Source organism: Chamaea fasciata, unplaced genomic scaffold, assembly GCF_029207755.1.
Source record: "Chamaea fasciata isolate MVZ Bird 193981 ecotype frontalis unplaced genomic scaffold, bChaFas1.0.hap1 SCAF_8, whole genome shotgun sequence".
Classification (NCBI taxonomy): domain Eukaryota; kingdom Metazoa; phylum Chordata; class Aves; order Passeriformes; family Sylviidae; genus Chamaea; species Chamaea fasciata.
The window spans coordinates 27905676-27976945 of NW_027094093.1; the positions used below are offsets into that span (position 1 = coordinate 27905676).

General features: G+C 42.5%; 2 protein-coding genes across 3 annotated transcripts; one reads left to right on the forward strand and one right to left on the reverse strand.

Annotated features, from left to right (window-relative positions):
- Positions 1–287: 287 nt before the first annotated feature.
- On the reverse strand, positions 288–19814 carry IQCB1 (IQ motif containing B1). 2 transcript variants are annotated; one of them, XM_066190256.1, is made up of 14 exons: positions 19692–19814; positions 19172–19400; positions 18213–18375; positions 16431–16560; positions 13652–13745; positions 12490–12589; positions 11935–12107; positions 9267–9379; positions 8013–8122; positions 3732–3874; positions 3155–3303; positions 2568–2696; positions 2033–2189; positions 288–944 (listed from the first exon to the last, which is right to left on the reverse strand). In XM_066190256.1, the coding sequence occupies exons 2-14, from the start codon at positions 19263–19265 to the stop codon at positions 715–717; spliced, it is 1785 nt and encodes a 594-aa protein (XP_066046353.1). In that variant the 5' UTR covers positions 19266–19400; positions 19692–19814; the 3' UTR covers positions 288–714. The 2 variants fall into 2 exon arrangements, with proteins under 2 accessions (XP_066046353.1, XP_066046352.1); XM_066190255.1 differs by having other exon boundaries at positions 19522–19814.
- Positions 19815–20006: 192 nt separating this feature from the next.
- Positions 20007–33156, forward strand: EAF2 (ELL associated factor 2). The gene is made up of 6 exons (XM_066190257.1): positions 20007–20179; positions 22508–22602; positions 23279–23415; positions 24211–24356; positions 27547–27813; positions 32311–33156. Exons 1-6 carry the CDS (start codon positions 20077–20079, stop codon positions 32355–32357), a joined length of 795 nt encoding a protein of 264 aa, XP_066046354.1. The 5' UTR covers positions 20007–20076; the 3' UTR covers positions 32358–33156.
- Positions 33157–71270: the final 38114 nt, after the last annotated feature.

The following is a 71270-nucleotide window of genomic DNA, read 5'->3' on the forward strand; positions in this document are numbered from 1 at the left end:
CAAGCTCATTGCCCTGGACTTCAGGAGAGAAGACTGGCTTCTTCAGGAACCTGCTTGGTGGAGCACACTGGCATAAAGCCCTGGAGGGCCCAAGAAAGCTGATTCATATTCAAGAATCATCTTCTCCAAGATCAGGAGCAATGCTTCCTAACAAAAAGGATGTCAGGCAAAAACACCAGTAAGTCTTCATGGATGAAAAAAGAGCTCCTGGACAAACTCAAACAAAAGGAAACCTACAGAGGGTGGAAGCAAGGACAGGTAGTCTGGGAGGAATACAGAGAAAGCACCTGACCTTCCTTATGTTTGCATGTTTTTCTATTGGTTTCTTGGTTTGTTCTGGACACATCTGTATTTCAAAGCACATCACCTGATAAAATGTTCTGCTATAAAATCTCAGGCTTTTACAATGGCCAGATTCTTTATGCATATCAGCGTGAGTAAGAACTGAAAAGCCAAAGGTTATGAACTTACTTTTAAAGTTATACATATTACAAAATACCTTAATTTACAATTACAGCATTTACATCCTATTTGCAACAGCACAATCAATAGGATCCCACTGCTGATGTACAGAAAGGGATTCTTACTAAGTAAAATGCACTAAAATTAGGCCTTGGTCTTTTTCAAATGCTTTCCTTCCTTAAAAACATACACAAGTGAGTGCATAGTGCTAGACATGAGTCTGGTTGAATATGAAATTCTTCCGCTTGTTACCTAAAAGGATTTCCTTCCTCCAATAAAGAGAGTTTCCAGTTCTGTGTTTATGGAATCATCAGGAATTACATCATCCTCCATAAACTGATCTCCAAGCTTCTTCCACCATGGCCAACGAGTGTATTTTAGCATAGTATTGTGGGTTTGTCTTGCCTTGGTAGCTACAGGGATTGATCGACTCATAAAGGCACCAAGATCTTTTTCTGTGGTCTCTGCTAAACCTGGAGCATCTGCAAGAATAAGGAGAAGAATTTTTTGTATTTTGTTTGTGGTTTTATGAGTATTTAAAAAAAAAAATAAAAGGAACACTACCCTCCCACTTCCCACTGTCCTAGGTCACTCTGTTCCCTGTGCTGGCATTGCAATTTTATGACTACATGATAAATCATAAATCTGATTGGAGAGGCAATCCAAATAAAGGCTACTCTGAAAAAATAAATACATAATGGGATAGAAAGAAGAGAGGGGAAAGATGGACTACTTCTTTCAGGTGCAGTGACGGCATCCACCAAAATGACTTCTTGTGGCAGTATAACCTCAGAGGATCTCCTGGTCACTAGTGTAGATCAGTGCTCCTGGTGCAGGTGACATCAGCACGGTGTTACCACTGCTCTGGTGCAGCAGCACTGTGGTTTCCCTGCTTGGGGGACCCACACAGTGTAAGAATGTGTTGCTGATTTGCCTGCTCAGGAAGTCATGAGCTGCAGTGACACAGCACACGACAGACTAAATAATGGCATTCAGTAACTTGCTGAATTCTGCCCGGTTTGGGTGCTCTCTGGTGGCTGCAGTTTGCTACTCTTGCTCTTTCATGCAGCCACTTGTCTGGAGTTAAGAGAGCACAGTAGTGAATTCTGTTTTACTTAAACCCAGGCCAGAGAAAATGAAAACATGGAATTTGCAGCTCAAAGATTTCCCTCTTTATCTGGAAGGGGTGAGAGTGTTTTAACCATCGGGTTACTTACAACACAAGAAAACAAACCAAAGCAAAACACATGTGAGTGAATAGGTTGTGTGAGGCCCCTTTTTAAGAAATTCTAATGCCTATTACAGGGCCATTGCTTTTCTTGTGAACATATCAGAGAGAGGCTTTCAGCAGAAGAATAACATGCTCCTTGAAAAACAGGTGTTTATCCTTAACCTACAGCAGCACTTGGATAATCTCTAACAAAGCCTGGATCTCAAGATAAGGCATATGGCAAAGGAAGAAAGATACTTCAGTTTTGAAATCAGGCTTTACCACTGTTCACTCTAATTTTCCCTCTAAATTGCCTAAATCCAAATGGTAATCAAAGCCATGAGCAGAGCAGTCACATACTCATTAGCAGCTCCACATCGGTGTTGACCTGAGCCAGTAAAGCCTCTCTCCGCTGCGCTGCTCTCTGATCCAGCCTGCTCCGCAACAGGAACTGTGCCAGCTTTGCCTGAGCCTGCATATGCAATTCTTTACTCATTTCTTCTGACATTTGGGAAGCCTGGAGGAAAATAAGTTTGTTACCATTAGGAGCTGGTTATTTTAAAACTTCTGGGGGCAGAATAATGCCTAAACAAGGAATGCAAATGCTGTTTGTAATTGTTAACTTCATAATTTTGCTTCCTTTGCAACTCTCTTCATAATTATCCATCATCATGTATATAAATTTTCCAATTACAGTTTGCTTTGACACTTCTTATTAGATTAATGGTTAAAATCCCCAATATCCTAGTGCCTTGCTGTCAGACAAGCAGCATTAATACATACATACCTCAAATGGCTTATCTTGATCATAATTTATGAAGCTGAATATATTTCATCCCTACAGTATTTTATGTTGCATCATTAATGCAAATTATGAAATGACTAAGAAACAGACCGGATGCAATTTGATGTAGTCATCCACCTTCTGCTGCAAAGCTAGTCTCTGCTCATCAGTCAGTCCCTTGGGTTCTTTCCAAGGAGAGAGAGGTCTCCTCCTTCTTCGTTTCTCCAAGAATTTACAAGCCTTTGTAAGGAACATATGAGAATACGACAATCACCGAGAGGAAGTTTGTCTCCCCACTTTGTTTGTAAACAATCAGTGAAAGTGTTTCCGTACTGCATCTGTTAATGCCTAAATGCAGCCATGTTGTTGAAAAGACAACATACAAGGTCAGCATGAACACTAAATAGTAAGTAACAACACTCATAATAAGTTACTGAGTCATCTGTACTATGGTGACATTCCAATCCTGGGTTTCAAAGAAGCAGCTTTTATATTTTAGTTACAGGACTGTATTAGGCTTTGTAGCCTATACTAGGTTTAATCCTTTAAAGTAACTTGTAGCTCTAGACTATCACTCCTGAGTAATTTTTTAATAAATTATGGCTACATTAACAGTAAAAGAATAAACAGAGTTTTATGAGGCTTCAGAGTAATCCACTCAGTCCTATCTACTGTTAGAACAAAGTATAAATACTTACTGCTCTCTGAATGATGATAGCTGCCTTATACTCCTTCAGAGATTGTTTCTGCTGATGAAAAATTCTTCTCGCTCTATACCCTCGCCAGAATCTCTGGATAGTTAATGCTGATTTCTCCTCCATTTCCTGCATGTATTTATTCACCTGACCTACAAAGGTAACAAAAATCCACAGTTACGAGACTGTGGGTTAGGTTCTCTTAACAATTTACATTGTTAATCCTCAAATTAGATAGTACCAAAAAACCTTGGGTACTCTCCGTTAAAAGCCCCTCTTCCCCCAAGGTCTCCTAGCTGTGGGTCAGGTCTTGCGTATCATAGCTGCAATGGAGCTTTGTAACACAAGAAAACCGTCTCTCCCTTTCTCCTGCACCATTTTGAAGGCAGCAGATCTTGATCAGTTGTTACTGAGCCCTGGGGGAATTAGCACATTCCCTTTCAGATAATTGGGTCAGGAGAAGAGACAGTAAGGCTACCTTGCATAAAGACATGCAAGATTGGAAAACAGATTTGGGGAAATTGTTCTTAAGGACACCCAGACACTTTAACCTTCTGCTATTGTTTAATATAAATCATACTGGCATGAACAACTTCCAGTAAGGCCAGCTGTCGTTGATGGAAGAGTCTCATGGCCCTCTGTCTCTGAAGTTGCATTTGCAGTTTTAGAGCTTCATCTTCCTTCTGTTTTGTTAAATGCTGCAGCTCCTGTTCCCGTTTAGCTCTGCAATACACAAGTACATTAACCATTACCTTAAGTTGTATATTTCTTTAAAGTGTCTCTCTTTTTCTTTGTGTTAAGTGGTCCAGCATCGAGAAAGAAAATCCACAAACCGATCTGCTATGCCAGCTGTTGGTTGCAGAATGACACCAAGCAATGAGAAGTCTCCTGTAAACTATCAAATTACCACACTATCTATAGCCACAAAAGACTCTGAACCACTCTATGAAATCAAAGTTTAAATCTTTGCTTAAGATAAAGTTCTAAGGACTCTGAAGGGAATGATGCTGCATGTGGGACATTCACAGCCAGAATGAACTGGAACAACAATTCTGATTCCATCATCTGCTGAAGAGGTAAAGCAACATTAGCCACCTGCTCCAGTATGCACCTTTTCCAGTCCATCCATCAGCATGCATGGCACCTGTTTCCCACAATACATATAATTATTTTTGTACTGACTTCAAGAGCTGTTCAGAACATTGGCTGTCAAACCTCACTTCTTAATTTTGGAAGGATTTTTTTTTTTTTGTCCACAGACTAGAACTGATGTCCAGCAATTCTGCTATTGCTGCATGGCACATACCTTAAGACTCACAGTACTAATGAGCTATTTGTGTTTCCCATCACTAGTATAAATTGACCTATAATTTTTCCACCAACCATACTTTCCCTTTAGTCTCTAAAACTGGTTTGTGAGAGATTGGGTTGGAAACTGTTGTGTAAAAGAGAGGCTCTGGATTTAAAGATCTGACCTTAACAGAGAAAAAAGCCTCCACCACGATCTGACAGACCATAATCCTTTTACAACTGTAATGTAGACTTGAGGTGTGCCCACACACCTACCTACAGAGACAGCTCATGATACATATGATTATATTGAATGGTTTCAAGGAAACGAAAAGTTTTCAGCCCACACATTTGTGCAAATTAGTGCTGTATTTTTTACAATTTTAATTCAGGCAATTAATATTGAAATCCAAATACTATGTTTCTAAGGCATATGCAATCACATTTGCCTTAGAAACAAAAGGATCAAACAAGACTTTTGATCACATTTTATTGATAAAACTATTAATATTTTGCCCATCAATTTTTATCAGCTTCTCTAAGTTGAAAACAACAGAAATGTTTCGTTAACTTCTCAGACACACATCTGTGAAACCAAGAGTTTCTGTCAGATATTTAAATGACTCTTTAGTACTAATTATTTCCTATGTAGTCTGCAAAACACATTCGTCTTCTGTTTCTCCTAATGATAAGATATATTTGCTTGCACAAGACCACACTGTGACAGGGAACTGCCTCTGAACTAAAGTAAAACATGCACAGAGTAAGATCCAAGCTTCCTTCTGCAGTTCATGGCACAGAGCAGCCTGCCTCTGGTCATCCCTTTAGAAATGTAAAAATGGTTTCATTTTTGATGCATTATTAATAAAAATTATTGCCATTTTAAATGTCCTACAATTAGCTATGTAATAGTGAACTAGCTTCGAGGAGAGACTACAGGCTATAACATTCACTGAGGAGACACTTCTGAAACCACAGCTTCAAAAGTTTATAACTTGCAGTTACATCTTCCTCTGCAGCTGCAGGTGAGCAAAGTTTGGAGTTTCAATCTTGGCAGTATTTAACCACACTTGTTCTAAAATAAATCTGTGAACATAACCAGAACCTGACTGCAAAAAATTAAGAAGTCCCCTTAAAAGCTCTTTTAAAGTCATGTTTACAGTATTCCAAACACTATTTTTCAGAGTAATGTTTTGACATAGACAGAAGAAAACCAACACTGGCACTGTACAGTTACTGTATTTGCTCAGTACACTGGGACTGAGTGAGCCATGAACACACACAACTGTAAGGATATTAATAAGTTTCCATTCCTCTCAATATTAAACAAACACTTTCAAAAGTCCATTTGAATGACTTGAGAACTACTTAAAAGGCACACACTTATGCTTACAATATTGAAAATATGACAAAAGGGAGTCAAGCAGCTTGGTGATTGCTGATAGTCTCACCATCCTTTCCCTGCTGTTTTTCCATGTTACATCTTAGCCCATCTTCCAAATTTTCTGGGCTATAAGTTTGGCTTGCAGGCTTGCAAGGTGCCTTGTGAGGGAAGGAATATTGGCTTCAAGTGTATGGTGGAGTAAAAAGGAGTGACAAGAATGTCTGACTGCAACACAAAAGTCCAGTGACCAGTGGCCCTCAACAGACACACTGCTTGCACCTGCAAATATTTCAGAATTTAAAGATTACACCTTAGAAAATCCAACAGCCTCTTAAGGCCAGCCTAGACAATAAAGCATAGTTGTTTGCTTTGTATTACTTTGGTCACAATGCAATATGATTTGACAGTGATTTATAAGATCTACTTTTGACACAGTAATGATCAATGTGCAAACAAAGTTTGAAAAAACTTGCTGTGGAGTCTGTACTTGATTTAGATCCCTCAACCTAAGTTAAATTCAAACTAAATTTCTCAAAACAGTTAGCCTAACATGTGCTAACATTACTGCAGCAATCTAATTCAAGTGAGACAAGCATTATTTACATAGCTTCCTTCTTCTCTGCTGCTCAAGGCAGTGGATACTATTTCTAGGTCGCTGAAGTAACTCTACTTCTGAGAGCCAAAAATTTAAAAATTAATGAAGAACAAGGTCTTGCAAGTACTAAACTGAGCAAGCACTATGGGCCTTGGTTTCTGCAGCACTCTGGCACGTGGAAGCTCCACAATAGCTCCAACGTAATTTACAAAGCAATTCTGTGAACCAGCTAACTATCCTACCACCACTACATCATCTTCTAGTGCTATTGAATACAATCCCATGCCACACTTTCAGTTTTCCATATGCCACAAATTTTTACAGAAAACATAAAAGCACCACAAAAGTAAGTTTTTTCATGGAGAAGTCTGGCAGCTGGGAAAGGGACAGTTGGAGCTTTTGGCACCAGAAGTGGCAGTTTGGCATTGCTGAAAAAACACACTGTTTGGATGTTTTTGCTAAAAAATCTGTAGTGAAAAGGCTCACCTTGGCATTATATTACCTTTGTATTTGAGAAGTAACAGCTGACTGGAAAAAGGCACCTTTGAGATGAAAGGACACTTGGTCAGCCCAAACTTAGGGCCTGGGACATGAGAATAAATTCTCAGGGAAGCTACACCCAGGAAAGACAGGAAGGTGAATGGGAATAGCCAGCATAGATTTATCACAGGCAAATCGTATTTGACCAGCCTGAATGCATTCTGTGATGACTGCCTCTGTGGCTGAGGGGAAAGCAGTGCATGTCATTTTCATTGACTTTACCAAGGCTGTCATCACAGTCTCCTGTGCCAGGTGGGGCTGACACTCACACAAACCTCCATAAACACAGTAAATGGTTCAGTAAAAACCACATGAAGTTCAAATGGGAAATTCTACAGCTGGTACTAAGTAACCTCATGAACCAGCACAGGCTGGGCACCAATTACTCAGACAGCAACTCCAATGAAAAGAGAGGACAGGCTGGACACGAGGCTGGACAGGCCAGTGAGAGCCCCTGGAGGAACACAGGCTACAGCTTAGTGGGGAGATTATTTGGCTTTACTTGGCATACCTGGAGCACTGGTCACACTCTGCTGGGACCCCCAATGGAAGAGCAGTGCTGACAAACAGGAGCGATAGAGACTGTCCAAACAGAGACAATTAGGGCCATGGAATGTAGGATATATAGGGACAGGTAAGGTGTGTTTAGCCTAAAGGAAGGCAGATCTATCTCTCAGTACCTAAAGAACTGCTACAGAGCAGACACAGCCAGACTCATGGGGGTGCTGAGAAAAAGGACAAGAGGCAGTGATAGAGTGCAACAAGGAAATTCCCACTGCTTGTAATGGAAGAATTCTTCACAAGGCAAATCATCCAGCTCAAGGAAAGGGATCAAGTGAGATGGCAGGATCTCCATCCTTAGAGATCTCTAAAACTGGATGTGGCTCTCAGCATCCAGATCCCATTCTGAGGCAGGGCCTACTTCAAACAGGACATTGAATTAGATGGCCTGAATTTTTCTCTTCCTTTGTGACTTGAGAAAAACCAGCCCAACCCAAACCTCCATACTAGATCCTATTCTTTACTGTTCTTCACAAAGTCATACTGTTTACCTGAAGCTTCTCTGTAAAGCGATCACTGCTTGGGGTAGCTTTTTCAGCCTCTTCCTTGTCTGAAATCCCCGCCATGCTGCCTGGATTACACAAGCTGCTTGATGCTGCTTCTGAAATTAACAAAACAGTTGGTAGAATATTTTCTATGCATATAAAACCACTTTATTACTGCTTGCATAATTGGTAAATCTCAACATTTGGCCAAACCCCATCAGTTTTCAAATGCATCAAATTGTGTAATTTAAGGTCTTACAAGACAGTCATTATCATGAACTCCATACTTGTCCCAAAAGCAGCTATTCTGATCACCTGTATTGATGCTCTCTGTGCTAAACAAATGAATCTACAGCATAAATATATATATATATATATATATATATATATATATATATATATATATATATATATATATATATATATATATATATATATATCAGTATTAGAAATTTGTATTTAAAACACCTGAAGCACTTGATATTTCAAATGGTGATTCAATCAAAATATCTACACTAGAGAGGACAGCAAGACAAGTTTGGAGAAAGAGCAACAGGAAAAATGTGACATTTTCAGTATGATCAGAAGTCATTGAAATGCAAACATGAAAAAAATCAATTCTGTTCTTAAATGGATTTAAAAAAAAACCCCCACAAACAAACAGAATCACAAAACACCCTGCTTTGTTGAAGATGAAAGCAGGTCTCTGCAAACATAACTGATTTTCATTGAAGTATTGTCTCTGAGAAACCTGCATGTAAATTTTTTTTAAGGTGCTCATGAAACACACATTGTCTCTTTTATTGGGAACACAGTCCAGGTGGTGTTCTTACTGCACATTTTCTGTATATGACTGAGTTTTATGTAAATGCTGCCTAGAATTCAGAGATCTAAATTTGTAACACTGATGTGAGAAAAGCAGATGCAGTTATTTAAATTTTATAGTTAACAAAAAATTTAATTATTTCCCCCCATGGTTATATTGAAATCTATGATGAATCTGCACAGAAAGTCAATCTCTTGAGTCACAGTCCTATGTCTTAATGACTGAGCAATTTCTTGATGTTTAAAAAAAACCAATAAAATAAATTCAAAAAGACAATTAAAAATTAATTAACATCATGAAATAATAACACAGGTTTGAAAAGTGTCTAGAAAGTGATAAAATAAATCCAATCTAAACATACACAAATCACATGTAAACAGGATTTCACATCTAAGTAGGATTTCACATCTGAAAGTCACATTAAACTTCATCACCTGCATTTCTCCTTTTCCACCAGATTGTTCCAAACACAGCAGATCCAAGAGTTGATTGACCTCCCTGTCAAATCCTTTGCCAGTCCACTGTTTACTTAAAAGCCCTTTTAATCCTAAGACAAAGAGAAGAAACTAATTCAATAACGTGAATTTTTCTTTTCAAACTTTCAAAGAAACAAGCTGCAAATCAACAAATCAAATCTGATTCTATGTGTAAAGGAGTGTGAGAGCTGAAGACCATCAGCCATCTTTGAGTGTCATGCATAATCTTATCAAATAATATCTGGTGCTTCAACCATGACAGAGAAGTATTACCCAGTGATTTTGTATGTCCTAGTCCGTGTTTATATCACTGACAGTCAAATTACCAATGTACTTTCAGTGTCTTATCAGTAAGTCATTGTAAGGTGCTAAGAAGAATTCAAAGCACCACACAAGTGCTGAGTGTTGTTAACACTCTTTTCATATTTGTCATAATAAAATTTATTTATTTATAACTGGAATTGTTTGATGTCTTATCTGCACAACACAGTTTAGCTGTGAGTGCATGTGCATCCAATCCATAAGACAAAAGAGCTTTTTAGGTTTGCAGTAACTAAAAAGCACCCTTGTGTTCCCCCCACAACACACACAGACTCTCCCTATGCAAGAAGACAGTAACATGTGCTAAAATGTTTGTATCAGACAAATCCCAGAGCCTAAGGGCTCTGCAGGGAGTTGGAGGGAAGAGGAAGGCAGGCAGGCAGGATGTGTTTGCCTCCTGAAGAACTGCAGATTCAAGTAACTTTTCCATCTTCAAATCATTGTCCATAAGCATATTCATACACTGGGCAACTCAGCACTCACATGTACTTACAGGATCTGGACTACACAGAAATGACACCTCTGTGGCACCATGTGCACCACTTTAGAAAAACAATGACAGTTAAACACTTCAGGAAAGAGACAGGAAGGACTCCAAATGGAGCCAGTGGGTGCCCCAAGGCTGCATGAGCCCTGCAAAAGCAGGGAGCCAGGCTACACAAGAGAGCTCCCTCATAGAAGTGCTGTGGGTCTGACACAACCACTTGCCAGTCTCTGTGCAGACTACACAGCCATATGCACCTTTTGTCTACTGACAGGGAGTACCTTCAGTGTGCCTCACAGATGTGTCAACCCATGCAGGACAAAAGGCCAGGGCCTCTTCTGGGAAACCTGTTATAAGGACTGTGCTGGTCCTGGAGATCCCCCACCTCCAGCAGGCTGCCTTCACTGACAAAGCTCACACCAATGCACCTCACACTGCCAACAGCTCTGAGCCACTGTGAAGCCAAGGGACTTCAGTGAGATGGCCAGATGTGGAAATGCTGTAATGCTTTCTTTGATGCTTTTATTCCTCAAAGTCTCTAAACGATTCCAAAGCCTGAGTTAAAACTAACAGTGGGATTCTAACTTTAAAAAAAAAAAAAAAAAAAAGTAGAGAAAAAAAGCAATTTTGTTTTTTCTTTGTGGAAAGAGAAAACATGTACAGGAGAGAGAAGAAAAGTTTCTAAATGACTGTGGCATACTGTGATTCTAGAGCAAAATAAAGCATCCTTTGATGGAGATCTGTGCCTCTTCAGACGAGCCAGCATTCTACAGCTGCTATGATCAGACCACCATGGCAGCTTCCCAGGAATCCACAATGTGATACCAGCATTAGGCACATTATACTTAATTCCATACTACAAGGAATCCCTCCTCTCAATTCTGTAGGCAAAAGGGTGGCAAAGCTGTTCATCTGGTCCAGAAATTTATCTGACTGGTACTGTATAATAAGTAGTCAGCACAAGTGCAAAAAATGGGAATTGGACATTTTTGCCTTGCATTCCCTCTTTTAACTGTCCTTGTCCTCAAAGGACTGAGGCTGCTCACAAGCAGTTTTGACCAACAATAACATCCAGAACATAAAAGACATGGCAAGCATCATCCCAGGCATGATAGAGTACAAAGGGGTTTCCTGGAGCTCCCTGCTAGGCTAGAGACAGAAACATTAATTGTGACACCTCATTAAAGAATGAATAACACAGAACAAATTATACACATACTCAGCCTCATCATCTGAAGGCATCAAGACAAAATGACAAACTAATTTCATGAATTCTTGGAAAGAGTTCATTCCAATTACTTGGATATCAAAATAGAGTCAGCTCCTGGATAACTAAACAGCTCTCTATCAGATGAGCAGACCTGCAACAGCCAGGGTCAGCAGGTCACTCTAAGTAAAACTTTCGTGCTCTGGATTAGTGAGCCTTAGCACTGTGGCAGATGTGACACAGGACTCTCTGACTGTGGCAGCAAAGGCACCCTGCCAGTGGATCCCTCAATAACCAACCTGCACAGGGAAACAGAAAGAAGTAAAAGCCCATCAGGCTGGAAGTGACAAACAACAGCTTTAAAAGACAAGTTGCCACATGCAGAGTCCTCACTACACAGAAGAAAATAAATCTAGGAAACAGAAAGACGTATTAATACCTTAACCTGCAATGAAAATGAATAGAAGGAAAAAAAAACCCCACAAAGCAACATGGCACTGCCATCTCCACATAACTGGAGAGTTATTCAACCACAATGGGAAACTTCTGTCTTTTTATTTTCACAGGGAGTGTAAAAGGAGGCTCAGTGATCAGTCCCATACGTGTTTACAAACCTTTGTAGCGAGCTGTGAATAATTGCACAAGCTGTTTGCAAAATTTTGCGACTAACAGCAGCAGCTTTGTGGCAGCACTTCCTACAGCAGGATTGGTGGTAGAGGAAAGCTTATAAACAAGTTCATCCAAAACAGAGTGAAGAGTCTCTTCTTCAACTTGAAGCAAGACAGAACTTTTAAAAGAATAAAGAAAAAAAAAAGAGGGGTGGGACAGAACAGAAGTGTTAATTGAAAAACATGAGCTTTTTAACAGTGACTTATTTTTAGCTATGTCAGGCTATATACAGCAAACCAAGATGCCCAGCTAGCTGGACCAGGAATCTGATCCAGGCAGTATTACTGTTTCAATCAACCATTACCACTCCCTCAATTTAAGAAGATTAAAACCCCAGCTTTTTAATGTTTTCAATTTCTACAACAAAGACTAGGGGGAAAAAACCCCAAGCAATAAAACACAACAATGCTTGTGTAAGAAAAGATTTTATTTTACCAAGCAGTAACGAACTACCATTCATATTGATTATTAAGAAAAATAATAATATGAAAACAACTAACCTATTGATCCTCAGAATATTGTGTAACACAGACATCATTGTAATTGCTGTTTCAACATCATCTGTTATTAACAACTGCAGGAAGCGATCATTTTGTAGTACTGCAAAGAAAACCAAAAACAAGCAAACAAGAAATCATGCAATCAGAACCAGACTTGGAAATACCATAAACCAAATAAACTTCATCATAAGCCATAGCAAGTAAAAGCAGACACTGTTTCTGGAACAAAGTCCTTAATTTATAATTTTTACACTGAAACTTACTGAGATAACTAAACTACTTTAACCTCCAAAAAACATGCTGAATCCTGTTTTTCCTGCCTTTGGACATCCCTCAGGCACTGATATTGCAAGGGAACGAAAGCTTTAAGCCCCTTTATGTTACAATAGTACCTTTTCCTTACAACAACAGTGGAAATAACACTGGAGCAACAATATCCAAAAAAGTTAAGGACCTCAACCTTGACAATTTGTTACCCCAGGTTATTTAATGCAAGTCCACTGATCTCATTAAAGCAGAATCTTTTCTATCCCAGTGTACCACTGGCTACGTATTCAGTCATTTTTCTGACCATCTATGGTTTTAGTGACACATCTTATGATCCTTAGGTTTTTGTCCAATACTAGAAACAAAACCAATTCTGCTTTTCAGAATCAGCGTGAGTAACATCACTTAAATGATGTTTAAATGAAAGCTTATTTTGGTCAGAAATATATAGTGAAATTTGTTAGATATTTGTAAAATTTCCTGTCATGGAAGAAACTTTATAAATCTGACTCCATTTCTATCTATTCATCAGGGCTAGCAAGGTACTCTGGTCAAATTTCTGTGTATTTTAATCACACAGAGGAAAAGATCAATTGTCTCTTATTGGAAAAAAAAACCCTGATTTTTAAAAGGTATAGACTAGTAAAGAGAAATTACAGGATGACACTTCAAATATTTATCTCTGAATGTCTAGAAGGGGGAACACTTGGATATTCCCCTTTAGTGGATGTTTACCATTTTAGATATTGCAGTTGAGCCGGCTACTTAAAGAGACTGATTTAGCACATACTCCTGTTTAGAAGACTAGGTGCAGATTAGCTGAAGAGTGAATTTTGATACTTGTAGTTGCCATAAATAAATGTTCAGGTGCTCTGTGGGTTGACATTTCCCTTACCACAGGCTGCTAGTTGAATATGCCCACCGAACAGCCAGCAGATGGCATCAGTTACTATTCGGAACCAGTGTAAAAAGTCTTGTTTTTCTTTATCCTAAACGAAAGAGAAGTAGGTAAAAATATGTGTATGGTCTTCACTAAGGACTTCATCTCGATGTCATGGGAAGGTTTGTATGCCTCAGGAATTTGGAGAACAAATCCCACCAAATTTCTAAATGAGGTTTGTGAAACTGTAGGAACTTGTAAAAAAAAACCAAAAACAAAACCAAAAAACCCTAGCTTGTGAAACCTTTGAGGTCAGAGATCAATCAAGAAGATCAGAACATACTAAAAAAATTAAAACTTCCAACTGGGAAAAAAAAATCACAACAAGGAGAGAGCAGTTTGTTTACTCCTTAAAAATATTTGATAGCAGAAAAGGGATAAGACATACAATAGCTCAGCAAATATGCATCACAGATTTAATGCACTAAATGGCAAATATATTACTTTAAGTAAGAGGGGGAAAATAAAAAAGGTACAAAGTGGCCAAGGACACAGTCAAAATGAAAAAGGTTCCTGATAACTGGTATGGTGAAGCTTCAGAAGCACCTCCTAGTTGGAGGTCTGGGAACAAACACCAAACCAGTATAAAGCTGAAATTTGATCTGTTTGCCAAACAGACTACATCATGTGCTTGCCTGTGATAGCACTGGACTGGAAAAAAACATAGAATCAATCATAGAATGGTAGGGTTGGAAAGGACCTAAAGTCCATCTTGTTCCAGCCCCACTGCCATGGGCTGGGACACCTTCCAGAAAACCACATTTCTCAGAGCTTCATGGAGCCTGGCCTTGAATGCTTCCACAGATGGAGCATCCACAGCTTCTCTAGGCAGCCTGTCCCAGTATTTTACCACCCTGACAGAACAGAATTTCTTCCCAATACCTAATTTAAACCTCCCTCTTTCAGTGTAAAGCCATCACCCCTTATCCTATCACTACATGCCCTTGTAAAAAGTCCTTCTTCAGCTTTCTTGTAGCCCCTTTAGGTACTGGGAGGTGATACAAGTTCTCCTCAGAGACTTTTCTTCATGCTGAACAACCCCATCTCTCCCAGCCTTTCTTTACAGCAGAGGTGCTCCAGTGCCCCCCTATGACCAGTAGGAATTCAGGTTTTAACATGTGAATGCGCATAGAGATGCACATTCCAGTCTGTATTCCAAGTGTGAGCCACAGACTACTAGAAATCTGGAATCTGGGTGTGTGGAACAGCAAAAAGGGTTTTTGACAGTACCGCACCACTGACAAATGTTACAAAGCACATGATCATATATCCCACATTAACTGAGCCTGAACAAATGAAACCCTAGGAAGACTATTCCTAGATCCCTGCTGGAGCCGCAGCCCTCAGTCAAGGTTTAACTTTGTATTTGGTCCATACTGACAAGGAAAGATACAAAATAACAGTAATATGTAAAACTGTAATATTAACTGCTCTGTTTTGGCAACATGTTGGTTTCTGAAAAATATTTGACTACTTCCCTTGACTTCAAAAACTTGCACAAAAAGCAAAAGAGAGCAGAATAAACTTCAAATCTCTACTGATAGAGTGGGATTTCCAAAATATCCCTCAGCATGCATCAAGTCTGGGTGCCCAGTCACCTTTGAGACCACGAAGTTTAAAAGCCAAAGTACTAATTATAAGTAGACTGCATTTACATTCAAAAGAAATCTTTGCCCACAAGCTTGAGTCAAGTAGCATGTAGGCTGAGACATAATAAGAAAGTACTGGGGAAATTACATATTGTGGATAAGAGTCTCCTGGGATGTCATTTAAGAAGCTTCCTTCTTAAGCACTAAATGCACTTCTCAAGTACTGGACTAACAGAAACTATGTTATTGCACTGATGCTTTCTGAAAATTGATTGTCTGTGGTGTCTAACACAATACTTTGCAGGAAAACTTTGGCTAAGTTTTTGACAAGAAGCCAGTGAGCCAAGAAATGAGACAGTATAGAGAAATGGGGATATTAAAAGAAACTGTCAGAATCCATGAAGTTGGTTATTTAAATTACTCGTGGGTTTTTGTTTGTTAGGGGTATTTTTCCTTCTGATTCTAGAACTCAGAATACTCCAGAAACATGAGGCAATCTTGCTGAGAAAAACCCTTCTTTACTGCAAAAAAAGAAATGTAAGAAAGTGTTTAAATCTATAAATTCATGAAGTCTGCCTTTGGCATTCTCCATGTGAAAGTTCAGAAGCAGTGAGCATTCTTGGAAATTTTGCCAATTATGCAGCAGAAATTGAATAACAAAACAAACTTCAACAAATCTTATTTAAAATCTTAAAACTTCCTAAACAATTTTTTGTAAAGCTGAATAAAATTAGTGAGACTTAATTCATTACAAAGGTTGAACTAATGATATGCAAAGTTAAGACACCATGACTGGGATGCTGTCTTTTGTAGGGCTTTTTTTTCCCCCTCTTATACCACTCTAATTCTTCAACCCTTCCTATAATTGCACTTCTTCCCTCTACCTTTAAAACAGGTGAAAAGTAGTAGCCAAACTATTAAACAGGCCTATGGTAACAGAGTGGCTTTGCACAAGTCACAGACCAAATGCTGCACGATGACAGATTTCAGCTTCAGAGCTCAGAGGCATAAGAAAAACTACTGCAATTTCTGGGAAAAAAATTTTCATAATACCATGTCCCTAGAATAATATCCTACTTATCTAGTACATGTCTTCAGAAAGTTTGCAGGTGTTCTGTGCTCTTTTAACTATGAAACTTAAATACCTTGATTGCTCGGATAAATCGTGCTTGCAAGCGTTTTCCCAAAACCAGCAGGGTGTCTATAGCTGAAGGAAGAAACTTCTTGTAAAATTCCTCAGGATCTTCTTTCACCTCTAGCCCTACACAACAATGACTGAAATGGAGTTTAAAAAAAAAAAAAAAAAAAAAGAAAGAAAAAAGGGAAAAAAATCAACCTGAATAGTCAAAGGCCTGTTTGAACAACTCTGAATGAATGTCACGTCATCAGAGAAATGCTTCAGTGGCATGGGACAATTCCCCCTGAACAACAGCTCACTGCTGTGACTGGCTCCAAGGTGGCTGCCTCCAAGGAAGAGCAACCACTTGCAGGTTGGAGACCATTTTACTACTTATTATGGCATTTCTCAGTCAAAAACATCCAAGGCACTTTCTCCTTTAGCTTCATCGAATCTGTTCAGGCTCGTTCCATATTGTAGGGAAGGGCTCTGATGGTCAAAAAGAAGAAAAAAAAGGCAAAACAGAAAGGTAGAAAAAAAACCTAATCAAGGAAGCTCAATGATGAAGGGGGTGCACATCAGGCAGTGAAAATATGTATAAAAAATATACCACAAAACCTTCAGTGAGCCTGTCTACAACTATTCTTAAACTGAGGAAGGCATGTGGGCTAGAAATCAGTTCCCCAGATCTCAGCTCTCCTATTTTACTCAGCGCAACACATTGGTTGTTTCTGGAAGACTTTTTACAAGAAAATGCATGTTTTACAACTGCTGAGTTGTTACAGTTCTGCACTCGGTGCTGATACCAGTGCAACAAAAGAGTCTTCCTGACTTCTTATGAATTTTGCTTTCTGATATTTTATCTAGGCTATGTTAGCTTTTCAGGAATGCACACACGTAAATCTCTGTCTACCAAAGCCCTTGGAAAACAAATTCTAGGCATGAAGCTGAGATTTATCTAGCTACAAAAGGACATTTTTACAGCTAAAATAAATTTCAGTATTCTCTGCAACTGAACAGCTTATAGGGGATGATTTAAGCATCACACTACTCTGGTGATAACTCTTGCATCCCTTACTGAAATTCCTCCCATTAAAAATTCATACTGCAGCTATGGCATAAATAAGAGATGGTCACATAATTACTTCATGCCTTAGAATTTTACTCCCTAGTTAAGCCAAAATTAAGTGCAACTTGAGGAAAATTTAAAATGTATTATTTTTCCTGACATTTAAAATTGAGATGGGATCACTGGGGGTTTGAGCTTAAAGTTTTCTTATTTACAGTGCCACTCTCACAATATCACTACATCAAGTTATCTAGTCTGTATGAACTATGTTATCTATTATATTTAAAAATGTAAATAGATACTTAAAATGAGTATATTAAATAAATATTTAAATACAGTCAAGCCAAGCAGTGAGTCAATCAGGCTGAAGATCTATGCAAGAGAAATCTACAAAACAAAACAACAATTTTTAAATAACTACAATTCAAAATTATATAATTACTGGGTAAGAACTGTTGCACTAGTGAGTACTCTCCACAAAAAAGGTAATGCCAACACAAACCCTGTTCCCACCACAGAGTTCCCCCAGCTCAATGAAGCACAATGCAAATGAATTAAACAGGACCAATTAGGCTATGCCTGACCCCTCTGCTCTTGACTGCTCCCTGCACTTTAACCCTGGCCTTTCCTGAACAACAAGCCTTGTTCTGGATGGGAGCCAATGTATTACAGCTTGAAAAGAGAAAGAGCAAGATGAAAGAACAGAAAGAAAACTGGAAGAAAACTTCTTAGCTTTCTTACCTTAGTATCTCTGCTAGCTGGGCAGCAGTAGCCCAGGCTCCATGCAGCTGAGAGTGGTCTCTCTTAAGGACCAGCAAGCAGTACTGAGTAAGACCATAATCGTATAGATCTTGCTTAATTTTATTTGATTCTTCACATCCTAAGGAAGGACTACTTAAAATTCCTGTGGGAAGAAAGCAAGACAGAGACAAAAGAGGAACATTAGCTTCTCATGTGCAAGGTTTTTTTTCTTTTTCTAAAATGTAAGAAGAGTATATGTACACAGAGCCAGAATCCAGGATTAAAGTAATTGTAAAAGTGCTAACAACAGCATTAAATATTTTGTCAGCAGTTTTTGCTGTTACAGCTACAACTCATTTGTAAGATTATATGACAATTGGGAAGGATAGCTAAACTTAGGTTTCCATTTTCTCTCTACATATTTAGTAGCAAAACATACATTACCTGGGATATGAACCATTTGTATGAATTTCCTAGGCTGGATAAAACCACAACCACTGGGAAACATATAGCTTCCTTATAATTACATCCCAATTTAGAACAGGACCTGACTTGTTTCAACCATTCCTATGAGCAGTGCCTGTCTAGCAGAAGGAAAGACAGGGAAGTCACACAGGAGCTCATGATCTTGTTTCTATGTTAAGATTTAAAAACTGAATGCCAACCACCCTGGCCCTCTGCCCAAAAAGCACTGGGAGAAATTATTTGACCAAGTGTAAGATCTCTGCCTGTATCAGCAGGGAAAGGGCCCACATTATCAGGGTGACAGCTGAAAGGCAGACAAAAATTCTGTCCATTTGCTCCTCAGCTCCTCCTCCTCATTTCTGACAAGTCAATTGCCACTTTCAGGAAAAGCTGCCGTCTCAACCTTCCTTACAGACTTTCAGAAAAACCTTCTGTACTAAAGGAGGCAGACGGGAGAAGGACTGGCCTTTTATTTGAGGAACGGCATTAATTACCCTTTAACTTCAGCAGCAGCAGGGGGATGTCCTGTTCTCTGCTCTCAGTGATCTGAGCAGCCAAGGCCAGGACCTGGGGGTCCGTGGCTGCCATAGGGAACAGCCAGAGGCGCGCACCACCATCGATTCCAGCCTCTTTCCTTTTTATGTTAGATGGCGGGGTCCTCACGCCCCTACTTCATCCCCGCTCCTGCACCACCAGCTGGAAGCCACGGGCCGCAGGACTCCCCTGAGAAAGGAAACAAACATGGAGGGAGCCCCACTCGCGCTCCCTCCTGAGGCCGCGGGCGGCCGGACCGGCTCTGCCGGCAGGGCGCACCTCCGGCCGGGCAGCCTGAGCGCGGCCTCACCTCACCCAGGGCCGGGGAAAGGGCAGAGGGAGCGGTGCCCTCTCCCACCGGCGTCACACCGGTGCCCCCGCTGTCCCCGGGAGCGGCGGCGCCGGTGCCGCGAAGCCCCCAGGCCGCGGGGCCCCTCGGGGCGCTCTGAGGGACCCACACGCACCCCCGGCCCCTCTCACCGCCGCGCGGGGGCTTCCCGACTGCGGGGCGAGGGAGGGGGAGTTGGAACGCCGATCCCGCCGTCTCCAACGCGACGGTTCCCCCGCGCCCCCCTCCCCTCACAGCTGTGTGGTCGCGGCCCCTCTCCGCCAACCAGCGCTCTCCCCTGCGGGAGGAGGGTACATTTGCATATCCGCGTGCGGGCTGGCGCCTCCGACACCCCACTGGCGGGAATGTACAGAGCGACGCGCCCGCTGACCAATCCAGCTCGGGGGATGCGGGCTCTGCCCGTCGCGGCCTATCGGAACCCGCGTGGGCGGGTCCCGCCGGCCCGGGCGGCGTGAGGGATGCTCGGTGCGGGCGGCGGCGGCCCCGGGGCCCGCCATGGTGTGAGGCGCCGCCGCGATGAACGGAGCGGTCCCGTCGCTCTACGACCCCAAGGCGCGGGTGCTAAAGCTGGGAGAGAGCTTTGAGAAGCAGCCGCGCTGCGCCTTCCACACCGTCCGCTGTGAGTGCGGGGTTGGGGCAGCTCTCAGGGGCTGCGGGGTCGGGGAGGGGTTCGGCGGCCCCCGGTCCCGGCAGTCTCCTGAAGGGCGGGGAGTGGTTGCGGCCACGCTCGGTGGCTGCCTCTGTCCCGGGATTCTGGGGCGCAGCTGGTCTGAGTGCCGTGGAGTGCCGGTCCGGGATTTCGGGAGCGGTGCAGGTTTCAGTCGGTGCTGGGAGCACGTACGGCCATTGTATCCTAGAGCTGCCCCTCGCTATCCGCTGGGCACTAACTTCGCTTTTTATGCCTTTTCTATAGTGTCTCCCTGCGGTTCTGCTGGAAACGGAGCTAAGCTGAACCTGTGGCTCTGTCTTCTCTCCTTGCGCTCAGTTTTTCGAAGTTCCGTACAATTCAGCAATCAAAGGTTAAAGGCAGGCGGTGTTAATCACGGAGCCAGTACACCCTCCCTGAGTACATAATTACTATCTAGAGAGGTGTGTGCTCAAAGATTCTGAGGGTAGCTAGGAAACAAATGCTCCCAGGATTATAGTCCTTGGTAATTTAGGACTGCAGCTTCTGGTTTTGTTGTCTGGTTATTCATAGACCGATATCCCCCAAGATTCAGTCTCACGTATGTTCTCTGGAGAGTGTCCTGTGTGCTAGATGGGTAATGTGCTCTCTGTGAGCAAAGGGAACGGCGCTTAGGCAGATTGTTTCCAACTGTGGAAGCGGAGGAGAGGGGAAAAAAGCTATAAATAGATTTAAACAAATGCCGCAATTTGAAATTTATCCTAATTTCAAAGAGGACTAACAACCACGTCTGGTACCTCCTACCCTTGGAGTTTCATGCTGACTCTTGTAATGTGATGATTTATTCTGAAATCTGTTTTGAAATCTCTCTTCCTTTCCAACAAATGAGACACAGAAACTGGCACGTTCATCAGTTCTATCAAATACACATGCAGAAGAAATATCCTCTGACACCTGACATTTTTTTAACAGTTGAGTAAAAGGGAAAACTGCTGCTGGTTAGAAGTTAAGATTGGAAATATCAATATCTTCATTTCCTCAAGTGTTTACATCCCAGTGGCCATATATTAAAGCAAATATTCTCTGATTTGATGAGAAACTTTGGAACTGTTGTATGCTTATTCCTTTAAGACGACATTTAGGGGTTTACCCTAAAGAAGGTTAGCAGGGGCTGTCACCTGTGTCTGAGCTGCGAGCCTCCTGCTGCGGGCACAGCCCTGCCCACAGCTCCTGCAGCCTGGTTTTCCTGCCCGGTTGGTGTGCTGGCCGGAGCCACGCTTCCCAGCTGTGGTCTGTGCCGCCCGGCCCGTGGCTGCAGGCCGAGTTGGGGAACTGGGAAGCTCCCCAGCGGGATGAATGCCGCCGCCAGAGACTGACAGCGAGGCGAGGAGCGTGTGCCGAGGTGTGGCCACGGAGTGTGTGCCGGTCCCCTCCGCGCCTCCTCCGGCCTGCGAGGCAGGGCACCGGCATCCCGGAGTGCGAGACTGGCCCTGCCTTACCTGGAGCCGCGGGCTCAACCCCACACATGTTATCACAGGCCTTGAAAAACGTCTTGATGCACCCCCTGTCTCCCTAAATCGGCTCAGACAGAGTTTTGGCTGTAGACTTTCCCAATTTATTTGTGGTGGAAATAATACTTTGTATGTAATGGTATGTAACAGAGCTGCCGTGCTGATGCCTGAACACATGCACGTTTGCAATGTCTCAGGCTTTTGAAAAGGACCAGAAATATATATTCTCTTTTGCTCAAAACTTATTTAAACCAGTACTTTAGATGCTGAAAAAACCAAAATTTAAATCAGTGTTAAATTGGGAAGGAATTTCACTTTTAACAAAAATAACTATACTGAAACACCAAGTTTTTGTCAGGTTCTGACCTGCTTATTACAGTAAAGACAGAACCAGAAAGAGAAATGCATATTGAGGGTTGATGTTGTTCTTTGCATTTTCAGCCATTTGTCTACATCTCCCATGTTTGGGGTCAACATTTTCAAGAACTCTTTATTGATTCTTCTGAAAATAATTACATGAGAATTTACCTTTTAAAATATAACACAGCTTGTCCAGCCTTTTTATCCGTTAAAACCTAAAGATGTTTTTCTAATTTTAACCAAAAGATTTAAACACTTAGCATGAATCCTGAGAAAAGCAGCTTGACTTTGAATTCTATTGACTTACGGAGTGATCTGCTCAGGGGAATGGTAGATGATACAATAGCAAGAAAGGCTTTTACTTAACAGCCTCCAACTGCAATTAAGTGGTGCCTGCATTTGTAAGATTCCTGAAAAGCCTGTAAATAATCTAGTTTGTTTTTCTATTTAGATGACTTTAAGCCTGCATCTATTGATATGTCCTGTGAAGGAGACCTTGAAGTTGGCAAAGGTGAACAGGTGACAATAACACTGCCAAATATTGAGGTGAGTGGATGTGGCTGAAGAGTGGCTGGCTTAAAGGGAATGATTTATTTTGTTGTCCTGAGTATATATCCTGACTATGGAAGGGTATAAAGTGTTAGTGCTGTTTCAGAGCTGCCTGGGTGATTTTTAGAGTAGAAAAACAAGTGCTCTAAGAATGTAAGATTACAAAAGACCCAAAGGTTAAACAGCTGCACTGTAACTTTAAGTGTATTTGCCGCACTGGAAATATGCTGTAGGATGACCTAGAAGTGTTGCGTACACAGAAAAGGTTCATGTGTATGTTGGCAGTGCGAGTTTCCCCTTGGTATTTATTGCTCTAGTGCAGTTCTAAAGCAGGAAAGACTGGAAAGGGAAAATTTACTACCTGCCTTGCTTTACTGCCCTGCTGATATGGGAACTGAAACTCCTTTTGGTGAGAGGAGTCCTAAAGAGAGCCTGCTCTCATTGGGAAATAAGCATTTAATCAGTTTCAAACTAAGCTAAACAAGTAAAATCCCATTCCAGTCAAACACCAACTGCTTTTGGACATGGCTACTGTGAATATAATTTGAATTAACCAATAGCATTTTAATGGCTAGAAATGATCATTTGTAGTGAACTTGTCACCACTGATGGATTGCTGTTTCTAAGAAAAACGACTACAGGAGTAACACTTACTGGACTTCTGATTTAATAGGGCTCAACTCCACCAGTGACTGTGTTCAAGGGCTCAAAGAAGCCTTACCTAAAAGAATGTATCTTAATTATCAACCATGACACTGGAGAATGTCGCCTAGAGAAACTTAGTAGCAACATCACTGTGAAAAAAACCAGGTGGGTGATTTACAGGAGAAACAACTGTGCTTTACTCATTGTGAAAATCAATTTGTTAATGAGTCTAAATTGAGATATATTACTACAAATTTATACATATTACTATTTTGAGGAAAACATAATTTTAGAAAGTACCTGGCTCTGTTGGAAGGAGTGAAAAGCCTCCTTTCTCAGCAAACTGACTTTACATCTTTTGAGTACTGACTGCAGAAGAAATGGATTTTTTTTTTGTTAACCAAAACATGTTATATTATGTTCAATGTGTTTATTATTGAAATGAATAGTAACTTTTTTTTTTTCTGGTGAGTTTAGAAGGAAGAAAAAACCATCTGTTTGGCTAGCTTGCCTACTGTCTTCTGACTTGTAAATGAGGGAATTAAAAAAAAGAAAGTTTTGTGACAGGTCTCAGTAATTTTAATGGCCTGTTTTTCTCATACCAAGTTTTTCAGTTGTTGGGTTTTTTTTGTTCGGTTTTTTTTTTTGCTGCTGAGTCCATGTAAGTAAATTCCAGCAGAATTATTATTAAATGATCCTGGGTAGCAAGGTACAAAAATCAAATGACAAAGTCTTATAAAGTTATTAGCACTATATAAAAAAAAATACATATATATATGATATTAATAGTATAGTATTAATATATTATGTGTATTAGTATAATAACTTACTTAAAAATCTAATGATGCTATTTAGAAAGGCATGAGAAATAATTCCATGCTACTATATCCCCTGTGTTCTTACCTTTTTTCCTTGCATCTTGCCTTCTAGTAATTAACAATCTTTTCCTTTTACACACAGAGCTGAAGGAAGCAGTAAAGTCCAGTCTCGCATTGAGCAGCAACAGCAGCAAATGAGAAATGCAACAAAGGTTCCAAACAACGTTAAAAACTCTCCATCAAAAGAAAAAACGTTTCCATCATCACCTATGGATGATATTGAACGGGGTAAGCTCCACTGGCACAGAACTTTCAGAAACTTTGCTATTAACAAGCAATGAGTTTTTAAGAGGTTTTTGTGTGTGTAGGTTGTTTTTGTTTTGTTTAGTGTTGTGTTATCTGAGTTTTACTCTAGAAGCTGATTATGTAAGCAACTTTACTCTGATGTGGAAATGACCACTGGCTCAAGTGGGTAAAAAAGCAGTATTTGTAGCTTGCTACTGTAAAAATCCAGCTGAACCATTAGGCTTACTAATGCCAAGGGTCCTGCTGCTGTCTCCTTGACCTTGTCTTCCACTGCTACTTTAATCAAGTATATGGTTGGTTGTATTGTGGTACTGAAACTAAGTCACTTCCATTTTGACATTGCTCCCTTTATTTTCTATGCACTCAGCAAATATGTTACAGTCCTTTACAACCCAACATACACTTTAAATTACCAGATAGACCCTTGTGGAAGATGAGGTTCCAATGAAAAAGACAGCTAAAAGCTTGCATAAATCAACCCTTGAGCAGTGCTAGGTACTGTTTCCTTGAGAGACTCTGGTTTGGTGTGACACTCATATTTCACTTAATAGGAGGCCTTATTTCCTTTGGGAGGACAAGGAAGATGGCAGGTGGTAATTACTTGCCACAGAAATGCTGACAGGTGGCAGTTTCATTGACTGGAACTGACATCTGTTTCCTAAGTTGTTCTGAATTCCTTTAAACAGATGTTTTTAGATGTATCATTATGAAGATGGGTTTTGTTTCCATTTTGGTCTTAAGCTCTGACCAGCAATCTGTATTGCAGAACACTACTAGAATTCATCTAAGGTTGCAAAGAGGAAGGAAAACTTGCGCACATGAAATAAAATTGTGCCTTTTCTAGGTGGTCTGTGCTTTTAGGGGGAGTGGTGAAACAAGCAAACACTGAAAGTCTCCAGAGTGACTACCAGTGTACCAAACTCTTGTGTAGTGCCAGTCCAATTTTGAGTACTATTTAAAACACTGAAAAATTGAAAAGGATGCTAGAGATATTATCAAGTCATCTAGTCCATCCTTCTCTCCTAAAGTCAGATTTCTGATGTAACTTTAACCTGCTCTTAGACACAGACAGATCCTTGTACTTGCTGGCAAGACATTCCAGGGCTTTGTTCCCCTTACTGTTCGGGTTTTCCCATATAAACAGTCTGACAGCAAGCCTATTACTGCTTTCATATTTATTGTGCCAGGACAGAGCAGATTACTGTGCTGCTTTTGAGCAGTCCTTCACAGACTCAAACTCTTATGTCTTTCCCATTCTTTATGCAAAATGACACCAGTTGCTTCAATCTTTCCTTAGAAGTTTCCTTTCTAAATCACTGATTTGTTCTCAATTTCCTTTAGCTTTCTTGCAATGAGTCCAAAAACTTCCTAAAATATAGTCCCTAAACACACCTACTGAGGTTTTAGCAGTGCTGATGTGAGCAAGAAGGCTGCCTTAGGGGCACTATTCATCTTTATACACAAAGAACAAATAGTATCATGTCTACAGTATCACAAGACCAAAGTGTCAAGTCATTTCCGCACAAAATGGTGTGGTAGAACAGTGTGTAGGGATCCACTGTAACTCTCAGACTCTTCAGAAGGGTTGCATGCTTAATCATTCTTCATCCCATGGTTGTGTAACTGACTATTCCTGCTTAAGTACCTCTCTGGAACTTGTTACTAACTTTGTTTTTTGGGGTGGAGGGGAAGCTCATTCTGCCATTTTCCTCTAGTGTATGTACAGCTCTTCCTTCACTGGTTAAAATTACTTAATTTAAATTGTCTGATTAAATTACATCAAAATTCAAGGTGGAGATCTTCTTTCTCAGCTTTTGGTATTGACCATTCCCCTAAATTTTTTCTTTTATCAGACATTGCTTAGGAGGAAGTGGAATTGAATGCTTAGGATTTGAGTGGTGTCTTTCAGTTAGGTGTCTTACAGCTCCAGATGTGTGGTGGATCGTGTTCTTAGTAAAAAGGATGCTTCCAATTCTTATTTTCTTTCTGCTCCCCTTCTTTTTTTCCTTGTGTTTGAGTAGTCCAGTCTTTCACTGTTCTTTCTTTTCTTTCCTAGCATTGGGTTAATTTGTCCCTGTAGCCACAGCTGCACTGTTTTAGGTGCCATTTTTCCTGAACACCATTTTCTTTTAGGCTGGCCTTTGATAACTTAGAGTCTGTTTCATGGAAGTCTGTGTTAAAGATTAATTTTTTTTTTCCTTCTCCCTTCTTCTCTTAAGCTTTGCACTGTCTTGCATTTTGGTGACTTTCACCTGCAACCTGTTCTGTATTGGGTAAATTTGAAGAGAGATGAGCTACTCTCCTACTTGCTTTATTGTGTCTGCTATATCAAAGCTGTTCCTGAAGCATTCTAAGAGCTTGTAAGACCATCTTAACAAATGTCTAGGTAATTACAATCTTGAAATGAACTTCTGCAGTCTGTATAACTCAAGTCCTCCCTCCACCACGATTCAGAGGTCTTTTTCAGACTTCTCTACTCCTCTCAGCACTCGTGTTTTGCACAACTATTATGTGTCTCCTTCTGCAAAGATTAACTTCCTCTGTATGTTGGACTTATGTCAGAAATGCATACTGTGCAGGATTATTCGCAACTCCAAATCTATAACGAAACAAGGATTTGGAGAAATCTTCCTAATATAAACATTGGATGGTTCTTTTGGATATTCTTCATGCGTAACTTGATTTTGAGCAAAATGTCACATGGTCCAAACAAGTGTATTGATTGTAATGCTGAGCTGCTGGGAGGCATTTTGGGTGCAGCTGCAGGCATCTTGCAGTGACTGATCTGTGGATTGTAACTGCAGTTTTTAGTCAGTGAAAGCCACATTTGGGGTGCTAAGGAAAACAGAACATTTGCTGCTAGTTGCAGAAACTAAAGGCTATGTGGGATGCATTACCCCATAGAATATGGGCTTAAGCATTTGTGTTCACAGTCACCCTTGTTCTAACACTTGGCTTGAAAGGGAGAAAGTGCTCAAGCTGTGAGAATAGAAAACCACATGACAGGCTGGATACTCACTTGTGCCCTTTTCTTTGTTCTGGAGAGCTTTGATCTGGGGATTTTTAAAGTTGCTGTAGTGTGTGCCTAATGTCTGTTGATTTTTTTTTCCCCTCTTCCTTATATTTCAATTATGATGAACGTAAACTGAAAAACAAATCATATTGGTTGCAGAGCTAAAAGCAGAAGCCAGTATCATGGACCAACTGAGTAGCTCTGACAGTTCATCTGACTCTAAAAGTTCTTCGTCCTCTTCATCAAGTAGTGAAAACAGTTCTAGTGATTCTGAAGATGAGGAAATGAAGCCCTCTCTTCCTATGTCGATGCCGTATTTGCAGCCTCAGCCCACTGTGTCTGCCATACCACAACAGGCTGTTCCTGACAAAGATGCCAGTCATAACAGATCCCAAGAGAGCAGTGGTCATATGATGAATACACTACGTAAGTACAAAGGCTGTTCTTTTCTTAGTGCACAATTCCAGACATCAAGATTCTGAAAGGAAACCATATTGTTTTTAAGTATGTCTCTGTTATAATTAAAACTGTGGGAAGTATTGCTTGGGTTTGATTGTTCAGCAGCAGGCTGAATTAGACACTGGGCTAGAAGGTTCGTGGTTCACAGAGATATTAAATTAGAACTGAAGAGGTTGAAAATACTTCCAAAGATGTTCTGGCTTCATCCCAGTTCTATACATTGGGACTGGAGAACAGTAATTTTGTATTGAAAATACTTGAACTAGCAGGGCACTCCCTAAACATATGCTTATAATTTCTTGAATACAACTATGGGAAGGATACTATGGTTGCAATACTCTGAGTTACAGAAAAGATGGTGAATTCTTAGCTGTGTCAGTTACATTTACTCATGGCAGTGTTCCACTGGCCAACATGGCAAGACTGTCCTTTGCATATAAGAAGGAGCTGATTTGCTTTCAGGTGATATTATCTTATTCCACACATTCAGGCAACTAAAAATATAATTTGAAGAGTAGCTGTGATGTTCAAGAGGGTTTGCTGCACAGCCTGGAATTGAATGCTCAACATATTCTAAAAAAGGAGAATTTGGAAAACTCTCACATTAAAAAAAAAAAATCCCACTAGGAAGAGAAACTTAAGTTTGCTACCTAAATAATAGGAGCACTCAGACATAGAAATGAGTATTCAGCTATGACAACCCTTCCGAAATGATTACATTTTTAATTAGCTCTTTAGCTGCCAAGAAACTGCCAAGCTTCTCTTGGTTTGAAGAGATTTCCATCAACCCTGGTTTGCAGCCTAAGATCATTATGGTTTATCATTTATATGTAAACTTGTTATACTGAAATTTTAGACTCTGGCAGATCTACTTTTATTTCGGCTCTTAGTGGATAACATGAATGAGAGTTCTTTTTCTTTTTTTCTCTTTTTTTTTAAGCTAGTGTTTAAATACTTAAATAACCTGCATTGGTATTTAATTATGTACTGCATTAACAGATAAGATCAGACTGAAAAGTCCTGTTACTTCATCTGCAGAGAACTAAATGCTGCTTTCATTTTACTGTCACTGCAGAGAACAATGTCTTCATGTTTACGATTTGCGTAACGTCAGAACACCACTTATTTCAGCCCTTACTGATAAATGCAATTTCCCGTTCTCCACACTTGAAATAAAACTGTTATGAAAATGTGATTAAGCTTTATCCCCAGTGACAGAATCTCAGGTGGTAAAGCATCCAGTGAGAAATACAAGTACAGGTGGCCAAGTTCACCAATTCCAGCATAGGGAGAAAGTGCTGCTTAAACCGTGACAACATCAAGACTGTTTTTCAGGGCAGTTGGTGGATTGATGTTGCTTGAGAACCATGTTAACAGGTAGAACCTCTGCCTGTAACCTTAGGTCTCTGAGCTTGCCCAGCTCTTGAGATTATTGCTATTTACTTCTATTATGGCTACAGATATGTTACTGCTTAAAACAATTCCATCCTCAGCTTCCAGTGCAGTTAACAAGACACCTCCACTACTTAAGGATCAAACCAGCTACTTCCAAGGAGATTGCTCTTCTCCAGCTCTGTTGCTGAGGGAATTTGGCAGGAGAGTGAAACCTGGAGAAACAAAATGGATAGATAGTTCATTGTTCTGCTTTGACTGGCAAGAGTTTTCAGTCAGATTTTGTGCAGTTATTTCTTCCATCTCAAATTAGGTTTTGCAAAAATAAAATATTGAATCAACAAATGTCAGCACAAGCTGCTTGCTTGTCTAATCTTGCTTTGAGGTGTGTGTGCTTATGTCTGTGACTAGTTTAGTGCACCTCTCTAGAATCAGGGCCATACCAGGTAATTAGTGAAATTTTTCTTTGACGTTCTGCGTGCAGGGAGAAGGTTGGGGGAAGCTTAGAGAGCAGAGTTCTATCTTGCATGTAGAAATTATACAGCTGAGATTTTGTAGAACTTGGAAAATGGAGGAGGTGGTGTTTAGAGCATGGTAACTAAATACTTCTGTCAGATACCTCTCTACCTCTTCAGGAATCTGAGGCTCCAGACTGCCCCTCACTCCTGAAATAATGCTGCTTCTCCTTTCTGCCTTGAAAAGCTGATTATATAGGCACACAAGTTGTCTTATAACAAAGTCTGTAAATGGTGGCACTAATGAATCTGTTCTTCATGAATATTTGATCATATGTTGCTCTATGTCTGCTTTTTGTTTAAACAAGGGTTATGTTAAACAAAGTAACTTTCCAAAGAAAACCCAGCATAGATGGACTATTCTGTGGCCTTGTGCTAGGTACTTTGTATTCAGCACAACTTCACTTCTTTTGATGCTTGGTGCTGGTACAAACATAGCTGTTTTACTTTGACAAGTAATAATTTTCCCTTATATAAGTTTGGTGTTGGTGTGACTACCAAGATTTGTGAAAAAGTGATCACTCCCATGAGTTTCCCTGTCCCCTATAACTAGCAAGAATTCAGTTGAATATATTACATGCTCTGATTTAAAAACATAGGAAATGTAATTTGCAGTGTAATCTATTTCTCCAATTAATGTTGCTAATAAGCAACTGGCACCATGAAAACAATTCAACAGTTCTCCATCACTTCGTTGCTGCATTGTAAGTACAATAGTCCAGATGTTTCTTCAGGGTCCTCATTAAATGAGCTGTCTTTGCACCAAATCCATCTGAAAGCCACCAGCTCTAGATTGTGCTATTTTGCCCTCTCTCTGAAGGTGTTTTTTTTGGAGATAGGGTTGCAAAAATGAGGCAGAAAGTTTAGCCTGAAGTACATCCTAACATATTAATTCTGACTCTGGAACTTGGAGTTCTTGCTTTTCCCATCTGCTGGTTTTCACAAGCATTGGTATTTTTGGCTAGTGTTATAGGGTTTGTGTAATTTCTATTAACTGTGTTGAAATAACTTTTGAAGGCTGAAGAAACATTATTTGGAAGATTATCTTCTTGTTCACACTCCCTGTCCTCCCATGAAGCAGATAGTGCATAACAGGGCTGGGATTTCTAAGAATTCACTGGAGTTCTCCTTTGAGTGATAAATACATGAGTTTAATTTATCGATTCCATTCTCTGTCTTGAAAGATCTCTAATGGTATTATTGTTCTGAATAATTATTGACAAATAACTTGATTTTGTTCTTTCTAAATTGCTTTTAAAATTTATCTTAAAATAATATGGCTGTAAATTTTTTCTCTAAATAGAGGATTGGACACAAAAAATTGTCTACAGTAATACTTTAAAGATTGCTGGGAACAACCATCTTCACTATTCTTTTCTTATATAAAGTGTTTTTGTTGTTGCAGAGAAGCATGTACCACTTTCTAAGATTTATTGATGACACAGTGGAAGACAAAGGAAGGCTAAATGCAGCCATGTTAAAGACTCCAGTGTTCTGGCAGAAATGATATGCCTGAGAATAAAAGACCCAATCTGAATGTCTTGTGGGGTTTACCCACTTGAGGTTACTTTTTCACCCATCTGCAAAAGGGATCTATGAAGGGTGCTACAGCTGAGGAAAGGGCATGTGAAAATAGTGTGTTGACTCAATTTTCTCAGTTTCAGTGATTTTTCTTTTGTTTTTAAGCCATTTCTGCACAGCTTGAGATAATTGTTTTTTTCTTTTGTAATGGTTGTTTGGCAAGGGAGGTGTGGGTAAAAGCATACCAGTTGGAACAGACTCCTGAAAACGTGTGGGAAGTTGCTAGATCTGTTGTAGATTGTGTAGAGCATGCTGCTGTATTTTTTGTTAGTTATCTGTTGTACAGAGAAGATTCCCTTCCTTCCACCTCCTGAGCTTATGGACATCCACGCCAAGCACAGTGTAGTCTTGTTACTTCCTCATTTTGAAATATATATATAGAGAGAGCCACCAAATTAAAGTGCTGTGTAAAGTTGCTTTTGATGTTTTGTTTGCTCACTTGTTCCAAAACCAGTTTGAAATAGTAGGTCACTGATACATCTTTAAGTGGTACGTCAAAGAGCTGCTCTTCTTGATTGAGACACCACTTTGTTTTGAAGCACAGCTGAGCAGCATTCAGATGTGTTTCCAATAAAACCCAACAACTTGTTTTTCATAAAACAGCATTCACCAGCAGTTTTTCCACTTGTGAAGCATGAAAATGTGGGTGGCAGAGATAGCTAGGTGTTGTCTTTTGTGATCTGGTGATATTAAGTAAATGCCCTTGTGCAAATGTGCTAATAGTTCCTTGCCAAGATTTTAAAATTGTAGAAAAGTGATCTCTCTAAGGTTCTGTCACTGGGAGTTTGGTTCTATACCTACTTACTCTTTTATCATAGAAGGGTTTGGGTTAGAAGAGACTTGAAAGATCATCAAGTCCGGTCCCCCTACCTGTTTGCTATTAGCTTTTGTAAGCCTTAATAGGGAAAGGGAATATCTTGAAAGAAGAAAATTATTTCCTTGAAAATGACTAATGTATTGACTCTTTCTCTTCTAGGAAATGACTTGCAGCTGAGTGAATCTGGAAGCGATAGTGATGACTGAACAAGTTTTTTGCCTTAAATGTATCACCTGTTTTGCTAAATATGTCTTAGCATCTGTTTTGCACTAAGATTAGATTACCAGAGACTGGAATGAATGTCCTCAATTTTGATAATAGACATCCTAATTTTCTACTGACACATCATGTCTATAATACAGCAGCATTGATCCTATCAGTGCTATGGTTATGTGTTTATCTTTCAAATTACTGTATTTACAGTAAAATTGTGTATGATCTGATTTTGATTATTTTTGCCTCAGCCACCTGTTTTACTTGAAACTGATTTGTAACAGCTAGTTACTTTATATAAATAGCTATGGAATGGAGAAATTTCTGATATTTATGGAGGCAAGTTTCCTTCCTATCATTTAAATGCTGATCTCACAACTTTGACTTGGAGGGAGTGAAAGGGAGAACAACTAAATGAGGTCTGCTGTGTCAGCTACACTTTTTGTTCAGTTCACAGTTCATACCTTTAAGGAAACTGCTGAATAATGTGGTCCACTAGTGCAGTTACAGTTTACAATTGTTCAACACATTGCTGAATTCTTAATTTCATTGTATAATGGGACTATATATTTCTGAGCCTCAAGATTCCTAAGGGAACTTGTCTATTCTCTGCCTGTTTTATGTAACTTAAATAAGGCAGTCTTTTTACAACCTTTTTGTATCTAAATTTAGGTAACTGCAGAGACAGCAATGAATTTCCTTCATTTAATCCTGTAACGGAAATCAGAAAATTTCTTTGTAGAAGTATAAAAGTAATTTAATAAAGCAAATGTTTATCATTTTCATGCATCAGATCCTGTTTTTACTGGTGAAGAATTCAACTTTCTGCCTGAAGTAGTCATGCCAGTGAAGGGGTCAGGCAAACAAATAGTATCTAATAAGGGCTCTCTATCCTGTTTACAAACTGAAATGTTTGTTGCTTTTGTTACACTGAGGTGACCTTTAGTAAGAGTTTGCCAAAAGTTTTTGGTGGTGCAACTGAATGTTTATTACAGATCACATCCAAATGCCAGTGGAAAGTAATACAGTATTAGACAAGAAAAGGTCTTAATTTTTCTGCATTTGAAATTATATTTCAAGACCTGAGGATCAGAGTCCAAATTTCAACCGTGCTATTCACTACTTAAGAGTTTTGTAACAGTAGAAAATGTCTGTAGGGTGAGTTCTGACAAGATAAATCTGCTCAGTCTTGCACAGAAGTCTCCTTTTCTGGATTGCAGTGATTGGGTCACAGCTCTGTGTGTAAACTGTGAGGATTGAATCCCATACGTCAGCCTGAATGCGCAGACATGGAAAAAACTGCACACTCGGTAAATGTATACAATAGATGGTACTGGAGGAGCTTATTCTCTGAACTCTGCTCTATCAGCCCACTGAAATATGGGGAATTAAATGAAATATGGGAAATGCTGCTTTCCAATGCTTCCATACCTTGTGCTCTGCACCAGGTCACAGCTCATTAATCTTCTGGCTTTCTAAAGTTGGTATCATAAGAAGCCAAATGTTCTTGTGTTTGTACTCAAAGGAAAAAACTCAAGTTCATATCCATGGGCGAGCAGGTGTTAGAAAAGGGTTGATGCAAAACCTTGAGAAAGGATGCTATGTAATAACTCCTGTAAGGCATTTGAAACTCTTGAGGGAAAGCAGATTGAGGTTTCTTGTAGATCCTAGCTGTTGGTGTGGGAACTCTAGCAGAGTACCTGGCTCTTGGCTGCTGATAAAGTCAGCTAGGGCAGTGTGAGGAGCTGAGATGTTGCTCCTTAGCACTAAGGAGCCAGCCCTGTGTGCTAAATAAAGGGCTCTATGGTAATGCAGTGTCTTTAGCTGAAATGTCTTCTCTTTGCCTTCCCTCTGTCCCCAGTGGTTCATTTGCATAAAAACTTCCCTTGGGATGATTCCAAATCCTAATTCTAACCAGAATGCTTCTGTTTTTCCTGGATAACAGGACATTCAGGGTGTACAGAGTGAGCGGATGTGTGGAAGCACTGACCAGGCCACAAGTTAAATCACGCAGAGCACGTGTATTCATGGATTATGATCACTCCTTCAGTGATAAAACTCTTGAGTGCTGTCTGTATATAACTGTGCTCACATGTATACAGATGCTTAAATATAGCTCAGGGAGTAAAGCAGATTTCCAGGTTCCTTGGTCTCAGGACTGTAACTAAGCCTGGGCTATCTTTAGGATTTGATCTTTGGGTGGAAAGCTTTCTAGGAAGGGAAGGATGTTATTGAAGCTTTTGTATAGTATGTAGTACAGAGTTGTTAGTGGCCAGTCCACATTTTTTGAAATGCACAATTGTGACAATTCAGGAAAGCTTCCCATTAAGTAACATGACCAGAGATAAGATTCTTTAACAGTTCTTGGAGAGATAAGGGGGAAAAGATAACAAACATGTAAATGCATTAAAGAATAAAGCTCTGCATGCCATTTCTAGCCCAAACATATGTGATTGGCTCCCCCCTTATCCATGTACCTGTCAAACATCAGCAGGTGAGCTAAGGAGCTTGTTCAGTCTCTTCTCACGCAGAGGACTTGGCAAGGGTCTCATTTCTGACTTGCAGGGGGCATTTCCTCCCCTAAGGCTGGGGTGGTGTTCCCCCCAGCAGTGCTGAGCCCCCATATCTCCTACTGCAGGTTGTTCCCAAATGGCACAAGTGAGAAGGGATTGCATTGAGATTTTAAAGCTATTTTCTTTATTTGGACCCTGATTTGAAAATTCTATTCTTTTCCCTTAAAACTGGTTCTATTAATGTGATATCAATTCAACTAGAAAGTAATAAAATCAGTAACACCTGTAAGTTTCATGACCACTGTTCCTACAACCTCTGAGTACCTCTTTCAAAATTACTTAAATATATCTGGCTCTATCTTAGATAATTTCTTTCAGATACTCTGTCTTTACATTCAGAGATTTAAAGCATTTGTGTGTATCTCTAAGCAGCAGACACATTTGAATAATATTTTGAGACATTATATATTTTTCTGTTACATTATAATGAAGCTATTGTGTATGTTTTGGATTTGAAGAACAGCTGCTTATCACTTATATTGATAAATCAAATATACCTTCCCAATGCAGCTGAAAACTTGAGAATTTTTAGTCTTCAGTACTCAGGAGCACTGCAGCCACAGTTCACCTGCCCCTTCTCTCTGCATGGCACCTGATACAAGCACAATTTGTCTGGTAACTACTTCAAGGTTGCAGTATTCAACCCCCATTAATCCCTGAAATAGGGATTATGTGTGTTTACCAGTTGTACCAACCTTGCCTGGCAGATTCCAATGTTTTTAAGAACTCTGTCCTACTCTTGTTTTTTATGAATCCTGTCCTGGGGCATGTGGAGAAGCTGGGGCCATCTCTTCAGGGTAGCTCTGGCACCACTGTATTCCACGATAAACACTGGGATTGCCATATACTTGGGGTTTTCTGAAGCAGGGTATAATAATTTTTCAGATTAAAGGACTTTACTAAGTCACTTCTGTGCTAACAGACGGTGCATCACCTTAAGAATAGAACCACAGTATTTTTAAGAAGAATTATTTGTTGGGTCTTTCTTGACTGATTTCTGGGGAACCAAATATGAAAACAGACCATCTCAGATAACAATTTGATTTGGTACTCAAGACGTTGATCCACAAAAATCATATAATTTCTGGCCAACACTTTTTATTTTCTTTAGAATTTCTACAGGAAGGTTTCTGAGCACAGCCAAGCAGATAGTTGAATCCTCCTTAAACAGAAGAGATGAGGATGCATAAACTGGACAGAAATGAAGAAGCTCAGAGGAAGAAAGAGAAGATAATTTGGGTCATGATGGTTGCTCGGCTGATTGCTTGCAGTACATGTGAATTCCTTCTCTCACCACTTTTTGAGGTCATTCAGCCAACCACATAAGGTGCTGAGGACAGTCCTGATACATATGGGTTTCAGACAAGCTTTTTGAGGACATGTACAAAGAGGGATGAGGAAAAAGAGTTTTGAATATTGTTAAAATATATATTCCTGCTGCTTTGATGAAATGTAGGGGAAATGCAATAAGAAGGTGAAGATGTGCTGAAATGAGGAGAAAAAAAGTGAGAAATGATAATGTCTTTCACAGTTTAGACCTCAAATATAAGTAGTCATCCACATCTGAGGGAGTATAGAAAGGCTTCTGTGTCTCAGCTATTACTCTGCCCAGTTCAATTAAACTAAAGTAACAGCTTTTCGTGGTTGTTAACTGGTTAGCAGTAGCATCCCAAGGCAGCAGCTTGTTGCTTACCAGATATATGCACAGGAGTGGGCTGAAATAATAGAAGTCTCTAAAGCATCTGTTAGTGTGGGGTTTATTTCCCACTTGCAGATTCTCATAATGGAGAAAAGCTTCTGAAGGGCAGACTCAGAGCTCAAGGCTTGTGTTGGCATGGAGAACTACTCAGCTCCAAAGCAGAAATCCCAACTTCATAAAGGGTTTGTGTAAAACCAGTGCCACATCTGCTGGGAACAGCAAGGGATTGGGCTTGGGCTCTAGTTGTTTCTGCGGTTTTCTGAATCCATAGAAGAAATGAGTATGTTCTCAGATTTTCCTTCTCTCAAAAGCAAATCCCTCTGCTGTGGTGAGGAAGGAATGGAGGTTAGAGGCAAAGATGAAGGAGCCTTTCATTCAACAGAGAAGGCTTTGTTGATGTACAACACATACCTGGTGAATTAGCTGCTGAGACCTCTCTTGACTCGCTTTGAACAGGGGCCCTTGTTATAGAACCTGTTCTCCATCTCTCATCTCCCATGCGCTGAGCAGCTTGGCTTGTTCTCGTAAGTGCTTACGCATGACAGAGGATTACTTGCTCTGTCTAAGAGATGAGGCCTTCTTCATGCTGTTATTTAAAGTTTAAAGAAAAGTGGAGTGTCTTAAAAAGGTAATTAAAGAAGACCCAACAGCAACCTAAACTCTTCTTTAATATCTTTAGTTTCACTTCCACATGCTGTGTATCTTGTTCTACCAGTTTCAGTGCTCTTGCAAAACAGTTGCACAATGGCTTCCTTTTAGCAACCAGCAGAATTAAACTTGAGCTCACCTAATTGGATGTACCTTTTGTAAGATGTGCTGAATTTCCAATAAACTCTGCAGACCCCCTTTTTCCTTGTGCCTTTTCATTGCTACAACTTTTGGAATAAATACTCATGGACATCCTCATATACAGCTCCCAGGGAGACATGGGTTGCAGCATGAAAATACCAACTCATCCCTTATCCAATTACCTTTTTTACACCTGACTCTCTGCACATTGGCAATTTATGAAAAGATTTAGGCTTTTACCAGAGTTTTGATCCAAGTGTTTATAGTAGTATTAAAAAATCTGCCACTGTGAAGTGTTCCTAAAACTAAGGCTATTTTAAAGGCCAGTGTCTGACTGAGATTCCTCCGTCAAATAAAATCATGTTTGTGCCAGTTCACTCCAATGAGGGCACAACAAACTATTTTGGAATTATCTGTCCTTCAGTGATTCTGCTGGAAATGTTTATGTGCCTTATGATCCTCTCCCACCACAGTGTGGAATAATTTCCATGCTGCATGATGACCAGGGCTTTTGGTTTTTTTTCTAGTTTCTTTTATTTTTTTTTTTCCCCATGTGTGAAAGCTGACATTTAGCTGACATTTTATAGCTGCTTTTTTTTTAGAAATGCTGGTCATCAAAAATGTTTGCCAAAATGTGACCTGAATGCAGGTGGGGAAAACTCCATGCAGATTATCAGCTACACTTGTGTTACTCCCTTATTTGAGCTCTTTCACCCCTTACAAGCCAGACTTTGCCCAGCAGCCTTTGCCAACATGGTGTTTGTCAAGGACAGTGATGATCAGTGGCTGTGGTTATGTTTAACTGAGGATGCAAGACCGTTAAGCTGTTTAAGAAGTTCTTTCCACAATGACTACGTTTTAGAAAGTACCACCTGGAAGGAGTGTGCTGAGCTTAGTGGGGACTTTTTATCCCCATTAATTTGTAAAACAAACTGACTACTAAAAGATTAGAACCCATCCCTGCCTTTGTACTTTCCATTTGACTCCCTCCTAGTGATGAAACAACAGCTACTCACAGGTGAATAACTGAGGGCCCCAAGAGAGAAACTTGTTAAAATTTTAATAATGTGTCGCCCATATTTATAATTCTGTAGAGCTGAGCTGAGTGAGCCAAAGAATCTACCATGTTACATCAGAGCCTTCGATCCAAATCACCTCCACTGTGGAAAGAGTACATGCTCATGCTGCACAAATCTCTCTAAACTCAACAAAAATATGTGTGAGATTGTCTGTGCTGTACAGGAGAACAATTGCTGCCAGGTAACTTCAGCTGCTCTTCAGTGGGAGCGGCTCTGTGATGGGAGGCTGACAAACAGCCAGTGTCCATGGGATGTGTGTGAATGCAATAATGGATTGATCTGACGCTTCCTGGGACTTTGAGAGCAACACCCAGGCAGGTGCATTTGTTGCTGGAAGTGCTGAGGCTACAAACTGCTCCCTGCTGTGTGGTAGCTGTGAGTCTCCTGGGTCTTATCAGCAGCTCACACCACACAGAGACCTCCTGCCTGACAGAGATGCTCAGCTGCAAGAGGCTGCCTCACAGCTGTGTTTTCTTCACCTTGTGCTTCTTTGACAAGAAGGATGGGCTGTACAGATGGTAAATTCATTTTCCAAGTTAAATGAAAACTGTAATTTCAAGCTTGCTTGCCTTAGCACTTCTCACGGTTTTCCAGTTTACAGGGAGAGTGGCAGGGTGCTCATCAGGGAGGGAAATAGTTTGGTCATCCCACAATAAGGTGAGGTGACTGTTCCAGGTAATGCAGTGGCTCAACAGCAGGGATCCTCACTGCTGGACTCTGCTCAGGTGATAGAGCCACACAATTTAACCCCCAATCAGCTTGTTGTGGTACTACAGTGTTCCCAGACTGCCACATGTCCAGTTCCAGTGAAATCAGACCACCTGGCCTCACAAGTTTCCTTTCCACCATGATGGCATGAGCTTCCCTCCTCACTTCTCATGCAAGAGAGTATTTATGCCATGAATCTCTCACTCTGCTCTTCATGTAGATATTCTATATTGTTCAAGTTGATGCAAGAGTATTTTACATCATTACGTTGTCTCTTCTGACAAAGGAATGGGGCCCAGCCTTCCTAAAAAGGTGCCAGTTTCGAAGCATAAAGACCATTTTAGAAGGAAGACAAGCCTTGGGAACCACACCAAGTAGCCCTTTTCCCTCTGGGTCTGAGTTAGTCACACATCCAAGCTCACAGTCCTGTCAGGACATAACCCACCCAGCTGCATGGTCTCCCAGCCTCCAGCACTACTGTCCATGAGGAAAGAAAAATCATAAAGTGTAAATGTTTGAGTCACAAACAAAGGGTGGGTGAGTAGGATTAGGCGAGGCTATGCTGACTAACCCACCCCAGCAACAGGCAAGTATTGCTCCCAATTTGTCCTGAAGGAAATGGATCTGGCTGTGTTAAAGTCAAGGTGGTGTTGAAAGGTGCAGAAACATCTTAACTCTGATCCTGGGCCACCCTACCCAAATGATATTCCAGACCTGGATCTGTCTGGACTTAAACAAAGACATCACAAAATCAGTGATAAAAAGCAAACAAGGAATATATCATTGTTGCTGTTGCATCTGACAGTCAAATCCCTTGAGGCAGAAACAATTGATGTGTGGCCCAAAATGACTCATTAGGAGCCGTTTCAAACAATTGGTGTCTTCATATTGAAAAGGCAAGTCCTGATGAAACTGGCAAGGACACAATTTCAGATTACTTTATACTCTGCTTTGTAAAGCTGTATGCAGGGTTAATGACAGTTTAGTACTAATTGTGTATCTCTGGCAATTTGCAGAGAGACATTTGTCTGACTAAAACCTTGTTCCTGCTTTTAACATTCCTAGTTCTTGAACAACAACTGGAAATTAGAACACTGCTTTCTCAAATTACTTTATCTGGGCTTTCAGGGTATGATACAATTAAGTATTTAATTGTGAGGCCCTGTATGGACAGTGTAAAATTTATGTATCCCAAGCCATGGCGCAGCCTCCCCTAGACTAGAGTGTGATGGCTGTTTTCTGGCAACCAGCAGCGCCAAAATAACTCCTTGGAGTAGCAGGCTGACATGGGGCTGGGAGGAAACGAGATGGTCAGGGCACCTTTAGCAGTAAAGCAGCTTACCTGTTCAGTCACGCTAACAAACAGATGCAGAAATACAAAACTGTGGCTTCTTATCACCAGCAACACGTGTGAGCAAGGTCTGAGACCTGGCTGCTTTGAATTTCCAGGAATTAGCTGGTAATGCATTAGCTGTGTTAAGATAAACTCCTGTGTTGGCAAGGCCTGCTGTTAACTCTCCTTTGTGTGTGTGTGCTGAGATACAGATAACTGAAGAAAAAGCATTTGGTGCTGTAGGTTCTGGTCTCAGCTTCAGCAAGATAAAGACAGCTGTTATGCAGCAGTTGTTCAGTGAAGGCCACTTGTTCAGTGCAAGGAAGAAATGGTTGATAAATTTCATTTTTCATTTACAATGGCTTTAAATGCCCTTGAGTAGGAACATGGATTTTAAATTCTGACCATTATTTAAATTATTTGTAGAATCCCAACTGACTTCCATCTGATTAAAATGACAACTTGAATTTACAAATATCCAAGTGACTTTCTTCAGGGCAGGGAAAAGTAATTTCCAGGAGGATCCAATAAATGCACAATGACATCCACTTATTTTGTTCTCTGCTTATTTTTAATGACTGGTGTGGTTTGGTCTTCTTGCACTTCACTCTTCTACTGATTATCAGCAGGACCATTCATCCCTATGCACTAGCACAGCTGGACTGTCAGTGGGAAGAGAGCAAAGGCCCTGGGAGCATCCCTTCTCCTGGAGGTTTTAGTGCCCGGACACGGGTTGAGCTACAGCTACTCCTCAGATTTTTTTTTTTTAAATTAGCAATTAGAGGAGACCCCAGTTGGTAAATGTGCTTGTATTTCATATGCCTGTAGGTTTCCAAAAGCCTAAACTTGGCATGCTGAATAGTTCAACCTATTTGACCAGACTGACCCCCAACTTTGGTTTGTACCCTCTCTGGGCAAACCTTTACTTAAGCTTCAGTTCCTCCAGATACAGAGTTTTCCAGGAGCTTGTCTCTTCCCAAAGAGCTATAGTCAAATAAATACTGGTGACATGCATAGGTAACCTTCCTTAAAACTGGTGTTTCAGCACATGGCACTGTGGCATTTGTGTGCGAGACAAGAGATGGTGCTGTTTGGGAATAGTTTGACTCTCTGGACTTGTGGCTTGCAAGGAAATCTGAAGCTATTTGGTTTGGGGCCTCTTCCCACAATTTTCTCAAATCTGTTATTTCTACATGCCGCATGCTTTTCTTTTTTGTCCAGCTACATTTTGCCAAGGAAGGCAGGCCATTTTTCCACAGGCTCAGACTGAGAGTGGACAGAACCTCTGGGGCTTGGGATGGGAAGCAGCCCCATGAAAGCTGGTACTGATCTTGATCAGAACTCAGAGAGCTCAGAGAGTTTCCCACAGTTTGTCCATGGAGCAGTCCAGAGCAAGACCTTTTATTAATGGATTTCTTAATGATTTCCTGGGTGCCACGAGATTCTCCAACCAAGACATTGAGAATCGGGCACCTAGAAGAGGACTGCTAGCAACGATAGAAAAAAGAAAGACAAATAAGAGTGGAGGTTTTTGGAACATGTTTTCCCAGGGGGAACTCTGGCAACAGTTGTACACTCAGATGGCAGCTGCATGTGCCTGTGTGCGGTGGGCTCCATTCCCTGCCAGGTCACACTGAGCCATGATGTAAGCTTTGTTACCCTGCTTCTCCCCAATTCCTACTCAAGGACCTTCCCCTGCCTTGCTCCTCCAGTGGGGATAACAAGCCTTGGCACGCAGGGTCAGGTGCCAGACTCAGGAGTTGCCCGAAGTCTTGTTGTATTTGAAGAATGCCATGTTTTGGATCTCCAACTCTCTTTTCAAAAGCGCTTTTGATGTTTCAGTCCATCTTGTGATGTTGTTTGACTCTGCTGAGAAATCAGTCCTTGCTGTTGATTTACACATCTATGTCTATATATGGGTGAAATGAGAGTAAATCCTGGTGGGAACGATTGCCATGAGATTGCTATGGGTCCCAAGGACTGCCTTTCCAACAGAGGCCTTGAAAGAAAAACATCTTCAAAAGAAATAGACAGGTAAAACCCCCGAACTTTAGCCTGGAGAGAAAGTGGGTCCTGGGGGACCTTCTTGCTCTCTGCAAACAACCTGACGGGAGGTTCCAACCAGGTGAAGGTTCGCTACTTCTCTCAAGTGACAAGATGAGAGGAAATGGCCTAGCGTTGTGCCAGGGGAGGTTTAGGTTGGATACTAGAGACAATTTTTTCACTGAAAGGGTGGTCAGGCATTGGAACAGGCTGCTCAGGAAAGTGGTGAAATCACTATCCCTGGAAGTGTTCAAAAGGCATTTGGATGTGGCATTTTGGGACGTGATTCAGTGGTGCTGGTTTAACAGCTGGACTCGGTGATCTTAGAAGTCTTTTCCAGCCTTAATGGTTCTATGATTTTACTCTGCATTTTTGTTGCTTGTAAGAGGAAAATTTCTCCTGCAATTTCCAAGATCTGCTGCAAGCACCTCATCCCACAGTCACCCTCAGAGAACTCCTGACAGCCTGAGAGCACAAGGTCGGCATTGAAGCTGTTTTGCAATGGCTCAGCAGCCGTTTAAAGATTTGAAGGTAGTGACGACTGATGAGAGCATCAGGGAAAGTGCTGAGAGCTGGCTCGGAGCAAAGATATACACCCTCCTGGCCGCAGGTCCTGGCACCCGCGGGGGCGCTGGGCTGCTCCCTGCTGGTGCTCCAGAACTTCTTCAGCAGCAAACGACCGGGTCTCCTCAGGCCTGTGTTAAACCCTGCCCGCTGCAGGCTGCCTGACAAAACCTGGTGTTTCTCTGCCGGGGGAACGCCATTCACTCCCGTTCCCGAGCCCCGCGTTCCCGTGGCAGGGGAGCGCAGCTCTGGAGGTTTCTGTCCGGGGCACAGGCCGGGGACAAGCCGCATTCCCCCGTGTGCCGTAGCTCCGTGCCCCGCAGGTGCGGCGGCGGGGCGGTCATGGCCGAGGGTCCGGCGCCACCTCCTGGGCACGGCTGAGGGGGCACAGCCCGGCTGGGAAACACCCGCACCGCGGCTGCCAGGGCACATCCGAGGGCAGCCGGTGGCCGAGGAACAACCAGATTCCCTCAGCACGGGGGCCCCGCCGGCCTGCCAGCAGCTTGGAGGAGAGGCGGGCACTCAGAAAGGCCCTCAGTGATGTTCTGTGCTTTGTATCTCTGCTCCCGTCCCCTTCCACGCTTGGGGACGTGGGCTTTTGTCCCTTCCACACTGGTGCTTCTCAACCCGCTCAGCTCGGGGCAGAGGGCCCAGCGTGGGCTCAGGTGCTTTGGCAGCTATGGAAGAATGCGCTGAGGGCCGAGCGCCGGCTCTGGCGTGGGAGGGCTGCGCACGGGGCAGCGTGTGCCATGCAGGCCGCGTGGCCTCGGGAGTCCCTGGCCTTGTTCTGCCCAGCAGAATGCTAACTGTGAGAACACAGGAAAGATGCACCAATCTCACTGGCGCTGGGAAGCCACAGGAAGGGCGCTTTTCCCGGGCGGAGGTGGAGGGATGTGCTGTGCCGGCGCACCGCCCCGTCAGACCCGCGTTGTGAGGGCTGGGCGAGGACCCGGAGCCTGCCCCGAGCGGGAGCCGGAGCCGGCGGCGCTGCACTCCCCTGCTCCCTGTTTGCAGGCAGGATTTGGCTTGCGCCAGGCAGGTTAGAGCTCGGGACTGGTGGGATCTGTGCGCCTGTGCGTGCAGTCATGCCCACAGTCTGTGGAGGTGTTCAGTAGGGATCTTCTTATTTGCGCTTAAGAGCCTTCCGAATTCAGTGCCTCTCGAGGAGGAGGGCGTGACGCTCAGTCATTGCTAAGCATTGACTGAAGGTGGGGTTCTGAGGACCGGGATTTAGCAATCATGCTGAGATTTCACAGAGTTGGACGAGTTACGAAGAGGCGTGGGGCACTGCATCCTTGTTCCCTCAGTTTAGTGAGGGTCAGCCTCAAGAGGTTTTCATGGTTGTTATCTGATGGATCAGAAAGAAGTCTCATCAGTATATCCTTGCCCTGATAACTGCTACTCTGCATGGAAGGAGATGGTCTTCAATGAGCGAGGCAACCAAGTAACCAGTGAGAAATGGGCGATTTACACCAATGAATTGCATTTCTTGGCTAATATACACTGACAAAGTTTGGCCTAGATAAGCGTTGGGTATGCTACTGTGGGAGTGCATCGTGAATATGATGGAGTCACTGGCTCTGTGCCTTTGGAAGGAACTGGCACTTCCCATCCCACCCCTCTGCAGTCTTCCCGGACTGCAAGCCCTCTGCTCCAATGTCTGTCTCTCACTGGGTGTGGGGATGACATCTTGCACATGCAGTTCTTGTATCTGATGCTTTTAGGCACCAGAGAGCATTTCTGCTGATGACTATTCCTCACAGGAACATCTGTGGTGGTGCTTCTGTTGAAAAACAGGAAACTGTAGAAATAAATCTCTTCCTCTCTAGGGTGTTTTGTGGTTCAAGCAGAGTTGCAATGCAAGGGACCACTTTTGCCTTGCCATTGGCTTGGCGTGACTGTAGGCAAGTAATTTCTTTGCTCTGGAGTAACTTCATGTCTCTGAAAGTCTGAGAAGACTGTTTCTGACATGAAAAATTAATATGCTACTTGTGTAGCAGTAAAGTAAATGAGTGTTTTGTTCTTGTTCAGTTGTCTTTTATTATTTACCACATCAAAGAAGAAAGTGGTGGAGGTGATTAGCATGGGGGAAATGCCTTTTGAGGAATATGAATTCACAGAAAAATACAATCTTGCAGAATAAAATTATTTGTGAGTCTGGGTTGAGTTCAGTGGGTTGTTTTGGGCAAAAGATGAAGACAGAGAACTTTTTCAAGGAAGGGTTTTTCTGACAGCTTCAGAATAAAATGTGACACATTTCGTGGAAAGTGATGTTTGTTTAAATCACTACAATTCCTAGGAAGGAAAATGGGACCTGTAGTGTGGCCTGGAGGAGGGAAAGGCTCAGAGTTGACTGAAAAAGCCTGAAAAAAAATCCCTTGAACTGTGAGGTCAGACTAATTTATGGGTTATGATAATTTCTTTCCCCAGCCATCATTCAAAGCTCCATGTCCTCATCCTGATAAACCTGGACTGATGAGAGGACTCCCTGACACTTTCCTTATCTTAGAGTTACAGTTTGCTGCTGCTCCCACCTGCAGGAAGAATTTGGCTTGCACCTCAGTGAAGAACACAGTGGAGTGATAGCAATTTCCAAAGGACAATTTGAAACTGATGACTGTAACCTGCAGATGGGCTTTAGGATACAGAGCGAGCCCCCAGAAGGGACTGCCTTCCTTTCCTCATTGAGAGGGAAGTGCTCAGCATCATCCTTTACATACCTCTGACACACAGCTTTGTGTAGCTCCAGGACACTGGGAGGGAGCTCTGCTTGCTGAGATGAACAGTACCAAACTCAAGCTGTTTTCTGTTATGCTGTGTCCCTGCTGTGTTCTAATCTGTTTGAACTGCAGATAGATTGTCTCCTGGGAAAAAGCTCCTAACAGACAAACCCTATCTATCTGTTGTTTTGGTAATGAGCCCTAAAGCCCTGGGGGACGAGGGAGAAACTACTGCAGCTATGCCCCAAGATTTGGTGGTGACTGTGAGGTCTTTATGTTGGGAAGCACTGGTTTTGTGTGGGGTTTTTTTTTCCTTTGGGGTTTTTTTTTTTTTTGGTTGGGTTTTTTTTTTTGTGTGTGTGTGTGTGTTTTTTTTCCTTTTGTTTTCCCCCTTGAAACTGAGGGACTGGACTTGGTGACCATACGTGGTTATGTTTGAATGTGCTGATGGGGAAATGGAGGGGTCCTTCTGTAAAGGGCTTGATTAGTAAGGGTCGGGAGCAATGAAATATCTGGAAGACATGTATAACATCATCTTAAAAGCCCGGGTTATCTATCAAATGTGGGTGGCAATGAAGAAGCATTCTCTCGTACGTGCTGGATGGCACCCTGTGTGTCTCTGCTGCGGCAGTGACTCGGGATGAGCTCTGCAGGTAGGACAGTGTCTTGGTTTAGATAGGACACAGCCCGTGAGTGGCACCAGTGCTGCCGTGGGCAGACGCGGAGCACACGCCAGTCCCCGGGCTGGCCAGGCAGTGGCACTGAAAGCAAAGCTAAACCCCAGCTGTCAGCCCTGGAGAGGTGTGCGCTGGTACACGGTAGAGCAGGGCAGGCTCTCTTGTGCCGGGAGCGTGGAGCGGACATATGGAAGGAACGGCAGCTACAGTGTGCAGAGCACAGGGAACCTTCGTCCCTTGCCATTTGTCACTTTGCTCTGTTAGCCCAAGCGCTCACAGTGTGCTTCTGCACTCCCAGCTGGCTTCCTGGGGCTGTAATTCACCGGGGCTGTCTTTGTTGCCAGAGGAATGCGAAGGTCTTTGTTGTTTGTTCAGTTTACCCTGCAGAATGACAGAGACTTCAGCTTTCCCTTCTGCAAGAGAGGTGTATTTTCAGCCTTCTTTTTTTCAGCCTCATCTGTCCCATGAATGATATGCTGACTTGGCTTTTGAGAGTATCTGCAGAGTGCCTGGGTGCAAAGAGAAGCTGGAGGCAGTAGTGTTGTTAAAAGCACATGAAAAGAAGGGAGTGTCTGCATGGCAAAGGTTCTCACTGTAGCTAGTGACAAAGACAAAAATTTCCTATTGATTTTCTAAATTGCAGAGTGGGCACAAAGGAACAAATGATTTTGAGCTGTTGTACTGAAAATATTTTCATGAAATAATTTTGTTCAGAAAATACTTCTCAAAAGGGGGGTGGTTTTGATTAAACTCTGCTTGGATCAAGGAGACAGAGAAAAATGATTGCATGCTCTATTGCAGTGCAGAGCATGGGAGGTAACAGGACAGCAGGAGCTGAGAGAGAATGCTGAATGTGAGTTTGGATGAATGTATCCCAACTTTGTGTACCAGGCTGGGTTTTTTTGGGTCAAGTTTTTATCTATTCATCCTGTTGAAACAGTTCCACTTTGTAGTAGAGAAATATTCACTAGCCCTGAGGAAGCTGGGTTCAAGTCGCTGTTTGGTTGAAGCTGTGATGTTTATGCAGTGTGAAGAAGCTCCAGCAGCAGAGATGGTGGCGTGCCCAGTAGCCTGCTTGGAGGATTCCTGCTGAAAAGTCAGCCTGGACTTGAAGAGTCTCATCCTGTCCCAGTTGATAGCCCCTCACTGCTGGGGTACACATGCATTTCTTTCAGAAGGGATTTGAGAGTCTTTGTTTTTTATTTTAAAATGGGATTTTTCAAAGTTGCAAAAATCTCTGTTGGGTTGGTAACCCATTTTCTGCCCAATTCTTGTTTCAGTAGAACAGCCACGGGAGTGAAGTGCAGGATTTACTGTGCAGTGTGTTCATATTCGTGCAGTATCTAATGAAATAGGACAATTAAACTTCAACTCAATAGGTTTCTCTAGTTTCCAGATAAATTCTAAATTGGGAACATTGCCCAGAAGGCCTGCTAGAAATCTTTGAAAATACATGAACATAAGTTTCCTTTCAAACTGTATTAGGTATTATTGGTGAAATAACCAGGCAAGCACAGAACAAGCGGAACCCCTGACCTCCTCAAATTAAAAAGTCTCTCTGGGTGAACCTGAATTAAAATAACCCCACTGGATGGACAGGCTCCCTTTCTGCTTTGGCTTTGCTGCAGATCAAACACTGTGAAAACAAACAATCTCTCCAACCTTGTGCCCTGTTTCAGAGCACCATCTGTGTTGTTCTTGTACAATATCTCTGTCTCTGGTACTGCAGCTATCCCCCTCCCATGTGTAGGGACAGAAAGGATGGTGGGCCAGTGCAGATGTACTGTGGGTTACCAGCTGACTCCGGTGGTAGATCAGTTAGTGCCCCAGACTGTCTGAATGCATGTGCAGTGTTGTTCAGGTTGTTCTTACTGCAACGTGGGATTACCATCTGCTCGCCCACCTTTGGTTGCCTTTAAGTGCTGTTCTTTCCTCAAGGTGTCTTTAAGGAATACAGTTACTGCCACTTGACTTCCTCTGGTTTTCCAACCTCTGAACAAGAAATCAATTTTACCTGGTGTGTTTGGCCTGTGAATGAGCAGAGGAATCACAGGGGCTTCAGTTAGCAGTGGTCTGCACTCTGCATCCACCACATCTGGAGCATTGAGGGACTGTGGTGTGCAAACAGACCTCAAAGTAGCCTCTTCTTTGGCCTGTGGCTTTGGGTAAGCAGCAAGTAGAGACTCCCTGAGACAGGAAGGGATGGAACCAAAGGGGCTCAGTCTGTCCTAAAATACAAATCAAACCTGCTTGGGATGCAGAATGCAATTTTCCTTTCACTGCTACCTCCACGCCTCTTGCCAGGTGGGAAGGTTCAGGCAGAAACCTCAGCTCCTGACAGTCCCAGCGTGGCTGCCTCTGCCTTACATCAGCATTCCCCTCACCTAACAGGTATATTGCTTTCCTCCTCTGATGTCTGTCTCTGATTGATGCTGTCATTTGTGTATTGAGACAACCAGAGCTTATAAATCCTTCCAAATACCCTGTTATTAAAAAGGGATCTCACCTTCAGCTTCAGGGTGGTGAGAAGGGCTCATTGTGCTTCTGTTTGTTAGCTGTGCTTGTGCAGGCAGTGTCTCTTGAGGCCTGAGATAGTGCTTGGGTGTGTGGTGTAATGCAGTCAGCGAGTAGTTGCGTGTGTCAAAAGGCACCTCGAGGGCAGGCGGACGTTTCAAAGGAGCAGCCTGCAGAAATTGAGATATTTGTGCCTGCAGAAATTGAGATATTTGTGCCTGCACTGTCAGGGCTGGCAGTGTGGAGACAGGCATTTGTGACTTCCGAGTGACTGCTCACTCCAGAGCAGTTCAGAGTGATGGCACCAGCCAAGGACCATTTGTTGTTGTTCTTTTCCTGTGGCTGAGGGTGAAGATGGATGTAAAACCAGATGCCCAACTTAGCAAGTGCTGAGTCTGCCTCACAAAGCCTGTTTGCAGGGGCAGAAACAGCCAAGATGGGCAAGGCAGGTGCTGTTATGAACCACTAAGAAGCTCCTCATCCTGCTCCCTCCTGTGTCGTGGGGGCTCTGCTTCCTTAGGGAAGAGCAGGTGGGGACCAGCCATACACCAAACCTCACTTACAGACTGGAATACAAAGATATCTATGAGAAGAATCATCCACGTGCAGATTTAGCAGTATTGACTATCTACTTCATGTCACCTCCAAAAAACCAATAAAGCTGAGGCAAATGTCTATCTCTGTGCCCAGGTGGATTGAGTTTTCCTGCATTCTGAAGGTTTCTTCCCCATTTTTTATTATTTTGCCTCAGGCAGAAGGGTCTGTTTTAGGGCCAGTGCAATAGCTGCCATAACTTTGTCAGGCTGACACATCAGTATGGTGCCAATCATGGTTATAGAGACCCTGGGACCACTTCATCACAGCAGCTTCACTCCAAGGTTCCTTTTAATCTTTCCTAATAAAATTTAAACGACAGTAGCTGTTCCAGTCATGAACTAAGAAAAATCTCTTGTATTATTTCCTCCTTTTTTTTCCTAGTGTTTGGCTCTCTGTTTTATAGTGAGTAATTTATATGAGAGCTAACATCTTCCAGAGATGGCTATGGGAGTCCGAAACAAGTGGCACTTCTTTTTAGTGACTCCCTTTTCAGCAGACAGGATTTTTCCAGAATGACATGGAAAATTGTATAGTTGGGCCTTTGTCATCTTCATCATAATCCAGGCTGAGGTTCCTGAGGCTTATGGGTGGTTTTGGCCAGGAGATGTTATTGAGCTTGGATAAATATTTGCTGCAGATTTTTCTAATCAGTCATGAGAGATCTGACCCACTGGTGATGCCTAGGTACCTGTTAGTCCCACATTAAATGAGGTGAGCCAATTTTCCTCATGTGCTTCCACTTTTCTCCTCTCCCAAGTGGAAGATGGTAGAAGGAGAAGTTTAACAAAACTGCACAACCTTTTCTTTTTAAGCATGAGTGCTATTGTATGGCCTGCCCCACTGGGAAATGGGCCTGGCACTTGGAAGGAGAGGTAGAGTGGTTTTTAGCAGATTTTTGGATCCTGCAGGCTGCACAGTCCACAGACTTGGACGAGCCCCTGAGAAAAAAAATTTTGGCACTTAAAGTCAAGCCACAGAAGACAGTCTCAGCCTTCCTAAAGTGCGAGGGGTCGGAGCTGTTTGGAAATCCTGTGGCCTGAACCTCTGTTTGAGTTGTTTCTAGTACTGAACACAGTGGGATTTGAACAATAATTTGGATTATGCCCATGTCTTTTGCTTATTTTTCCTTTAACCTGCTGGTGGCCTATGTCTTTTATTGCTTTTTGGATCCATTGAGAGTAACTGCTTATGACTGCATTAGTGGGAATGGATGTTTATGACTGATCCCTTGGTGGTTGCAAAACCCATCATGCTTCATCAAAACATAACACTCAGTGTGGTTCAAGTAAGTGTTTTTTTTTCTGGTCTGTTCCTCAATCTGTTTCTAGCGGAAAGCTGGGGAATGACCAGAACCACTGAAGCTCTCAGAGCCTTGCTGGGAAAGAGGAAGGATGCTGCTGTGTGTGGGGGTGTCAGTCTGCTGGGGTGGATGCTGCCCCAGTCCAAACACCCCATGAGCAATGAGCTCATGTGCTGGGGTTGTGTGCTCTGGGAGGGAAGTGCAGGGTTGCTGGGCCAGACTCCAAGCATTGCTGTGTTCCCTCCATGTCATTCACAGGTCATGAAGCTGGAGGGAAGGCAGGAGACTGTGCTGGTAATGTGAAATCCGAGTGCTGTGGCAAAGAGGTGGGAGATGGGGACTGATGTTATTGCTCATTTCCCTTAACCTCTCATCCAGTGAATTTTCACTGGTCTAGTGTGGGGAAGACCTGTTCCAGGTCCTGCACCAGCACAGATCTCTTCGACATCAAGAGTTTTTCTTCCTTTCTTTTAGCAATTGGCAAAGTCTCACATAAAAAGAAAATGTCAGTGGATTTAATCAAGGTATCTTCCATCTCCTTTCTGTGTGCACATCAGGGAAGGTGATATCTGGAGCCTTATTAATATTGCAGTGATGAAATGTCACTGACTCTGTGGCACAAGCAGGCCTTGATTTACATGAGTATAATAGAGATCAGACTGGGATCCTCAGACTTCAGTGTCAAAGGCCTGCAGAGTTGGATTACAATTTCCTCCCTGGTGATGGAAATGAATTCCTGGGAGGAAAAGAGTTGTTTGGTCTCATCTGAATTCTTTCTGAAGTAGTGTTGCCTTCAGAAACTCTAACTGGCAGCCAGTGCCTCTCTTCTTGGCAGTCTTAGCGGGAAAAACAAGGAATTAGTGAACTGGGAACAACATTTTTGGCATTTCTCAGCCATCCATGTTATCTCATTTAGCTACAAGAGGGATTGCTACCAGGAACATCTGTGGTGTCTGGATGGAGGATGAGAGAGCATTTAGGAGACACACTGTGCGTCCCAACCTCTGTCACTTTCTGGAGGCAATCCCCAACAGACTGTCTTTGAAGGAGATGATATCTTTTGTTTATGTTTCCTATCTTTACTCAATATCCATGTCATTCCATCAGGCTACACCTTTCTGCATGACTGTTTGGCCCCTACCCACTGGCATCATTGTCCTCTTGCCAGCATGCCTTGCTTGAGATCTGGCCCTTTAGCAACACTGCATGTTCTGGGAGACTTGACCTTCAAAGATTTCTGGCCAAACTGTATCTGTTTCAAGAGCTTGGATGTTACAAGGCATCATCAGCTCTTTCTCTCCTAAGTTTCTTCCAGCTGGCTCATTCAGAAAATGCTGCCTAGACTGGTATTCACTTTGCTGTTTTCAGTACTGAGTACTTCTCAAGTTTTAGAAGTTGTGGGGGAAAGTGAGCTAAGCTCATATGTCTAAGGAATCCTAATGTGTAGGTAGGTATCCTGATCCTTTGGCCTGTAGAAGTTGCTTTTGTAGTAACATGGGAGTTCTGGATGCTCCCTTTGCAGGAGATGACTTGTGCAGACCATGTATGTGGGTGCCTGGTGGCTGGACAGGCCTTGGCTGCTTGTTCCTTTGTATGTCAGTGGTTCTCACCTATTTCTTATTACAATGGTGTTCTTGGTTACCATTTATCATCACTTCCCTTCTGTAAGATTTTTTTTTTTTTGTTTTAAATTACAGCAGAAACGAAGAAATTGTGGGAAAGTTGGCATAGTCTCTATTTTTCCTCTTTCAGGTACATGTTCTCCTATGGCATTTGTGCCTGTCCCATTCTAAACTGAAAATACTTCCCTAAGGGTTGTCTCTCCAGGGACCACCTTGTTCCCACTGAGGCAGAACCAAAGTCACAAATGTCATATGGATTTCTGGCAGCGATCTGAGTAGTTCAGGGGCTGTTTTCAGGGTAGATGGGGGACCTTGCTTCTCATTTTCAAGAGACCAAATCCTTTTGAGCTCAGTCTAACCCATATAAAGATTTTACAAGATGCCTAGAGTTTGCTGCAGACTAAAGTCATGCAGAGACACTTTCTTGAGTCTATTGCTTTTGGTGGATCTCTAAAGAACATCATAAATGGTCATTTTAGAGCCTAACAAACCCCTAGGGGGTAACTGAGGCTCAAAGAGATACAAGAACCCAGGCAACACCTTTCAAAACCCCCCCCCCCTTTTTTTTTTTCTCTCACATTTTAAATCCTGTACCCCTGTGCCTTTTTTTACCATGTGCAGTTTCTAGCAGAGAGCGCACAGAATTCTGTTTATAGGGGACTTGGGTGTGAATTATTACCTGTGAAGCTTGCAGTCAAGGTAGTGGGTTATAATACTAATTAAGGCAAATGTCACAGCAAGAGCATGCTGACGTTGTCAGAATTAATGGCCCAGAGCATTACTACTTAGCACACCTTTTTGAAGTTAATGGAATTGTATTAATTGGGATCTTGGAGGGACTGAGGGACACAGAGTACATCACTCCTCAGCAGCACCTCTGTTATTACATTAGAGCTGGAATAGCATCCAAGTTCCTACTGCCTTTTGGGCCCCTTTTGCACAATCATTTCACAAGTGGGTGGCTCTGACAAGGCCCAGGGGAAGGTTGTTTGGTTCTAGGGTAAGAGGTGAAAAAGTCTGTTCCTGCTGCGGTTGCAGAGAATCACTCTGCCTCCAGAAACCAGTGCTGAGGACTGCCAAAATGCCTCTGGCACAATACTGAAGGGACAAGGAGATGTGTTCAAAAATACCCTTGTCCCTGAGTCTGACTCTGCAAATTCATCGCCCCTCCACAGTGCTTGTTCCAATGAGCACAGCCCAGGATAGTGGTGCAAGACACAGTGTCAGAGTGCTAAAACAAAAGTGGCTGTCAGCAATTCTGAGTTCTTTTGGATATTAGCCAGCTGTGGTAGCACTGAGACCAGCGCAAGGCATGGTTAGACCTAATGCCAACAAAATTCTAGTTTAGAAATAGAAAACAGCAAATCATGGAGGGCATTTGCTTTCTTTGGGGAAAAAAAAAAAAAAAAAGCCTGAGGAACTGATACTTATAGAAAACCAAACCTCAAAACTTTTAATACAGTGCTGTGAGCAGATGAGGAAAAAGAAAAAAAAACCAATGAGTTTTCTACTGAGGATTTTGATTCTAAAGAAGAATGTTCTCATTTTCATCCAAGTTTTCCACATGGGGGAAATAATTTTTAAGCATCTCTCATATAAAGTAATTAACCATAGATGAGAAATGGATGATTTCAGAAGAAAAGGAACACATGCTATCTTTAGATAATGGTATTAAATCCATTGTGCACTGGAATGGAAGTTTTTATGATGCTGTAGATTTTCTGTGCCATTTTATCCTTCTTGAGTTTAGATTTTAAAGAAATTACTTAGTTATGATAAAACTTTCTCCTGTATTAACAGGAGTACAATTATTAATCGTCCTTTGCAATGTTACTGGTATGTAGGTTTGTGATTACTATTGACTAGATTTGTGGGGTTTCACATTCTCTCCTGGGTTAGCATAGGGGAAACATTCATATTTGCTAGAAACGGTGATGGTTTGATGTCAGCTCAGTCACCCACTGCATGGAAGTAGACACAACAGCCAGTGCTGCCCAGATAGGAAGATCCCTCTCAGCTCCAGCCTTGGAGGCTTGACTGCAGTATCTATCCTGAGCTCATCCCATAAGGTGCTGGTCAGCTGAGCAGGAGCTGGAATATGTGAGCCCTCAATCTGTTGCAGGCTTCCTGCATGATGTTGGACACACCTCAGCCTCACTGCTGGGTCTGCTGTGCAGCCTGTAACTGGCTGCAAGGGAGGGTAGGGTTTGCCAGCAAAAGCCCTTCTGCTTAGGGCAGTTTCTCTCAGGGCTCCTTACCCTGACCTGAGGCTGCAGAGCTGCTTTGCTCCCAAGCAAGCGCGAAGCGCTCCTGGTTGTTTAAATCTGTTGCAGTTCTGTTTGAATTGAAAGATTCCTCTGTTCCTCAGTGGAGTGTGTTGTAAAACAGTGACATTTGTTAAATGGAGAACACGTAGGGCAAGGACTCCATCAGCTCCGAGGAGACAGTGAGTAATGATCTCTTAATATCTGAGAGCTTTAAAGCTACTATAATATTCTTCAAAGTCAGGGTAGTGTGGTGGGGCCCTGCACAGCTACCCTGTGTTCAGGGGCAGGTCGCCGCAGAGCACGCAGCCAGACACTGCTCTTCAGCCTCATCTGTGCAGAGGGAAGCTTTAGTTGCTGTGCATTGTGCATCACAGCCCAGACAGATTTATTATTTACTTGCCAGCGTTCCTGTAGCACCCATCACTCACCTGGTTACCTGTGTCTGCCAGACACTGCTTTGCACTTAGAGTGGTGTCTGCTCCCCCCCCCCCCCCCGCTTCCTGACACAAATCATTGTGCTAAGCCTAAGTGCATTTGGGAAGGAGGCAAAAGTTGCACAGCTGTCACCACAAAAGGGGGAATGTAGGGGAAGGTCATGTCTGTGAACGAATAGGAACCTGTGGTACAGTTGGACGTAGGTCTTGATGTTTTGGATCCCTCAGACTTGTGATGCCAATGATCTCTATCTGGTGCCATGGCTTCGTCTTACCCCTTGGGAAAGGTCCTGGCTCTGCAGAGCTCAGAAGAAAAGACAGGGCAATAACTTCATTTAGGCTGACTGTCTCTTCCCCTCTTGTGTCAATCTCTTGAGCTGTCCTGGACACATGCAGAACCTGTGAATGCTCCCTTTCAGCCACTGTGACCTGTGTTGCCACGCACAGCACAAGGCTGAACTGATCCTCGTCTGTCACATGAAGATGCACATTTATGCTATTTGAAACTTGGCCAAATAACAACTAAGTGGTAATGAGCTGTGTGTTTTTGCCTTCAGAGTCTCTGGGACAGAGGGGTGGAAGCAGAGAGACGATTTATATCCTCAAGCCTGTTATTTACAAGCAGTCATGCTCCTCATCTTTCTGTAGACAAATGGAAGGAGTTGTAAATTTGCCATATACAGTCCCTTGAGCTAATACTTATGGGAAATATAATTTAAAACATTCCTTTGTCCTGGAGAACTGAGCCTGAACTGCACTGCCATGGAAATAGGTACAAAACCCAGGAACAGGTGGATGCACTCCATACCATCTTAGTATAAAGAATTTGCTATCTATATAGACACAACAGAAGAAGCAGGAGGGAAATTAGGTCTCCTGAGTGGCAATTCACCTTATTAATCACTGCAACAGATGACTAGTTGAGGACTAATTAAGGGCTAACTGTGGGTCAGGAGAAAAGAAGCAGCTACCAAATAGGCATGACAGCATTGGGCATTCATTCCTTAACAGATCACATAAACCTGAAAGTGTACTCCCTACTTTTAGTAAGCATGGGACTACTCACATTTTTCAATTAATCTGAAAAACAGTTATGCCTTCTTTCTAAGGAAAAATCTTGTGTGCATGTCTGTGGGAATACAAGCATTATGTGAGATAAGTACAAAGTGTGTGTGTCAGGATCAAGGCCTTAGAATTTTTGCACTTCTTCCTTTCTGGATACTTTTATGAGGACAGTTGTTCTGTAGACCTCACCCCACACAGACGCATTTGTTACAGCAGGGGTAGTGAGTTTTGTTTGCAAATAGTTTGGTCTTTTAATATCATCACTTCCCCATGCCTGTGCTTACCACCCACATCAGGAATTTAAGGAAGAGGTGAAATACATCAATTTTGTGTACTTTGTCCATTTTCCTTGCAAATCCTCTTTCCATCTGAAATGGGGATTTTTGAGGGCTAATGTAAAAGTCAATAGATCCAGTTAAATGGATTGGATTCCCTTTTAATTCTAGTAATTGTACTGGCTTGACTGGAGTTGTTACTGATTTATAAGGAATTGCCATTTGTGCCATGGACGACTTCTGTGAAGGAAGAAGCCAAGCCTCTGTAATACTTTATGTCTTCCACCTTCACCGTCTTGTTCCTTGCTGTGAGTGGAAAGAACTAAGTCCAGTGAATGCCTAGTGTCTGCTCTGACTCATGGGCAGAGCTAATGACAGGTCCTCAGAGTCCCAGCTAAAGGCTATGGCATGAGCCTTCTGGCTGTCCTGCTTAAAGATTCCACTCATATCTGAAGCACATCATTTTTTCCTACTTGAATATTACAATGAAGTATGGGGAAAAGCCTTTTCCTATTTATCCAGGACTACATGAAAGTCATGTTACAAGCAGATTGCCAAATTCCTTTGTGCTCTGGATCTGCCATTCTTTTGCTTTGTACATGGATCAGACATGCCCTGGAGCTCTGCAGGGCAGGATGGAATGGGGCTTCACAGGGTAGCTGCCGCAGACTCATAGTCCTGGGAATGTAAGGGCTCTGCTGGCCTGATGGTTCCCCTGGTCCTGCTTGGGTATCTCAGTGCTGTGCTAATATACTGTGTTCCTTTCCTAGCACTGTTAGTTTCCTTAGATCTGATGCTCTCTGGCTGTTATCTCCATTTCCCGCACAGCTGTTAGGTGCATTTTCTCTTTTAACTGGGTGTTTCATGTATCTGGCAATGGTGAATGCCCTGTATTTTCCAGCACCACTTTTGTGGCTATCTGCACTTATTTATTTCTCTCCCTCCTAGATATATTGTTTCTGTCATGGCATTGGGTCCTCCCTCACTGCAAACAGGCAGAAAGAAAAAAATCACCTCATAAATTCCCCCATTTCATCACCTGCTGACTCCAGTTCACCCCTAACATTTTTACTGGAGTAATCATCTTGTTCACTCTCGGTCTGGTACAGGCTTGTCCATAGTGCATTATGCTTCCTGGGAGCCTCTCTGTAAGTCTGGTACTCAATATCTCTTTCTGGTTCTTAATAATCCTCCTAACTCACTTTGCGTTGTTTTTATATGTCTTCTAGTCCCCTTGCAGGTAGTTCATATCTTTAATACAATTCTCTTTATTGCCTGTACTCCTTTTTACCTTCTGGCCTAAAAACATTGGCCTCTAATGCCTTGGGTTTTGCTCCTAGTCTAGACTCCTGTAATTAGCACTGAGCTCGCAGAAGGTGAAACAGTAATTTTACAGAGCTGCTCATGAACCTGTGTATGTGAAAGAGCATCCAGGGGCAGAGCCTGGATTTCTCCACTCCACAAACTCTCTGCCCTCCAAACTGTCTGTCCTGGATGCTCCAAAGGCCCTGCCATTCCTTTCCTTTTCTGTGGTCTATCGTTATTTCAAGTACTAACTGTGCCTCTTAGTAGACCTGTTTGGCATTTACCACAGTGGAGCTTGGCCTGCAGGTGTCTCCCGCTTGCAGATAGGAAAGATGCTCCTCTGGTAGTACTAGGAGGGCGGTTATCTCTCATTTTTAGGCTTATATCTGCAGAAAGTCCAGTGCCAGGTCAGTGGATGCAGAGGGGTGGGTTTGACTAGGTGCTCTAAGGCATGTGGAAATTAACTTTTGTCTCTCTGCATGGACCGTTTTCAAAATTTAGGTGTCTAAGAAAAAAATTCTTAAGGGTATTCCAGTGTTGCACTAGAGCTGAGAAGAACTCAGGAAATTCATGACTGATGGAAATGGATACTAGAGTGTCCAGTAGATCAGGGTCTCTCAAAGCAAGCATAATCCTCACATTAGTTTGTTCTGCTTCTTGGGTCCCTTTTATATTTGACGTCATTGATTATGCGTGCAATTCTTCAGATGGACTTGGGACTGCTAAAAGAAAGAGAACATCTCTACAGGCAACACGTTAACAATGTGAAAATAAAAATCTTTCTCCTTCACATTGCCAAGATAAAACTAAGTGCTCTCCATGTCCCTGACCTGTCACCCAAATTCCCATCTTGCTTTTTTGTCTGTGGCAGTTACAATGATAAGTGACCCAGCAGGATGACTTTCCACTGAAGGAAGGGTCTGATAGCTGAAATTTTGTGAAGTTATTCAGAGCAGCAAAGATCCTGAGGAACAATTACATCTTTTCCTTAATGGCAAAAAAGCTGTATCAGTATGACTTCATCTTCCTGGTGTGCAAAAGCTATAGATGTGCTTTTAAGGCCCTACAGGAGTTGGCATCTGCATAGCATGTCCTGTGCATAGCATTTCTCTGCTTTGGCACTGAAACTTTGAAACACAAAAGCTTGCATTAAAGTGAGGGAGACCACAACCAAATAATACATAAGGACAGTACAGCGGAGTACGTATGATTTTGGCATAATAACAAGAGGCAGCGAGGCTCTGGAGAGGAAAATGGTGCTGAGATCTCCAGGTTTCATTTGTGTACAGAACCAAAGTATGCCATGGAAACCTGTTTGCCTTTTCCCCTGGGTACCATTATAAAAATTAATAGATATAGGTATGAACACAGTGTGTCAAATAAAGTATTGGAGACACTGTTTCCTAAGAAGTTACAAGCAAAATTAATTTCAGTTGTCTGAGAAGTAAATGATACCCCAAGGCTACAGAGATGCATTTTGGATGGTTAGAATATGAAATGCATGCTCCTTTCTCAGAGAGGGGGTATATGCGTGATTTTCTATTCTTGATTATTAATGTGTATGTTTTCTTTGACTTGCTGGAAGAGACAAAAACAGAGATGAGGAGTGTTCTGAGTAGTTCCCCATGCCTGTATTTGTGCAGGACTTGGCAGGCAGCCTCCTGAATCTTCAGGGGCAGAGGTTCTTTCCTCTTCCTGCAAGTCATCTAATGATAGGCTGAGAAGACTTCTTCTCTTCCCAAGGAAAGGGTTGGAGGTGAGCAGGTAAATTGCCTGCCAGAAGAGTTGGTCTCCCTCCAGTGATTAGAAGAACTATCTCAGTGAGGGTGGGTCTCACTGGGTTAGACTACAGTTGTCACTTTTGTTTACCTACAGATAGACGAGAGGTGTCCCACACCTGTGGTCACACTTGCAGAGATACGTAGTGGGAGTTACCTGACTGCCTCTATGCTTAAAGACTCTGGGAATTCTTTTACTCTGTAGAAAACAATGGAGTACTGAAGGAAAAAAAGTACTTTCCGGCTTGAGCAGTTGAGGAATTAAATGATAAGATAAAATCCCATCATTCTGATTTCCCTGTTAGCTTCCATCTCCTGATATCAAGCATATTCTGACATCAGTCATGAGAACAACTGCCTGTGGAGTTAATGCTGCACTATGCCTTGGAGCAGGGCATTCCACCATTTCTGTGCTGTCTTTGTTTTGAGGATTCATAGCAATCTTGGACCTGAGGTGCAATCTGGGGGTAAAAGCAAGACAGGCATCACAAGGAGATGATCCTTTGAAGGGATTTTTTTTTTTCCTTCTTGTTTTCCAAATAGTCCATATTGTCTTCCATTTCCAATTCCTCATCAGTTTCAGAACATTTAATTAAAAGGTCATATCCATCTATGCCTTGTGCCCTACATAGCTTCTTCCTCCACTTTAAAGAGAAGATAAATTTCCCTAGTGAGGATAAATGGGGAAAGTATTAGGCCAAAGTGGGTAGATAAAGTTTCTGTGGAACACATGGAGAAGGAAAGCATATGTAGAAATCACATCTCCTGACAAGACTGCTCAGGCAAGACATTAGTCACAGGCTGGGAGTCAGATGGCTTCCTGAGTAACACCAGGAAACAGCAGTTTTCATCAAATGATGCATTGCAATATGATAGTTTGGGGCAAATTGCTTAATGCATATACATTTCAGCTTAACTCACTGTGAAATAAGGACAACCCAGTGTTCACTCATCCCAAAAAGTAAATACGTAGGGTAATAAGTTTGCCAGATATTCATGTCATGGAATGATTCATCAGAGTGTACTTGCACCGAAGCTTATGCATTGCTGCTTGATCTTGACAAACATATCATTTCATATGGAGGTATCTGGAAGAATCTACTTAATCATCCTGGGTTGGAGGGGTTTCGCCAGTGTCCTGAGTGGGAGGTTCCATCCTGTTCATGAAGAGTACTCCTGCCCTCTGATATAAGGCAATGAAATTTCTGTTCTTGAACACTCCAAATACCAGATGCATGTTTTGATGTGTGCCCTTGTGCCCATACATGGAGAAAACAAAAGAGGCTTCATTCTCATACCCCTTAAGCAGAAGGTTATTAAAATGTGAAGTCCACAGTTAAAGCTGTAAAGCCAGTTTCATAACTCATGTAGTAATGTTCCCTCTATTTAATAAGGCTATTCATTGATCTGCAGCAGCAGATTATACTTTTTGAGCATTTCAGTAATACTTCCACTTGGCTTCCAGTTTATGAAGCAATTTAGTATTTCCCTGGGCTCCTAGTGCTGACTGCACACGACTTCTGGTGTTGGGCATTTAGTCAGCATAGAAGCTTGAACAAAGTTATTGCTGTTTTATGCACAGTATGGGAGCATTTGCTTTTAGATATCTCCCCTTTGCCCAGCTACCTCCAATGCCTTTGGAGCATACCCAATTCTAGCAAACAAATCCAGAAGGAATGGATTAATCCAAGTGTGTTACATAGGCAGCCAACATCAGGAACACCTGGCCTAGTTAGATTTCTAAAGCAGGCCTGACCCGGTCACTATCTCTTCAAAAGCACCAAAGGACCTGGTGTCTCCCCTGGATAATGGGGAGAATTCAAAAGAGGAATCAGTTGCCTTTAAGAAAACTGTTTCAGAAAGATCCATTGAACAAGAACTGGTGGTATTTTTGTTTAGTCCTAAAGGATTTGAAGACTTTTTTAATGATCCTAAAGCTGTTTTGGTTTTCTTTTTAGGTCAGCTTATGTAATGAGAGATACTGCGCTCAGATACAAATCTCTCATCTGTGGTCTTAGACCATGGCCATTGGGATGGTCACAGCTGGAGTCCTCTGTGGATAGCAGAAGTTCCCTGACCCCATCCAGTTGGTATTATGACTGTTGAAAACCTGCCAGCATGCTGTAGGTGATTCCATGAGACAAAAATATCCTGCTTGTAATAGTCCTTTTCCCAAACAGATCCTTCTTCAGCTAAAAGCCCACCCTACCCTGCATTCTTTCAAAATATTTCAGAACATTTTTGGGGCACTTCCTGTAGGTGGCAGCAGGAGTACAAGAATATTCAGCCTTCACGGTCCCCTGCACGACTGCGATGGCATGGCTTTGTGCTAAAGAATGTAAACCCAGTTTTACCACCCTTTCATAGCCTAACACACATGAAAGTTTATTTTCATTATTAGAGCAACTTGCTGATGAGCTGAAATCATGAGTCAAGACCCCGTCACCTGTGTGGGCAGTCCGCTGGGTCTCTACAGGTAACTGCTATGACAGTCTGGACACTTAATAATGGAAATGATGCAGGCCCTGCCTAGGAGTTGTATCGGGATTTGGTATTGCCTGCACATAACATTGTGATGGAGTGTGAAAGGCAAGGAGATGGGGAAGAGAATGCTCAAGGTTGTGTTGCATGTTCACCTGTTTTAGGAGTTGAGGCAAAACTGTCACTTTGCTAAACACAATTGCAGTAGAGCTGCTAAATTGCAGAATTCCCCATTTCTGAGATAGCCCTACTTTTTGCTTATCTGGTGGTAGGCCAAAAGATATTTCTCTGTACCACCCCTCATTTTCAGATTTTTTTCCTTCATGTTTGCTTCAGAAGGAAATTCCCAGCTGACGTGTCCTTCACATTTCCTGGGAAATGCTTTGAAGTTTGTGGTCTGCTTGTGAGACAAGGAAACCTGCAACATCATTTTGCTAAGAACACCAGTATGCTATGGGGTCTCTCACGATGAGGAACTGGGATTTGGAACTGTCAAGTGTGAACTCCATAGAATGCCATTCAGGTATTTCCATCCAGCTGGAAATGAGCCAGTAACACTCAGCACTGAGTGGGGCCTGTCTCAGGCCAGTCTGGCCTTGGGCTTATGGGAAGCGAGGCAGAGGCTGAGCTTTGGCTGTTGTCTCTCCCACACCTAAAGTGATGATGTGGAATCCAGCTGGACATCCATGGCTGGGGACCTCAAGAGATTGCTTGTATGCTGCCATGTAAGAGCCTGCTCTGGTTCAGACCCCTGTAGCTTCTGGATGTGTTGGCCTCAGACCTCGTTTCTCAGTTCTGCTCCAGAGGAGAAATGATGTTTCTCCTGTATGTTGGTCCCCCCCTTCTCCTGAGGGCCTTGAAACGGCCTCACCTTTTTGAGGAACAAGCAGATACACCTGTTGCAGTGACTTGTGGAAGATGTTGGTATAGTTCCCAGTATCCTGATGCTCTCTGTCACGCTCAAACCTCCTTCCATTCATCTGTCAATGAACAACTGCTGTTGCCTCACACCCTCCTGGAGTCTGGCCATTTATCTGGCTTTTATAGTGAGTAAATAATATGCTCAGTTATATGTCTGGAAAGAGTGTTCTGTACAAATTCCTGGGGCAATCAATATACAGAGTCATTTTATGTTAGAAATAGCTTGTTCCAAATGGCCATATATATCTTTATTATACTGTAAATTCTCACACTGTCACTGGAAGCCACATATGCCTTATTGCACAGCTTTGGTTGCAGAGTAAGCTCCTTCCCTCCTTCCGTTTCCAAGCTGCTTTCTCTTTCCTCCCATCCACCTGGATCAAGGCTTAGGAATTGACTGTACTCTCCAACGCACCCCAAAATCTTCTTCTCTTTCTAATGAAAATGTTCTATTAGGATATTTTTCTCCCATTGAAGACCCTACTGAAGCTCTCTCCCAAAAAAAAAAAAAAAAAAACTAGATCAGTCTTTGAATATCCATGCCCTATAGCCTTAGTATTTTGGTCATGTTTCTTCTGTCAAAATTAATTCTATGGCAAAACCCTTGAGAGCTCCAAGCCGGCATTGAGCCCTGCTCTCCCAGGTGCTGTACGTAGAACACAATATGGCTTTGGTTATTTTGAACCAACAAATCTACCAGAGGGAATCTGCATCCTCTGGTTATGGTCTCTCCATATCTGGGACCTAGTCTGAAAGGCTTGTGAAAGATAAAAATGTGGGACCTGGGCAGTCAGATATAGTGAGGACTGTTCCAGTCACATCATGGAATATGAAATGCATTTGAACTATGGGCAGGGGTTGGGAGATTGGTGGTTACTGCCCCTCAGCAGCTGGGGGGCTGCTTCACAAACATGTCTATTAGCTAGAAAATATCTGGCAGTGGTATAAGAGAGGATTTTGGTAACTGTAAATTTTCTCTGTAAGGAAAATGTAAAAAAATCATGTCAGAGGCAGAATGTGGTGATACAGATAGAGAACGAGTGTCTTCACACACAGGCACAGATGCTGTTCCCCTAGAAGTACTCTCATTCTCCTTCCTGTGATGGGGAAATGAAAGTTATTTGCAGGGTTAAAGTTATGGGCATTGGAGACAGCAAAATAAACAATAATGGCTTGGAGAGAAGACAGGAAGATGAAGCATGGCTGTGCCCTGGGGACAGTCACTGCTTGCACAGCATGTCTTGCTGCTGTACACCATCTCAGAGTGAGTCCCACCTTCAGAATTTGAATTACTTTAGTGGAGATATTTCTTTTTTACTGTTTTTAGCCCTGTTGTGCCCAGAGAGTGAGCAGGGCTTGTCCTGCTCTGGAACAGCTGTAGCAAAGCTCTGGCTAAATGAGAGCCAGAAACCGCCATAAAAGAGAGGGATGATACTCATGAGGCTGAGAAACATGGGTTGTAGTTTACTGTGGGTCTCAACTAAACTCAGAAGAAAGAAGTTTCTTTGCAAGTCTAGCAGATTTGAGCAAGTTCTGAGGAGGCGCAAAAATGTCTTGCTGGGAAACAGTTTTTGTTTTTCAGAATGAATGTGGATATCAGGTGCACCCACTTTGCAGGGCTGGGCCTGGGTGGAGGGCCTGAAACATGGCCCACAGGTCTGGGTCTGAGAAGTTTCTTCCCACCCAGAAAGAAGTTCTCTTGGAATGAGGGTATTTCTGTATGCCAGGAGCTGATGCTCTACTTAACACATAGGCATCACATCTTCGGCTGTGGAGACAGTAGTTGTGACTGAGTCATGACCCTGAACTGCTGCTCTCAGGGAAGATGTGCTGCCAGCTGCACAGCCTGGCAGAGAGGGGACTAGTGAAACTCCTCAGCGTGGTTATGTGACTTGTTTGGGAAGGCTGTTTGTAAAGCCCCAGCCCCTGGGACAAGGTCCGTATCTCTGTGAGCATCACCTCCCTAGCCTAGACACCTCCCACCACAGCTCCCTGAAGGCCAGCACTGCTTGTGTGGGGAGGCAGAGCTTTGCTGGAAAAGCCAATGTAATCCTGCAACATGATGTCACAGCTGGAGGCAACAGGCACATCCTTTGCCAGTGTAAATTACCGTGACCTGATTGATTTCAGGGCTAGCCTTGGTATTGAAGATGTTGCAAAAAGTTCTTCCAAGGAGTCTTTAGAGAAATGTTTCCCCCTTGGTCTTCTGTTAACTTGCCTGTGATAATACATCTGCAGTTGCTATCACTGTAGAGCTTGCTCAGAAGAAGAAGAAAGAAAAAGAAAGAAGAGAGGCTGCTGTTCATCTTATTGACCGCTTATTCACTTCTTTAAAAGTAATTAGGAGTTTAATCAGAGTTTCTATGGATTTTTGGGGGAATCTGTAATTAAAATCTGCACAGTCAACTTGCATTATATACTTAACCTTCTTCCAGAGCTGCTCAAATATCTTTAATATTCTCATGTAAATTAATGGAAACTGTCAAGTACCTCAACATAAAAACGAGCAGCAAATTCCCTGCAACAGGCTGCCAAACTGCAGCCCCCAACAGTTTTTTTTGTTTTGAGGGAAGGTCTGCTCTGCGATAACAGCCCAGGCTGTAGGTTAACAGGCCTGATCGACTGCAAGCTGAATTTTCTCTAATGAATAGAGATGTTTCTTTTCATCAGCATAGAGTGCAGTGTATGGAGAGGGGGAAGGGAAGCAGAAGAAAAAAAAAAGCTGTCTGACTGTGTAGGGATGGAGCCAGTCCCTTGATAAGCTTTCAATTAAGAGCAGATTAAAATTAGGTTTATCTTCTCCTGAAAATGGCAATGACGTTAATATAATAATACAATATAATAACTTAATAACCCAGTTGGAAGTGACTCATCCACATTGGAAAGATCAAATTTTTGCTGCCTAGTTCTGGGAAGGTTAAGCATGTCCATCCCTCATTCCTGCAGGTGTGCAGGCACCCATGGGGAGAGGGAAAGCTGGTCAGTAATTCACAGCCTGGCTGCTTCTCCTCCTAGGAGATTTGGTGTGACTGACAAGGGAGATTTATGGTTCAGTAGTGTGTGATGGGTCCATTTGTAGAAACAAGTGTTGAGGCTCAGCAGAGTCCTCCACTGCCTGGTCCTCACTGCTTATGCAATCCCATTGCTCCACCAGGGACAGGACAAAGACCCAGAGGTTTGAGGTGTAGCAGCTGGTGTCTGGCATCGCTAGGAAAAGATCCAGAATCAAACACCCCAGCTGACTGTTCCTTACTTCTCAGTCCAGCCCATCACATGTATTAAGGACTATGAAATCTGCTGGCCATGGTAGGGATTTATTCCTTCTGTTCAGGTAAAGGAAATAAATTTCCTCTGCCACAGGAGACTGTGTGTGTAAGCTGCCTTGTGCAGTGTTTGCTGCCCTGAGCTCAGATGTTGACCCCTGAAATTAACCCAGATTTTCACCTGAGAGGAGCCTGACGGAGCCTGGTGTCATGGGAGAGTGCAGGCGCTCATTCTGCTCCGGCTGGATGATCTCAGATGTGCCATTTGGCTGCAGGGACAAAGCTGGTAAATCCATTCTGCAATCAGGAGATCTGATTTGGCTGAGGGTGGTTTGCTCGTCTCATTTCATAGGATAATCACCACTAGCCTGTAACTTGTGTGTTGGACAAAGGACTTGTGCCTGTGCCCTGCAAGGTGTTTTATGGAAGAGGGTATAAAACACTTCTACTCTCTTGTCATGAAGGCTGTTGTCGTCATCTTGGTCCAGAGCCTGAGCTTTACCCATGAGAAGTGATCAGATTAAATTAGTTGTCTTACTAGAGCACTTAAGACCTCTAAATAATAAAGTGTAATGTTATAGTTATTTTCAGCTGACAATGTCTAAGCACTTGAATCAGTTATTGGGATTTTGTGTGCTGGCCACTCTGCTATGTGCTGGAGATTTCCTGCACTTCAGCATGTCCGAGGCTTGCTTGTGTTCTTTGGTTTATTTAGCTGAGAACAACGAATTAAAGCAGCTTCCGAGTAAGACAAACACTTACCTGTGTCTAAATACAAAACCCTTCAGGGCAGTATTTACTCATTCCTGACCTCTAATGTGTGTTTAACCATTTATCTTTTGAGTTGAGTGACTCATTGTGATTGACTGCAGGATGGGTCTGCTCAGTCTGGTTCAGGTGCAGGGTAGATGAGTTCAGTGGTAAAGAAAGTGAAAAACAACAGAAAGCAACTGAAGAAACAAGGAAATGCCAGGAGAAAAAGGAAATGCCTGGAGAAAGAAGACCATATTTCTTTCCCTTGGCATCATGGCCTGGGATTTTTTCATCAATGAAATGGAGTGTATAGAAGTCTTTGGTTTTAAAACTCTAGCTTTAATTGAGAAATGCCTCAAATGCACTGAAAAGTCATTCCGTGGAGAGTGACAGCCCAACAGTGATGTGGTCATGACTCACCCAGTTCCTTGTGGTCTTCCCTTTCCCACTTGCAACGTGCATCTGGGAATGTTAGAATGGGAAAAGAAAACTTTGCAGCCTGTCCAGTACTGCTTGAGTGCTCTTCTTCCTCAATTATTTGATGATAATGAAGATAGCAGTTTCTTCTTTGGATTTATGCTGCTTTAGAATGTTAAGCTGTGGGCTGCTTTTGGGTACTTCCGTGTGCCATCAGCTATGTCCCATGTCCAGTAGGACAACTGCATAAATTTTTTAACATTCCAAAGGAAAATTAAAAACATGGAATATTTTGCTATACAAGTCTAATTTTTATTATAATAATGACATAGGCTATTTTCTTGGGCTTTGGCCTGTATTATTTTTGCCTGAATTTGAAGCAGTTATTTTTTAATAGTTTTGCTTTGGCTGACACAGGAGGCTACTTGTAAAATTATAATAGAGAAATTCAATTGTCACACTTTATAGAAAAATAAGACATTCATGCTGAATATCATAAATAGGCAAATTTATCCTTTGGCAGCAAGAACAAGCTCAGCTGATTGTGGATGTTTCTGAGGACGCTTTTTAGCTTTGTACCCTTTCAACAGCATAGTCAGGACTGGACCTCCTACTTGTGTGTGTGAAAGCTCCTTGTCTTTATCCCTGAGCAGCCAAGGCTACCCAACATTGATAACTGCATTCAGTATTCAGTAAATGGTGTTTATTGTTGTTGGAAAAAAGTAATTCCCCTTCTGGCAGTGAATAAGGTGTGACTTGTAAATAGAGGTCTGGGAGCAGTGCTGTGCCTGCAGATACAGCAAGGGTTTGACAAAAAGGCAGCAGAGCTGGATTAGGTACATGTTGGTGCACGGAGCAGAACAAACCTGTCAAAATGCAGACTCTGCTTGCTGGAGCCACTGCCCTGGGTGAGACCCTGCAGAAAGGAGTTACTGTGCAAAGTGATTCAAGTGCCAGATTTCCAAGCCATGCTTATTAAGAGGGAATTCCCCAAATTATGTGGGAGGGGAAAGGCATGCTGCTTAAAGCTTTGATATAATTTTAAATGTGAAATGTGTTTAAGAAAAATGTTGTACACTGGCCATGTTGTAGAGACTAAGGTGCCTGCTAAGGCTTGTCACACAGGTCACAGCTGTTTTCCTTTGAAAATTGCTTGTACACAGAGATCAGCATTCTTCCCAAGCATCACCACTCACCTAGCACGCTTTTTGTAGGTTTTCAGCTCTCAGGAGATTTTATCCTGCTCTGATCTCCCACCTGGGGTACTTTTTGTCATTAATTTCCTCTGGAACAGAAGCACCTAAGCTGCAAACTCAGAAGCTGGAAGAGCTGGGGGAGCATTTGGGATTGTGGCTTTTGCCCTGTTACTTCATTTTTTCCCTGAGCATCTTTGCCTGCAATTGGAGGACAACATTTATCCTGGTAATGCTGGTTGGCCTTTTTTTTAGTTATTCTTGTTTTTCTAACCCACCACTTTGCTACCTGCTCTCTGTGCTGAGAAGCTGATTGAGGACATACCTTGGTCTCTTCCCTAGTTTGAGCCTGGCAACATCTACAGGTGGGATGTGGAGAGGGCAGTGAGCATTTCAGGTATTGGTCCTTGGCTGCCAGTTTGTGCAGCAGCCCCACTGTAGAAGCCTCCCTGTCTTAAATATAGCATTCTCACAGTAACTGCAGATACTGTGGATTGTTCCTTGTAGCATTTATCTCCGTGATGTGTGCAGCCAGCTCCCTGCCCGGAGCCTGGCAGGCCCACTACTTAGTTGGGATATAGATGTTTAGTCTGTTTTAATCTCATCCTCACAAATCAGTCCCAGAAGCCATTTCTGCTGCCTTCCTCCCAATGTCGTGCAGTTTGTCAATACCCTGCCTGCTGCTGGGGATTTAAAAATGTATATGTGTATTTTTAAGCAAGCAGTCTCTGCACTGAGCTCTTGGAGAACAGAAACTGAAGGCTGTGTACAGAGAGGTGAAGCTGGAAAAGGGAGGGAGATCCATCAGGATGCTTGCTGTCTCTGACTGACCCCATTGAGGACCAGCTCAGAGCCCATGCCTTGTTTGGAGCCTGTCACCTCAGTCATTGGGGAGCTGCTGGAACAGGCTGGGAACAGGCTGTGCTAGTGCCAATGGCGCTACACAAAAAGGCATTCACAAATAACGAAGCTCTGAAACACCCTGAAAATAAGTGTCAGCAGCTTGAATTGGGGTCAGCTGTGCTGTGGTGAGAAGCAGGCCTGGCTGGGGAGCAGGGAAAAGATCTCCTCTTCTGCCTGCCTGGGAGAAGGGGCTTCCAAGGCAATGGGGAACACACCTATTCCTGCTGACTGTCCCTGGAAAAGCTAGGCACTGACAGGGTCCTTAACCCTGCTGCAGATCAGGGTCTGGTCATCCTGGTAATCTTCAGACCTCATGTAGATACCCAAAGAAAGCATCCTCCAAGCATCTGCAGAGCTTGATTTCCTGAGGCTGTGGCATGCAAACAGATCCTGGCCACAGACCAGCAGTTCATGTGGCCTCCTGACTATCTGCAATGCCCTGAGTAGCCATGGACAAGTTGCCATCTTGCTCTCTGCCTCAGTTTCCCCTTTTTATATCAGGATAATAACACCATAGGGAGGGAGGAGGTGATAAGGGGTTTTGTGTCGTTATGGCTGCTCTGTCATTATGTCACTGCTGAGGGGCTGCTGCTGCCAGAGAGAGAAAGAAGGTGATTTGAGACTAAGGCAGAAGGATATTTGCTTTTGCCATTGAACTTGTGGCTGTCTCTGGCCACGTAACAACATTCCTTAATAGTGTTCCCTTAAAACAGGAAGAAGGATCCTCACAAGGTCCAAATGGCACCAGGGGTCTTTAAGCTTACCTCTGTTCCAGCCAGTCTGTGGTCCCCCTTCGAACATGTCATGTCTCTGGCTAAAGGACACTCCTCAAGTCAAGTCCGAAGGACCCACCACAGCGGGCTACATAAAACACTGGCTTTCCACAGGCTATACTTGCTGCATGAGTCAACTTTGAGGAAAGAAGATAAGATTTTTAAAGCCGAACTGAGTGGGAGCAAAGCCTGCTCCTGTCTCCCAGGTATTGAATAGCAACTCAGCTGCTAAAGGACTTTGCTAGCAAAATTGCTCTGAAGTACTATGTGTAGGGTTGAGCCACCAGTGCTATCTGCTATAAGACATGAGGTGCAGACCTGAGAACATATGGGATGCAGTGTTGCTGTTCCCCACACTGGAGTGGTTAGTAAGTGTGCAGATACCAGCTGGACAAGTGTTCAGGATTCTTACAAGTGTCATCACCAAATGCTGTCTCCTGAAACCCTGGGGCTGCTTGGCAGCAAATTAAAGAGAGCAGATGCCCGTATGTTATTTCACTGGTCAAAGTGGGAAGAACAAATTAAAGTGCCTATTTTAGCACACTGAGACAGCTGTGCTCTTCTCAAGCCAGTTCCTGAGGAGTCACCTATCCATGCTTGATGGAAGGAAAAGCATCTGGTGTAGCAACAGCCAGTTAGCCAGAAGTGGAGGAGCTGGCAAAGGCTTCTGGCTGTGGAAACCTTTGGATGACACCTTGGCAAAGACCAAGGCACAGATGGGAGCCCTGAACACTTCCCCCTTAGCAGTGTCAGGTGCCTTTCATGGGACTGTCAAGTGCCAGGTGAGAGGGGGCTGTGACCTACACAATGGGACATTTTAGGGCTCAGCTGCAGTGGGTATCAGGTGCTGAGTAAGATTT

Excerpts from the sequence above, each read along its gene's own strand:
- IQCB1 (XM_066190256.1), bottom strand. The coding sequence starts at position 19,265 with ATGGCAGCCACGGACCCCCAGGTCCTGGCCTTGGCTGCTCAGATCACT. Across the intron at positions 18,376-19,171 it reads GCTGCTGCTGAAGTTAAAGG|GAATTTTAAGTAGTCCTTCC; the intron begins GTAATTAATGCC and ends TTCTTCCCACAG. Across the intron at positions 8,123-9,266 it reads GTGGAAAAGGAGAAATGCAG|AAGCAGCATCAAGCAGCTTG; the intron begins GTGATGAAGTTT and ends TGTTAATTTCAG.
- EAF2 (XM_066190257.1), top strand. The coding sequence starts at position 20,077 with ATGAACGGAGCGGTCCCGTCGCTCTACGACCCCAAGGCGCGGGTGCTA. Across the intron at positions 20,180-22,507 it reads CGCCTTCCACACCGTCCGCT|ATGACTTTAAGCCTGCATCT; the intron begins GTGAGTGCGGGG and ends TTTTCTATTTAG. Across the intron at positions 27,814-32,310 it reads TCATATGATGAATACACTAC|GAAATGACTTGCAGCTGAGT; the intron begins GTAAGTACAAAG and ends TTTCTCTTCTAG.